We start from the raw sequence: 72089 nt of genomic DNA, 5'->3' as shown, positions 1-72089 counted from the left end.
TCAACAGAAGGTGTATATCGTATTAATTGTTTATGTGGCAAATGCTATATTGGACAGACGGGACGCAACATCAGTGTAAGACTAAAACAACACCAAATAAACATTAAATTATCTCAAACACAACTGTCGGCAGTGGCAGAGCATGCTTATCAACAAGAACACTCAATTGATTTTGATAACGTTGAAGTGTTGTGTAAAACTAATTATTACTGGCCAAGACAAATTAGAGAATCCATTGAAATTGAGAGAAACAGAAATAACTTCAATCACTCTGACAGCTACAGGCTTAGTGCCGCCGGGAAGCGTATTATCAAATAAATACAATTACAAATCCTTATAAGGGAAACAAATACCAATGAATACCAATTGAATGATTACCAATCTATATAATTACAATACCCACCCCCTCCTTGCCTCGAATCACTGCACCAGATTGAATTGAATTAAATGATGACGTCACCCTGAGGCTGCTCTATTTAAGAACGGAAGCAACAGGAGAGCTTCACCATTCTTGCCCGATGAAGCTGATTGTAATTATCAGCGAAACGTCGTACTCAAATTTTAAATGCTGTTGATCCTTTCTTCAGCACACCGGTGGGCTAAAGTGAATTATTTTGTCCTTTGAAAACGTGACACATTTTTTTACTGTTTGACCGAGTCGGGTGGTGGAGGGTTACGACACATTTATAAATAACGCGATCTGACCCAAAAACCTATATTATGAATCTGTCTATGTGTTCAAGTAGTGATTTACCTATGCCATTTTTAATACATCTGTCTATTAGATCGTGCATTGATTAAGCAGCGATTGAGTATGTGTATATTTGATCGAGCAGTGATCGAGCTATGACATTTCAAATACACGTGTCTATATGATTAAGCAATGATTGAGCAGTGATCGAGCATGTGTCTATTTGTTCGAGCAGTGATCGACCTATGTATGACATTTTGAATACGTGTCTATGTGATCGAGCATTGATTGAGCAGTGATCACGGTGTGACATTTTGAATACATGCGTATATGTGATCGAGCAGTGATTGAGCAATAAAATGTTGAATATTTGTTTCTATGTGATCGAGCATTGTTCCAGCATTGACAAATTAGATAATAAATTTAAAAAAACTATGAATTGTTCTTATTTTACCAGGTAAGGCCCACTGAACGACATAGCTCTTTATCAGACGTGTCCTGGCCACAAATGATAGCTCATTAAAGTGGCTTATCACATGGAAATTGATCTCAGCCAGGCGTCAGGGTCGGGGTCGAACCCACAACCTCCTGTACACCAGGCGAGGTAGTTAACATCTCGCCACCATGGCACCGCATTACATGTGTCTATGTGATCGAGCATTGATCAAGCAGTGATCGAACTATGATTCTTAATACCTGTGTTTACGTGACCAAGCAGTGATCAAGCAGAGGCATTTTCTTTTAATCAGCAGTGATTCCTGTCACACGATTTGTAGATCAAAAAAGACGATTTGTGAATCGAAAAAGCACACTGGTGAAATTCCTTGGCTGTTAGCCCTCCCATTGATGCTGATTGGCTTCCCTGAGGATTAACATAATTTATCAGAAACTAGCTTTATTACCCGGCTTCGCTCGGGACTTGGATTCTTGTCTTGGATTAATACAACGCCTACGCGAGGGTGGGGGAAGGTGCGTGACGTCAGCAGGCACATTGCGTAACGCTGCCGCATGCGGGTGACATCACAGATGTGACGTCACCGCTCACTTGTCGTGCAATGTCAGATCCATTGTTCCCCCCCCCCACCCAAATAAAAAAAGTATATTTTGATACTTTTTACATTGTGTACAGTATGGAAGCTAGCCACATGCCAAATTGAAAGTTTGTAGTCTAGTATATATCCATTATTTCCCGCCGCCCCAGCCGCGCATTTGTGCGGGATATACGGCCTTCGCGGAGGGTTGGAGGGGGGGTGAGTGAAGTCAGCAGGCACACTGCGTAACGCTGCTGGATGCGGGTCACGTCATAGACGTCACAGATGTGAAATATTGCACGGCAAGTGAGCGGTGACGTCACAAATGTGACGTCACAGACGTCAATAGATTGCACGGCAAGTGAGCTGTGACGTCACAGAGGTGACGTCACAGACGTGATATATATTGCACTTAAGTGCAATATATTATAAATTTCCCTTTTATTTTATACAGATATTCTCTCAGATTAATTGTATCCTGATACAGCGCGCGTGTAGATGTACTCACGGACGATATCGCCTTGAAGGCCGAAAGAGAAGTCACGGATGGTCACGTTTGTCAATAGATTTGGCTATGTTAATGAAGTGTTCAACCTCACTGATGTTTGTCAGGTTTACCAAGTAATTTAACCGCGTTAACGATGTTTATTGACGACGTGGGCGAAGAGTGCTCCCGAATGCGATCTTCAAGCACACGGAGAGCGCGTCCACCTCCCACGAAGAAGAGTCCGTAATGGTCGACCGTTGCTAGGAAGTGACGTCACTTGTTGCTAAGGTAACAAACCTGAAGCCCACGTGGTCCACTGCATCCTCCAGGCCTGAGTAGTTGCGACTGTCAATTTTGACTTTAAACTTTCGTGACTTGCAGGAATTCATATTTTTTGTTCTTTCGGTAAAGTCACGTAGATAGAAAATAACATTTTAAATTAAAGCAAAAACCTCACGACGTTTCTATCGCAACACAAGCGGTCTTCATCACGTGTTGCGATCGATACGTCGTGGGTTTTTTGCTTTTATTTTATTTTTTATTTCATTATTATTTTCTATCTACGTCACTTTACCTGAAAGAACCAAGAATATAGTTACGACTGTACTCTGGTCGCTACGGATGAAGAGGCCGAGTGGGCTCGGTTCAACTGTTGCCAGGTACCTCCCCCACTCAGCTCGCAGCACACACACACAGTGTCCACTATGTACGGCGTGAAAGAAGTTTTTAACATGCTGTAAATACGTACGGGCCAGTAGTAGACCTTGTGTGTGTGTGCAAGTTGCACGCGGTGAGGTGGAGGGTCCGTGAGGGCCGGGGGTGGGAGCGGTGTAGAGGGGGGGGCTCGGCAACTTTGCTGTAGAACCCCGTGGCAACTTGCTACCGTAGCTACGTTTTGCTCAGCCAGCCAAGTTCATTCACGCTCACGGCCAAAAGCAGTAGCGGCGAATATGTGAACCTGTTCCGAGCCTCCCTCAAGGTCGAGTTGTGTAAACGTCAACACTGGCGAGACGAAGGCGGCTGGGCGTGGTGCGGACCGCATGGACTGCTCGTGTGCCATTGTCTGTTGATTAACTGTGAATAACCTAACCAATAACAGATATCCGTTGTAATTTACATGGAAACATAAACACCCCCCCGCCCCCTCTAGTCTTCGTATCCGATATGCTTACAAGTGACGACATCACATTTATCCCCCGTCTATTTAAGACCGAGACAGGGGGAGGATTTCACCACAACTCTGTCTGTCGCCTGACGAGTCAGGTTGTTGTTGTAGTTACAGGCGAAACGTCACGGTACTTGAATTGTAAATGTTGTGGGTTTACTCTCCAACACACCGGTGTGCTGAACTAGTAACTAATTGGCATGTTTTGTTTACGTGACAAACCTTACTAATATTTACGCGATCTAACCCAAACAAACAAAAACACCCTCTAATAAGTATATATTTGTATTAATTCCATGAATGGACCTTGGCCTGGGACTGTGGAGATTGGGAAGTTATGGATGCAGCTTCTGTTTGTCCTCCCATCGGAATGACCAACAAATAAATAATGCACACGGATTGGTGACTACAGTACTAGGCCCACAGTGGTTTTATATTATATTTAAAAGTGTGTGTGTTTTGTGGTTGCTTTATTGCGCGTGTGTATGTACTGTGTAACACTTGATTGAACGCAGGTGATGGGGTTGTCCATGTTGGGTGTCATGGCGGCAGAGGCGTAGCTAGGATATATTGCGCCCGGGGACGAACTATAAAATTGGCGCGCCCCCTCCCCCCCGTTTAATCACATTTTCCTATTATATCGAATAAGGAATAACAATTAAAATTTTAATGAAACATTGTATTTAAAGAAGCAAATTTATTGAAATTATATTACATGGCTCACTCAGTCACTGTCGTAGACTGGTTGACATAGTCTACAAAATATAAATTTTTCTTGATTTCACTGTCGCAAACTGGTCAATCACGTAATCAAAATCTGTTTTTTCCAATGTTTCTCTTTCAACGCTAAGAAGAGCAAGATCGCTGAGACGATCTTGTCCCATTGAAGCACGCAAATACGACAAAATAAGTTTCAATTTGCTGAACGACCGCTCACAGCTTGCAATTTAAACTGCTATTGTTAATACAATTTGCAGTGAAATTCGCAAATTCGGAAATATGTCGTCTCCATAAAACACAATAAAACCAAGAATATCCAAAGGAGTTTCTGGTAGAACTTCATTCCGGTTACTGAGCAGCATTTTGCAATCTCCAATTTCTGTGAAAGTTCGTGGCCATTGATGTCGGTGTCATAGAAATTTCCAAAATCTGTGCAATTTCGACGAATTGCATCGACATCTGTGTCGGATAGAAGAGTTTTGACGTCCAACAGAAATCCAAATTTTTTGTGTTCAGGTCTTTTAGTCGTAAAAACCGTGTTGACATCTCCTGTTGAAGTCGATAAAATATGCTCTTCATAACGCGCACAATTTCTTCTTTTGCTGAAAGTCCTGCATCTCTTGCCAGTTCTCCTGGCATCTTCCGACGTCGCCTAATTCTTCTGTCCACATCGATCCCCCAGGCTGTGCATCTTGTTTTGGCGTTTTCTACAGCAACTTGGCTCAAATCATCACGAAGCTTGACAAATTCATGCTCCAAAGATTCAAGATCAGTTGCTGCTTCCTTGAAATTCATAGTAGGATCCTGTAAATGCTTCTGAACACGATCAATTTTTCCAAGAATGACATTCCAGAAATGTAATAAAACTATTAAGTTAAAATGTAATACGCATGCCTGTAACTGTTCTGCATCACTTCTGGTTTCAGGCGTCAGTTACTTCCTCCGATAATTTGTCTAGCTGCCCTACTAGTTCATCTAGTCCTTCATAGATAGCTTTAACAGCTTTTGATCGTGCACTCCAGCGTGTTTCAGACCGTCGTAGTTTCTGCCACCAAAAAACAGGCCAGTGACTAAGGCTGAAAGACTGCACCTGTCTGTTGTTTGGGACGTTCTTCCATGTAAGTTCTTAATAGGCGCACGTACCAAAATGTAATTACATGACATGTAGGCTGTGTGTGGCGGGATATATAAACTTTTAGGTTGAGGTGTAGATTTGTGCAGTAGTTTCAGGCTGCCGCGCCTGCCGCAATAAGTTATAATGTAACGTTGTAAGCCTCATTTTGGCGCCCCTTTACCTTGGCGCCCGGGGACATATGTACCCTCCTGCCCCCCCTAGCTACGCCTCTGCATGGCGGCCAAAAACAAGCAGCAGTACGAAGACCAGGACACCTTGGTCTACCGTGAGGATGGAAATTGGCCTCGCCAGGTCACAAAGTACGACAGAAGTACAGGTTTCCCACCACACACCTACGGGTTTCCCACTATAAAGACGAAGATCCCCCATATAGCCTTAACAGATTGTTGTGGCAAGTGCTGTTGGCAAGCACCTATGAAGGTCGGCGTACACACCCCTCCAGGTATTCATTTGAGGTTGAGGTGACCCAGGACCGGTTCAGATAAATAATCGTCACTGGTGTTGGCTATGAGCGGGAATCCAACTCGGATGTTTGCGGGGTTCGGAGCGTAGCTTACTATCCACTGCGCCACTGCTACCCTCACATAACGCACACAGAAAAAAACACACACGCACGGACCCGCACGCATGGACACACAGGGACCTGCTCAACATTGAAATGTGCAGCCCTTGTGTGGCGGCCTGCGTTGAATTTGGGCGTTCATCTAGTCACCCATGCAAAAGGTCTCGACACAATCAATGGCAGTCCCCCTTGCCCTGCCCAGCACGCACATCGGGCTAGTCACCCCATGCACAGCGCACACAACGTGCGTGTCGCGTATGCCAAATCAAGAGCCCTCCCCTAGTATACTGCAAATTCGGCCGACCGCTTTGGGGGAGGCCCCACGTGTAGACATCAGTGTCACATGTAATGCTTCCGGTTTAGTTTGAAGGCATCGGGGGGCCCAAGCACCCCGCTATTGACGGCTCTGGCCAAGGCACACGGCAGCGCGGAGCACGCGTCACGCGCCCGGGCCACGTGCCTCACGTGTACGTGACATACGAGGCAAGCACCTGCATCGCGTGTTCATCACGTGTAAGGCATGCCCTTTGTGCATGTGACGTGCGTAGTGTGTGCAACACGTGGGACATGTATGTCACACATGCGCATCGCAATGTGATGTCATGTGTACGTCGACATTTGAATCGTATGTAGCTCTCTGGTGGGCAGGACGGATCTTTTCGTGGGCAAGTAAGGGGGTGGCTGATTAAATACTGATACGGAGACACGTCAAGCCACATACTCGCCAACACACTCACACACTGGCACTCACTGCACACTCACACACTCGCACACACCGCACTCACCGCACTCACACAGACTCACCGGCACACTCGTGTGCTTGCATACTAGTGAACTTCCACAAAAATGTGCTGGACATTGGTGAGGCCACACACCAAAGAGCACACACCAGCAGGTTTACACATCAGTGAGCTTACACACTCGTGGGCGCACAAACACAGTAGTGAACTTACAGATTAGACAGCCTACACACCAGCTCACCGGTTAGGTGAGCTCCACACTGGTGAGTTCACACACCCACCTGTTTATGTGTGCAAAGCTCTTAACCCTAAACCTAATAGATCCCAAATGTCATGGCTAAAGTTATTTTCCACACACACACGTGCAGACACGTGCATACATACGCACGCACATATGAAGGCACGCATACACACATCCGTGCACACAAACACATATGCTTGGACATGTGTCAACATATACAATTCCATGGCGTTGTAATTGACACTCCCAGAAGTGGAATCAGGACTCCCGAGCGTGCGATATAGCTCAGTGGGCCTTACCTGGTAAAATACAAATAATTAGTTTAGTTTCAGGATGTAGAGTTCTGAAGATATTTCATCTTTCAATCCTTTCTAAGCGTTTCAGTGTGGGTGAGTGTGAGTGACAACTACTCATGAATTTTTTAAAATTACAAATACAAGCATTTCCAGCTATTGACATGAAATATATTAACTCTGGAAGATGATGGTGATACAGGTGGTGGGTAGCGGTAGCGTAGCGTTTAGCACACTGCACTACGAACCCGGCGAACCGAGGTAAATTCTCGTGCATGCCCAACGCAGGAAACGACTATCTGAAATGGTCATGGGCCTCTCCTAGGTCGACTCAGCCTTAAATAAGTACCTGGTGTGGTGTAAACACTACTGGGGAGACAAAGGCGGCCAGGCGTGGTGTTAACCACCCACCCCTCGTGTGCCATGCTGGCCTTCATAGGTGCTCGCTAACAGCACTTGCCCCAACAGTCTATTCTGGCTATATGGGGAGTCTTTGTCTTTGGTGGTGATGATACAGATTGTGATTGATTATACATGTGGTTGGGATGATAATGATATATTTGGTGATGATGGTGATTATAAAGATGGTGGTAATTATGGGACTGTAAGAGTTGTCCTTGAAGATTATATTTACTGTGTAACATTGAGATAACACACTAATATAAAATGTAATCATTAAAGCACAATAATGATTTGAAGCTTTCGTGACTGCAGGAATCCATACTCTTTGGTTCTTTCGGTAAAGTCACGTAGGTAGAAAAAAATAATAATAATAATATATCACGACGTTTCGATCGCAACACAAGCGGTCATCCTCAGGCGGAAAAAATAATCCAGCAGTGGAACTGCTGAACCAGCGAGAGAGCTGTTACAACAAGGTTATTTATGTGGCGATGGGCAAGCAAGCGGGGTCTGAGTTGGAAAGGAATTCCATCCCCGGACACAGTACGTCAGTTGTGTTAATGGGGGAGATTAGGGAGAGTGAGATTAGGGAGAGAGATTCGCATGAAATAAGCTACCGTCGCCGCATAATAGTATCGTCACATATGCGCACAACAGCAGTGTTAATGGGAGATTAGCACTATGTTGATGGGAGAGATTAGGCAGGGAGATTAGGGGATTAGCAAGTTATTGTCATGTCTATGTGTAACACAAGCTGTGGCGCTTCCAACTGCGCTGTGGGGCAAGCGCGTCCACGCAAGAGAACCACTGCAACGGTGGTCACGCCAGTGAGACTCACAGCCCATCACACAGCCAGAACCATCGATACATCGAGGCTAAGGGAGCAGAGGTGGCCATGTTAGTGAGACTACAACCCGTTAATATAGAGGCAGCTAACAGGGCAATGCGGTCGGAGATAACAGCCAAACGGCAGGAAAGAATGGAAGCACCACAGCAAGTTACGACTTTGCTTGGTTAATAACATCCTTGCAATGATTGCTCAGCTCATACCCATCTTCTTGGTTGAAATTGTCTCTGTGTTTATATATCTGGATGGTTTCATGGACAAATCTTTGATGGTAGCCCGAAGGTTTGCAGAGTACCTTGGTCTTGGAAAAAACAATATTGTGCGAGCCCACTACGTTATAACAATGATCAGCCACTGCAGAGGTATTGGTTCTGCCATGTTTCAATTCTGCCTTGTGTTCGCGAACACGGTCCGAGACATGTCGTTTCGTTTCCCCAATGTAACTGCTGCCTCAGACACAACTTAGTTTGTAGACGCCGGGGTATTGCATATCAGAGATCACATCGTTCACAAATTGGATCAGATCATGGATTTTGTGTACCGTATTGAATCGGACCTGGATCTTGTGTTTGTTTAAGATTTTGGAAATCTTCTTTGTAACACCTACTATGTATGGCAAGGTGATGGTTTTGATTGGGTCCTCAGATGGTTGTCTCCCCATGGTTGGGGTTACAGCTTTGCGGATTGTGCGGTCTGAGTATTCATTCATCTTGAGGGCTTGGTGTACGTGCTCCAGTTCACTGGCTAGTTGGCGCTGGACGGAGATGCAGCGGGTCCTATGGTGTAGTGTTTTGATGAGGGAGTTCTTCTGGGCCGGATGGTGGTGGGAGTCAGGCTTTAGATAGGAATCCGTGTGGATGGCTTTCCTGTATACAGTATGTCCCAACGAGCCATCAGGCCCTTTCTGGATCAAAACATCCAGGAATGGTAGCTTGCCATCATTTTCCACTTCCATGGTGAATTTGATGGATGGGTGGATGGAATTGATGTGGTTGAAAAACTGGTTCAGTGCTGGCTGGCTATGTGGCCAGATGACGAAAGTGTCATCTACGTATCTCTTCCACAGGGAATGACGTAGGGTGGATGTCAGGATGGCATCTGTTTCAAATTTCGCCATGAAAACATTCACTACCACTGGTGATAAGGGAGAACCCATAGGGGTACCTTCATTTTGTTTGTAGAATGTACCATTCCAGATGAAGTAAGTGTTGGTAAGGCAGTGCCTCACCAAAGTTGGTACATCAGGATTCAGTCCCTGTTGGACCAAGTCTTCAATGATTGCTATGGTGTCAGGTACAGGTACCTTGGTGAACAGAGAGACTACATCGAAGCTGACAAGCAAATAATCTGGAGACAGTGAAATGTCCTTGATTAGAGAAAGCAAGTGAGCTCAATTAAGTATTGCTGAGGTGGTCATGCCCGAGACCCTGCTTCCTTTCTATGCATTTGTGCGGGATACACGGCCTACGCGGAGGGTTGGGGGGAGGATGCGTGACGTCAGCAGGCACACTGCGTAACGCTGCCGCATGCGGGTGACATCACAGATGTGACGTAACCGTTCACTTGCCGTGCAAAATATATCCATTATTGCGCCCCCCCCCCCCCCCCAAAGTACAAAAGCCAATTTTTATACTTTTTGCATTGTGTACAGTCTGGAAGCTACCCACATGCCAAATTTCAAGTTTGTTGCATGTTGGGAATTATGCTAAACATTTCGAAAAGACACACATTCACAAATTTCCCTTTTATATATATAGATCAATCGTAACGTTGGTCGCAATATCCTTGACGTTGTATAATGGTTTGAATATATGGGACTCTGATGCTTTTATAAAAAAATTTAAAAAACTTGTTACGTGCACAGGTAGTTCGCCAATGAACTAAAGTTCGAGTGCGACTCAGAGGTGTGTGCGGAGGGCCGTCGGTTTTTACCCCCCTACGTGATGTCTAAAGGACACGGATCTTTTACTGCTAACAGGTCTTCTGTGGTGGCGCTCACGCGGTGGACTCAGCGGCAGCGCACTCACTGCTCATTGCAGAGGGTTCGGGGTTCAATCTCCAGTGGCCTCCCTGGTCATTACCGCGGGTGCAATAACCGGAGTAATAATGCTGCGTGCCGCCCGATTCACAGTGAGACGTTAAAGATCCCGTGACATCATTCACTATTGTGTACCGACGTAACGGTCGACATTTTTCCAAATTCGAAAATGACAGCGCAAATTATTCAAGTGGCACGATTACAGCGTAGCAGCAATCATCGCCCACTACTGATAGACTGATTCCCCAGGTCACACGTAATTGAGACTCTTATCTATCCTGGTCTCTTGAGTTTCTCGCCCAATTAAATAACGTGATCTTTAAACAAGAGCTTAACATCAAATAAGCTCCCCACGTTATCCAACCAGTGTGGTGAAGTATGGACAAATCACATGTGTGCACGCACACATGCAGCAATGTCATTACTCGGATCATCACGATCATCCTTTTGCATTGTAAAACTTATTTTGTTGTTGAGAGTAGAACTTTGATTGTAGACTTTTTTACCAAAGGCTTTAACCCTGGAGCATTGAGTGGGAAAAAGACTGCACGTTTAAAGGAGGAATGTTGTGCAAAATTTAATAAAAAATCATGCCTGCTCTTTTTCTGACTACAGGTATCAAAACGTTACATGAGTAGTGCATTTATTGCATTTCCACATTTAGTGCTACAGCAGCAATAGTAGCAGCCAAATTATCGTCATCAGAAACAACATCAATGTCAACAGCAGCAGCAACAGCAATGCCATTACAGTTTCCTGATCATGACGGCCATCATCTCGTACCGTAAAACTTCATGTGTTGTTGAGAGTTAAGGTTGTTGTGCATGCACAAAGCCAGAGAACTTCACTGGAGCTTTCTTTCAGGACATTTTAGCCTTGAGCCTTGCATAGGGAAATGACTGCACGTTAATGCAAAATGTAACTGAAACTTCATATTTACATTTTTTGTTTCCTAAATTTAGCATAAACTTAATTTTAGCATATCGTGCATTTCTACATACAGTATTACAGCAGCAGTTACATGATCAAAAACAGCAGTAGCATCATCAGCAGCAGCAGCAGCAGTTATATGATCAAAAACAGCAGAAGCATCAGCAGCAGCGACATCGTCATCATTAGCAGCAAAAGTAGGGACAACGTCAGCATTAGCAACAATGCCATGAATCTGGATCATCCTCTCGCATTGTCAAACTTACCTTTCTTGTTAACAGTTCAGGTTGATGTGACTTGTTTTACCAGTGGCGTTAACCCTCGAACCTTACGTGGGGCAAATACTGCACGTTAGTCGGGGGAATGTAGTGCAAAAGTAAATTTAAACTCCATGGGCAGATAGCTCGTAGTAGTAGGTGTCCACTGCACATTTCGTAATTTGTTGCTTCCACTTTCCTCTCTGTCTTGTAGTGCCAATATGGCTCAAGTAGTGGCTACATCTTCTGGCACCAATCTCTTAATGATGTCGTCGTCAAACCATTCTCTGTTAGCTCTTCCTCTCTTTCCGGTTCCTTCCATTTTTCTGAACAACACACTTTTAATTTTCCTGTTGTCCAAATAGTGCCAGTTTCCTTCCCATCACTGCCTGCATCATCATCAGGTTGTCTTCTTCTATGTGCAACCTTTTTCTCACTTCTACGTTTGTCACTCTTTGGGTCCCGCTGAGATGCGGCATCCTTCTGTAGCAATACATTTCGAGTGCCAGTATCTTAACTCTTTGCTTGCTTCTCCAGATGTTATTGAAAACTTCCATTAGAACTCATACGTTCTCCTTTTCCTTGACAGTTATCAAAACGTTATACGAACACTGCATTTATTGCATTCCTACATTTAGCGCTACAGCAGCAGCCACAGCATCGTCATCAAAAACAACATCAATATTAGCAGCAGCAGCAAGATCAATGCCACTAAAGTATCCTGATCATAACGGTCACCATCCCATAGGTAAAGCTTACTCTGCTGTTGTGAGTTGTTGAGGATCTGCAAAGCTGGAGGACCTTCAAAAGTGAATGAACCTCTGCAGCTGTAACGCTCAACAAGGAAAGGTGTCTGTAGCTCGGCAACCAGGGTGGCGGTTCTTTAGCGAGTGGTCCTAGGCAGCCCACACGTACCACGTTCAGCACGTGATCTATCCCGCCCGTACACGTACAGGTCAAAATACAAAATATAGACGAAGAAATACATATAAAATATGATTTTTCCGAAAGTACCAACGTGAGGTTCTGGAGTCACATCGTATAATGAAATACTTCTTGAAAATGTACTTCTTGAAAATGTATAATATTGGAGATAGGAATTGATTTATATTATGAGATGTTTCTCATTTGTACGTGGGCGCTTATTCTATTAAATCAAATTTCTACGCAAAAGCAAGCAATTCAAATCTTTCTCATTGTTCAGATTCAAGTATACATATTTAATCTAGATTTGAAGTTTTCGTGACTGCAGAGATCCATACTCTTTGGTTCTTTCGGTAAAATAATTTTATACCTACGTGACTTTACCGAAAGAACCAAAGAGTATACATATTTAATGCGGCAAGCGATCAACGAAACATCTATAATATCAAACTGTTTTGCAGCGTAATTCACAGCATACGTCTTACACAACTAACACAATCAAACATGCACTCTTTAAACAAATGCGTTCTCCGTTCTAATAAACTTTAAACCGCAGCGTGTTTATCGAATTGTTGCAGAGGGTCTCGGTTCAAGGCCGGTGGCCGCTCTGATAATACCGCAGTTTGCTTCGCAGTCGACACTGTTAGAGCGAACACGTACATGATTCGAAATAGAGAGTCGGCCAGGTGTTGTGCGGCATAATTATCCAAATTTGAGGAAGTTACTCGCAAATTATTCCATTGGGGAAGCCGCCTAATAACATCACAAACCAACTGGCAGGATAAAGCCCGCTTGCAAGGCCTTGGCTGCAAAAGGGCAGCTGCCCCCAGTGTCCCCCTGGCACAGGGTACATATGAAATGGAGTCCGTGGAAACTGGTATTGATGTAGTTTACGCGTCGCCATGGGCGGCAGGGTGGCACATTGGTAAGTCACCCTTGCGCCTTGCAGCAAGAAAGCTGGGTTTGATTCCCGACTCGAGCACGTTTCTGCGTGGAGTTGGCATCTCTCCCCCTGTTCATCAGAGTGTGTAAGTGAAATGGAGTGTTTAAGTGAGGGTGTGTGCGAGTGAGTTAACGTGAATGTGTGAGTGAGTGATGATTGTATGTTCTCCCCCTCTTCTGAGTCTCCTCCGCGTTCTCTAGTTTCCTCCCATAGTAAAACAAAATACCCAATACAACGAGTCTGTCATTGGGCAAAACATCCCATTACTGAAAAATCACCTGCAAATTTCTCAATTGGGACTACACAGCGACAGCAAAAACTTCGCAGGACCCTCATGAAGAAGAGTCTTGACTTTTTTCAGGGTAAACAAATGTAAAAATAAATCTTGACTTAAAGCTTTCGTGACTGCAGGAATTCATATTCTTTGGGTCTTTCGGTAACGTCACGTAGATAGGTTCAAAGAAAATAACCAAAAATAACAAAAAAACTATGACGTTTCGATCGTAACACAAGCGTTCGTCATCAGGAAGAAAAAAAGAGAGGGGGACAGCTGCTTAGGCAGATAGTCTGCCTTATCCGAACCGGTGTTGTGCCTATCCTAGGTAAACTCTGGCTTAAATGAGTACCTGGTGCAGTGTGTATACATGAGCACAGGGGAGACAGAGGTGGCTGCATGCGCGTGGTGCTGGCCACCCACCTCCTGGTGGGCCATGTCGCAGCAGCACAGTCTGTTAAGGCTTATTTGGGTGATCTTCAACTTTGTTGTACGTTTGTGCCATCTTGTATGTCCGCTGTTACAGATTCCAGGCTACAACCCTCCGGAGTCCACCCCATGGGGCTCGCCTTCTCCCCGGCCTAAAAAACCCAGACAGTACTAGTGCATCATGCATGCGGTGTCAACAAGAGGTAAGAGGTGCATGAGTGGGCACACACTCTGGGTTTTACACTGTGCTCGCAAGCAGAGGTGAACAATAAAAAGATCAGTGGCGGTTATGAGAAACGCTACCCTGAAGTAACGGACGGTTTGCACTCTGAATTTGCAAACCAGAAGTTACTGGTTCGTTTTCCCATCGCAGCGGTTGAAACAGTGGCGCAATTTTCTTAAATTTACAATTTTAACCTTGCCAACCAGGACAAACAGTCAGGTGAGGTATATTAGCGTCATGATGTATTCATAGTTTAGGACAGCTTATGCCCACTTCTTAACCAGCCAAGACACTGACCCCCTTGTGGTGAAGATGATTTCACAAAAATATTGGTTACTGAATCGGTGGTGTTTATTGACTAACCACAAAGCACTGTGATCCAATCTGGTATATCTGAACATGTTCCGTGATCCACCAGAATGCTATGACCAACAGTTACCCGGATGGATTTATCCGAGTAATATAACACGAATGACATGCCAAGTGCTTGTGCCATCTATTTGTAGAAAAATTATGTTTTTAATCCATGAATTCTTAGTCAGGGATTCTTATTTGCCATCAGTACCTGGGGTGGCAGCATTGGATGTCCCGGCAGCAACCGGGGTGGTGGTGGCAGTGAGGAAGCTGCCAGCAGCTGCTGAGGTGGCAGCGTTGGATCTCCCGGCGAGAGCCGGGGTGGTGGTAGCGGCATTGGATCTGTATGTGGCGACCATGGTGGTAAAGGGGGCGATGAATCTCCAGGCAGCAGCAGGGGTGGTGGTGGTGGCATTGGAGCTGCCAGCAGCAGCTGGGGTGGCAGCGCTGAATCTGCCAACATCAAGCGCCATGGCGGTGGGGGTGAATGATATGCCAGAAGCAGTCGGGGTGGGGGTGTCGATGCATCTCCCAGCAGCATCCCTGGTGGTGACAGCAGAACTGCATGTGGCTGCCAGGGCGGCGTTGGAGGCAGTGGTGGTGTTGGTGAAGACTGTGGCCGTGGCTTTCTCCAGCTCCTTGAGCTATCGACACATAGAACACATCGGGACTGTGAAAATTACGGCTTCGTATTACCAATATCTTGCCTGTCCAGAGAAGCCCATGAACTAACGTTGTACATATGTAATGCGGGCGTAAACGGCCTCGCGGATATGACGTAACGGGGGGAGGTGTTAGGTCACGTGGGGGAGAGGGAAAAGCTATTAAGGGCGGTAACCGGAAGAGACGGGAGGAGAGTGTAAGAATAAAGACGGGAGAAGGCCACGCAGGGCAGGGAGTGGAGAGTGGCGTGATCGCCACAAGACGGGACTCGGCACCGTTGGCCAGCGGTGTCCGGGCACGGGAGAGACGGAGAGCAGCGGTGGGGCTGCAGAGAGAGCAGCTGAGAGACTGCACAAGGGCGGAGAGGCTAAGAGGAAAGCCAGCAGCGGAGTTGCATCGGGAGCGAGGAAAAAGGGCTACGTGAGCGACGGCAGCTGCCAAGCTGCCAAGCGGGAGGCGGAGAAGGCTCTGAGCGAGGGCCGTGTAGGGAAAGTTGTAAGAACCCAAATAAAGGACAACGGAGACAGACACAGTGAAAGAGTCCTTTATTACACATAGAAACCTATAGACTCAGAGGCCCATAGACTGAGTCACAAATAGCAGTGGATAGGGTCCGGAACGCTGTGGTGGAAGTAAAAATATGAACCCAACTGTGTGCTTCTGAATGGAACCAGGGACCCAAGTAGTGTCATCATAGGCTTTCCCTCACAATCAAGGATGATTGTCTTCTAGAGAAAATTTGGATTTTCTGTGGGTCCAAAGATGGCTGAAGAGACCAATCTGGGATCGACAGATTCTGCCGCAACTCGGGCACGTGTCCAGAAATAGTGGTGGGTGGAACTGCGTTAGTCAGTCGGGCAGCAGCCTGTTGTTTCCGCCATTCCCACTTTTCCTGTTTCTGCTCTTAAGTTTTAAAATGTTTGGCTCCTTAAAATAGACTGTCTCCATGTGAGGTGATCCTGGGAAAGAGACTCCCTTGAGTTAGTGTCGATGGAGTACTTCTTCATGTTAGCCTTGAGGACATCATTGAAGCACTTTCTCTGACGGCCCATATTTTCCCACTGTTGGTGAATCAAGTTTGATAGTTTTTCATTGAGGCATTGGCGGAAGAGGTCTTGCTTAATGGAGTCCTATAAAGCTTCAATGTTAATCTTCTGTAGACATCTCTTCCGATGAAGCCGTCGCTTGGGAGCCAGTTTTATGAGCATGGTTGAGCAGATGAGTCGATGATCAGTCCAGCCACCAGCAGCTACTAGGAGAGCCTGGATGATGCCGACATCTTTGGGATCCTGGGCATGGACAATGACGTAATCGATCAAGTGCTGGTGCTTAGATCACAGACGATGCCATGATGTTTTGTATTTGTTTTTCTGGCGTAACAGAGTGTTGATGATGATGACTCCATTTTCCGTGCATTTAGTCAAGGGAAGGATGCCGTTGGAATTGACTTTACCCATTCCTTCCTTCCCGATGGTTCCATTACAGAGGTTTATGTCTCTTCCAACTCTGGCATGAAAATCACCGAGCAGAATAAGTTTGTCTCCCACAGGAACAGTAGAAAGGACCTAGCCAAGGTTGACATAACATTCTTCTTTGGTTTCATAATTGGAGTGAAGAGTCAGGGCATATACGCTGATGACAGTGGAATATTGGCTCCCCACCCGTTTGAGACATAGCCATGAGGTGCTCACTGATTCCGATAGGTAACTCATCAAGTTCATTTTTGAAGGAGAAACCAACTCCGTGCAGCTGCCGCTGTTCTTCCTGTCTGTATTTCCAGAAGAGGGTACCGCCACCTCCTTGTTCCTTGAGCTGCCCCTCCTCTTCTCGTCGAGTATCATTGAGGGCAGCCACGTCAGTGTTGTGTCGTCTGAGTTACCGGGCCACGATTATGGTGCAGCATTCTGGGCGTTCACTTTTATGGTTGTCCATAAGGGTCCTGACATTCCAGTTCCCAAAGGTAATTTTCTGAATTTTATTGTTTCCACCACAGTAATGGGGATCCTTCTGAACGTGGTTATCCAGTCGGGAAGGAGTGAGACAGACTATGTTGCACTTTTGTAGCCCGTTCCCCACGTGGGGTGAGCAGAGTGGATCCTTTAAAAGGACTGCTTAGTCGCAGTTACAGCTGAAGAAACACACTTGTTTATGCTGAGTGTTAGACGACATCGTGTATAAATCAGCCCCAAGTACTGTACTGAAGAAGCTTGACTCAATGTATCACTCGGCCTTAAGATTTGCATTGAACTGCCCATATAGGACTCACCACTGTGATCTCTACATTGGGTCAAACTTAACATCTCTGAATGTTCGACGGCTTGTGCACCAGATCTTATTTATTCATGATGCACTTTCAAAATATCCGCAGATTACCTGCTGCATCTCCTCTCTGTTTCAAAGAACAAATTTGACCTAAGGTCTACACTCATTTATCAGCTTCATATTCCCTATTGCCGTACATATACTGGAGGAAGGGCCTTTGCTATTGATGCCCCCAGGGTCTGGAATGCTGTTGCCAATAAATTGAAACTTGAGTCACTACCTATGAGATCTTCACTCAAAACTGCTCTAGAGGAGTTATACACCCCTAGCTGCCAGTGCTATTCAGTGGTCTAACATTGAATATTTCGCTCCGGATGATCGCTGCAAAGTATGACCTGTGTTTTGATTTAGTGTACTGATCTTAAAGGTGCATTGAAAAATTATAATACTCCGATTGATGCTCCTGCTGTTGTGGAGTGACTCATGCAGCCAGCTATGGCTGCAGGGTTTTGGTAGTACATGTTGTTTATGTCATTTATTGTGAAAATTCCGTCTTAGTTCCTATGATCACTGTTTCATTGCTTATGTAGTGTTGTACAGACGGACTCTTCAACGTCTTTTGTAGCACACACTTTTATTAACACGATCCCTATGCACTGAGGGATATACGGTCCCCTCACCCGTTACACTCAGAACATACAAGCCCCTGTACCCTACAGGCTACTCAATATCCCGCTCTTTCAGTGTCCTCTGACTGGACCTAGGGAGATGTCTCCCGACCACTGGTTACACTGAACCCTAGCCCTGATAAGGGCTGGAGGGCTTGGTCCAGGGTCCTAAGCTTCTTCCGCTGTCTTGGGTCTTCGTGTGGTTCAACTCCCCGAGAGCTCTGAGCGCTCTGGCTTTATACTTGCTCGTGGCCGGGTTGTCCAATCCCCGGCCACCTTGTGGAACCCTGTGATTGGTCGTTCCCAATATGCTTTTCGATCCCAATTCACCCTATCTGACCCTGACCGTTTGGTCGCGCGGGAAAACCTTGTTTACGGTCAGCTCTCACAGCTTGTGAGACCCTGACCGTTAGTTTGAGCGGGAAAACCTTGTTAACGATTTGCTCTCCGAGTTTGTGAATATCGAGTGGGTAACTCTACTACATCACCCTCCCCTTCGGAAGCCTCAGCCGTCCCGGCTGTTACAAGCAGAAAATCCCCACCAATGAATCAAAGTGTGTGTGTGCCACAACCAACAAGAACAGGAACATCCAACAAGAACAGGAACACCCACTATAAATACCCCCCCCCCATCAACAACGCAACATATGTACATGGTCAGAACCAATCACAAATAACGACATTCGCGACGCACAACGCATGCAGCATTCAGCTGCCGCAAAAAAAAAATGATGGGCAATCAAGAAAAGCGACGCGATCTAGCCCGTGTGTATTTCGCGGGCCCATCGTAGGGGATGGGTGCCCCTTTCCAGGCTGCAGGCTGACCAGGCATCCTGGCAAAAATATCAGCAGGGGCAGGAGGCCTCTCTGCGTGGACCCTTGGAGCAGACGGGTCGGGCAGCCTGGCAAACATGTTGGGCGGGTCAGGCATCCTGGTAAACATGTTGGGCGGGTCAGGCATTTTGGCAAACATGTTGGGCGGGTCAGGCATCCTGGCAAACATGTTGGGTGGGTCAGAAGGTCTCTTTGCAGAGACTCTTGTTGTAGACGGGTCAGGCATCCTGGCAAACATGTTGGGCGGCTCACGGGGCCTTCGTGCAGAGACTCGTGGCTCGCACGGCTCCCTCAGTCCCGCATCATCTGCGGGAGGAATGAGACGTCTGCGCTGTGGATTAGGTACCAACGGGGCGACATCCAGCTCGTCGGGCATATCACACGCTCGGCCCTCGTGTTTTGAGTGTGACGCAGAGCCGCGCGGCGTAACAAATGGCTTCAGACGAGAGGGGTGCACGAACCAGCGCCGTCGTCCCCAACGTATCTTAACACACTGTGGGCGCATTACCTGGACCACCTCAACTGGACCTCGCCATGGTTTTAGGAGTTTAGCCGATGTGGACACCGGCACCTGGGGGCAATGAAGCCACGCCATATCACCTGGAGCCCACTGATGCACGGACGTGCGAGGGGCCTGCAACCTCGAATTTGCCCGCTGGCGGGAAGCAGAATTTTCAATCGCCGCATCACGAGCCTCAGACAGCTTTTGCAGGTTGAACCGCAAATGGTCAGTGAGCTTCGATGACTGTGGGAGCTGCTCTATCCCAAGCCGCACATCAGCGGGGGGAATGGCCTCCCTGCCATACATTAGGAAAAATGGGGAGAACCCTGTCGCTGCATGTGGCGCCATGCGGTACGCAGCGAGGACCCCTGGGATCTGCAGGTCCCAGTCTACGTGGGATTCGTCAACCTGATGGCATAGCATAGAGGTGAGGGTTCTATGCAACCGCTCCACCATGCCATCTGTTTGGGGGTGATAGGGCGAAGTGCGCACCTTCTTAGTGCCCAACAGGCGGCATACCTCACTCAGCAGGGTACTTGAAAAATTTCTTCCCTGATCGGTCAGCAACCGTTCTGGAGCGCCCTTGTCCAGCACATAGCCTTGAACAAAGGCGTCCACCACGGCTGCTGCCGACTGGTTGGGGAGGGCCCAGGCCATAGGCCACCGTGTAAAATACTCCACCCCAACCAGAAGGTACTTGTTACCACGAGGCGTTGTAGGAAAAGGCCCCAAAATGTCGAGAGCAACCAGCTCATTCACACGGGATACCGTGATGGGCTGCAGCGGTGGGCATGCCGGCTTCGCTGGAGGTTTACGTTGCGCACATTGGGTGCAGCCCATTAAAATATCAGTTACGTCGCGAAGCATGCCCGGCCAGTAAAATTGTAATCTTAGCAACCGAATGGTTTTATGCACACCCAGGTGTGACAATCGCTCGTGTGCCGCGCACACAGCCGAACACCGCAAAGCCGATGGCACTACAATTTTGTACTGGCAAGAATCAGCATCCCAATGCATGAGCAGACCGCGGCGCATGGCAAAAGAGTTCGATTTACTTGAACGTGAAACGAATCACATGCGCGACGACGCAGAGGCACCAATGACGCATCGTTCATTTGGTGCCGACCCCATTCGTCCAACGTTATCCCCAGCAAGTCGTCACTTGCTGGCGGATTTTCGTGGTCCGCATCCGGCGCAGGATCGGAAGGAAGGGCAGCAGAAACCGTTTCAGGAGGTGCAACCGGGCGTACTAGTTGCGGTTTGCACCGGCCAGAACCCGTGAAACAGGCGCATTGTTCTGACGGGAGGCGAGATAGCGCATCCGCATTACTGTGCTGTGTGCCCTTACGGTAAATCACCATAAAATTGTAGTCCTGGAGGACTTCAAGCCATCGGGAGAGCTGGCCAGACGGTTGGTCAATGCGCAAAGCGTATTGTAACGCAGAGTGATCGGAGCGCACGGTAAACCGTTGACCGTACAGGTATGGCCTGTATTGTTGTATAAAGTAAACAATGGCCAGCAGCTCGCGTCGGGTTACGCAATAACGTTGCTCTGCAGGGGACAAAACCCTGCTTCCATAGGCAACCACCCTCTCAACGCCATCAACGATTTGGGACAGCACCCCGCCGATCCCGGTGTTACTGGCATCGGTGTCCAGAATAAACGGCTTTGCGAAATCGGGGTAAGCCAGGGGCGGTGCTGCTACAAGAGCATTCCGTAAGGAGTCAAATGCGGCCTGTTCCGTGTCTCCCCAATGAAATTTCAGGCCTTTCGCTGTAAGAGCGTGTAGTGGCTTGGCGATTGTAGCGAAACCAGCCACAAAACGTCGGTAGTACGACGCGAACCCGATAAAACTGCGAACATCCCCAGCAGAGGTGGGGGTAGGCCATTGGCTGACACATTTAGTCTTTTCAGGGTCTGTGGAAATACCCGAGCGGCTGACTATGTGGCCCAGATAGCGCACAGATTCCCGCAGAAGGTGGCACTTTTGCGGCTTAAATTTGAGGTTCGCAGCTCGCATTTTTCGAAGACAGCGCGCAACCGTTCAATGTGTTCGTTGAACGTGCGGCCAAAGATAAAAACGTCATCAAGATAAATCAGGCATGAGTCCCACTGGAGCCCAGCGAGGACCAGCTCCATGAGCCTCTGAAACGTCGCTGGGGCCGAGTGGAGCCCCATGGGCAATCTATTAAACTCGAAGAGGCCCTGTGGTGTCCGAAAAGCAGTCTTTGGCTTTGACGCTTCGTCGAGGGGGAGTTGCCAAAACCCTGACAGAAGGTCCAAAGTGGAAAAATAGCGCGCCCCTGCCAGGGCATCCAATGACTCATCCATACGTGGCAGAGGATATGCGTCAGCTACGGAAATTTTATTCAGGCGCCGAAAGTCTACACAGAATCGAAGACTGCCATCGTGCTTTTTGACCAGCACTATCGGAGCACTCCAGGGGCTGTTTGAAGGAGAAATTATATCAGCCGCCAGCATGTCGTCAACTGCCCATTTAACATGCTGTTTCTCCGCAGGGCTGAGCCGAAACGGGTTTTGGCGGATAGGGGCAGAGTCACCGGTATCAATATGGTGACGCAGCAGCTTGGTGCAGCCAATATCAAATTGTGATTTGCTGAACACATCCGAGAATTCCCGCAAAAGAGCCCGCAAATCACTCTGCTGTGAGCCGGATAAATCGCCGGCATCAGCGCAGAGAGCGTCAATCCACCCCTCGTCACCGTTCTGAGGGCGAGGTTGCTGAGCTTTCGTTACGTGTCCGACAATCCCGGTCCCCAGGGGCGCCACTGTCGCATGAGCGAGCACTGTCCCCTGTGGAATGACGGTGTCTGACAGACCGACATTCAAAACTTGTATAAATGGCTCCCTGTCGCCCGCTACAAGAGTCTGTGCGGCCACCAACGAAAGGCTGTTAACTGCTGTGTTGGAGGGTCCCAATAAAATGCCATTTACCGAGGCGGTGGGAGCAAGCGGTTTCTTTAACCGTAAGGGTACGAGCATTTGTGCCCCTGGTGGAATGCGTACAGCGCAAGCCGCAAAAGCCTGTACGGAAGCATTTTCCGTCCGTGAATGCGTGGCCGCGGGTAAAAATGCCATCCGGCGGCCCGAGGGAAGTTCAATATATCCCTGATCGATAAGGATTTTAATGGGCATTTTGGCAAGAAAATCAGTTCCCAGAAGGCACGGCACCGCAAGGGAAGAAGACACAAAAACAGGTCCGGCCAATTTAATATCGCCAATGGCAATTTGAGCCCGAATTTGCCCGAGAATCCCTAGGGAACTTCCATTAGCGGTGAAAAACGGAATGGAAACCTTTTCCAATGAACGACATCGGCCGGGCAGTATGTTGTAAATTAACTCGGAGATGATAGTGGCCGATGCACCAGTATCGACAAGCACGCGCACTTCCACCCCCTCGATCGAACCAACAACCACCGAGGAACCCGCCGTTGCTGCAACCACTCTATGGGCCAGCTCTGACCACTGCCCGGGTCGCAGTGGTCGCGAAGAGTCGGCCAAACGCCGCGTGTCATACGCCGTGTTCCGAGCGGAGTCAATGGTGTGTTGTGGTGTGTATGAGGGCCGAGCGTGTGGGGTGCCGCGACTTGCCTGGTTATGCTGCGCTGCTCTGGAAGCTCTGTAGTCCCGGTCTCGGGATCCGGCGGAGCGGCGGCGAGGTGCACGGCAGTCAGAAGAAAAGTGGCCTCGGCGGCCACAGTTGAAGCACGTCGCGTCGCCGCGGGGGAAGGGCCGTCCCCGCTCCCAGTCGTTGCGGCGACTGGTGCGATCCGGTGATCGCTGGGGCGTCGCGCTGAACGTCGAGAAGACTCGATCAGGAGAACAAGCGTTGTCCCTGCTGGCCGGCACCGATGTCGTAGCCGATGCGGTGATGGTCTCGTCCTGGTCCAGCATTAAGTGAGCATGAATGCTCCGGGCAGCTCGCAGTGAGCACATGTCCTCGTCATCCACGGCCTGGATGACAAGGCGCAGCCCCCTCGCCATCTCCAGCAGCTTCTGAAGGACGAGTGCGTCGATAGCCTCATCGTCCATGCGGGGGTAAGCCGCTCTTGCCATGGCGTGTAGCGCGGTGCGGAACGCCAATGGCGACTCCCTTGGCTTGCACCGTCTCTCGTAGAACTGGTGGCGTGTGGCGGAAGGAGGTCCGTAGACATCAGACAGCCGCTGAAGTGCTGCTTGTAGTGTCGCCCTTTGTCGCTTGGGAATGGAGATGAGTGCAGCGAGAGAGTCATCGTCCAAGGTGGCTGGCAGTGCACGAAGTGCTTGTGCATCCGACCAGCCCACCATCTCCTGATGGCTGAGGAAGCGACGTTGAAATGCCGCCCAGTCGCCCCCTGTGGACGAGAATTCGCGAAAGACAGGCAGTCGCTGCTGTAGAGCAGCTGTGTCGTCGTCTTCGTCAAGCTCGGACTCGGTCCTGAACGCAGCGATGGCTTGGTCAACAACATGTACTGTACGGCGTGGCAGCCGTGATGACGCGGTGTTGCTGGAGGATCCTGCAGAGGCAGCGTCGCTCTGCGATGACGCGGTGTGTTGTGATTGGCCCCCGGAGGTCCCAGCATACACTTGGCTTCCGCCCCCACGTGACCCGTCGGCGGGAAGGACATTCTCTTCCGGGTTTGCGATGGCGGGGACGCCCGCCGTCGGCCGCTCCTCCCCGCCCGCAGCCCCCAGGGTAAGTTGCTCCAGGAGGGCTGCTGCAGCATGCAGCAGCTGGGCGAGGCGGGCGTGAGCAGCCTGGGTAGGCGTCGCTCGCGGCGATCGGCTGCACAGCTGGTGGTGGGGCGGCTGGCAACACGCCAACATCTTCAGCGCCGCCCGCGGCACTCACAGGTGAGTCGGAGCTTGCATCATCGGGACTTCGCGTGCGGTTCGTTCGTCTTGTTTCCATCTTCTGACGCCAATGTAGTGTTGTACAGATGGACTCTTCAACGTCTTTTGTAGCACACACTTTTATTAACACGATCCCTATGCACTGAGGGATATACGGTCCCCTCACCCGTTACACTCAGAACATACAAGCCCCTGTACCCTACAGGCTACTCAATATCCCGCTCTTTCAGTGTCCTCTGACTGGACCTAGGGAGATGTCTCCCGACCACTGGTTACACTGAACCCTAGCCCTGATAAGGGCTGGAGGGCTTGGTCCAGGGTCCTAAGCTTCTTCCGCTGTCTTGGGTCTTCGTGTGGTTCAACTCCCCGAGAGCTCTGAGCGCTCTGGCTTTATACTTGCTCGTGGCCGGGTTGTCCAATCCCCGGCCACCTTGTGGAACCCTGTGATTGGTCGTTCCCAATATGCTTTTCGATCCCAATTCACCCTATCTGACCCTGACCGTTTGGTCGCGCGGGAAAACCTTGTTTACGGTCAGCTCTCACAGCTTGTGAGACCCTGACCGTTAGTTTGAGCGGGAAAACCTTGTTAACGATTTGCTCTCCGAGTTTGTGAATATCGAGTGGGTAACTCTACTACACTTACATGGCTTTATTTTGGTGATTTCGAAAAGTGTATTGGTTTAGGCTGGAGGACGCTGGCTGTATTGTTCATGCAGCGCGGCTTAACAGCCGCCCTGGGTACGGTTCCTGCCAGCAACGTCCTCACAAGGCACCTCTTCCAGCAATATCAGCGAGTGTGAGCTTGGCGTGCCCGAGCATCGCCAGCAAGTGGAAGCTCGACGTGCTCCGTCCAATGTTCACCACCATCAGTGAGTGGGAACGCGAAGCAGACTGTCATCTCCTCAACACGAGAGAGTTGACTTGCCTGCTGCCCAGCACCACCAGTGAACGGGAGCTCTGCGAGGTTCGTCCATCCTGCTGCATCACCTGCGAGCTGGAGCACAGTGCGTGGTCAGCTAATCCACTGGACCTCGTGTTCTTCTGGCTGCTCCATTGTACGCCCCGCCTGCGTGGTTCTGTACGTCCGTGTACGCGCTCAACGAGTGTTTACACGGGCGTGTTTGCATCCGCTACGTACGGGGAAGTGCTTGCTGACATCGTGGAGCTTGGACAACGCCACCTCGACTTGCTGCTCAGGGCAGCAGAGCCACTGATTTGAGTCCACCCGAATCCGGGCCCCTTCATCAGCACCATCGGTGCAGCATGGGCTGATATAATAGGGCTACGGCATGCACCATCTCTTCATCATCTGCACCTGGAAGCCGCGCTCCTGAGGACGCTCTCTGTCCTTGTGCTTCTCCGAGGTCAACGTCGGAGACTGCATCGGCACCGTGCTTGCAGAGGTGGTAGGGGCCGCCGTTCACAGGTGGACCTCGAACCAGCCAACTCCTCTATTCCCTCGACGCCTCACCTGCACGGATCTTCACATCTACCTTCACACATCCGCCTTGGCCTACTCAACGCACGCTCCATCACCAATAAATCAGCCCTGATTCACGACACCATCTCGGACCACCACATCGACCTTTTGCTCATCACTGAGACCTGGTGCAGGCAAGACTCCCCGCCAGCCATCTCTCTGGAAGTTGCGCCCCCAGGATACAAGGTTCTTCATAAACCTCGCGCAACTAACCAGCGGGGTGGTGCCTTAGCGGTCGTTTACAATGCACACTTGAAAATTAAAGAGCTCTAGCTACCGATGGCTCCTGCCACCTTCGAGGTCCAGTCCGTATCCCTCACTACTAACAATGAGTGCTTTTCCATCATTTCCATCTATCGCCCTCCAGATGGCAGCATCAACACCTTCTTAAACGAGCTTTCGGAATTCCTATATCTGATTCCTAACCCATCTCACAGGCTCGTGCTTTCAGGTGACTTTAATTGCCCCGGCAATACCCCAGCCTCCATCGATAGTCACCTTGAGTCAACTTTGGCCTGCCATAACCTGGTCATCACAAACTCAGGCCCCACCAGAGCTTCGTCAACAAACGTTGAGAGCATGCTCGACCTGGTTTTGGAACCTGACCAGCACCGACGCATCACTGCACTGGGAGTTTTCCAAACTGATTACTCCGACCACCGCCTCATACTTTCTTCCCTCCAATTTCCCAAGCCAATCACCATCAAATTCACCCGCAACTTGCGTAATTTTAAGGGTATCGAGTTTTCTGCTTTTCGTCACCTCCTTGCAAATTCGCTTTCAATGTTATCCCCATCATCAGATTCAACCGTCTGCGCTCTCCAACTAGAAGCTGACATGAGGGCGGCGCTGGACAAACTAGCTCCATTAAAATCACGAACCGCTAGGCAGTCTTCCCACGACACTCACTGGCTCTCAAGAGATGCCATCATTGCTAAGCGAACCAGGAGGCGCCTTGAAAGTATCGCATCCCGCAGTGGTCTACCTGCTGATCGACTTGCTTACAGAGTCGCCTGCAGGAAAACTAACAAACTGATCCTAGTCACACGTTCCTCCTACATTGAGGAACGCATCAAAAAAGCAACCGGAAAACCGCGCATTCTATGAAAAACCCTCAAAGATCCTCTACATCCTGGTAGCACCATGGTCCCTCACCTTAGCGATCCCCTTGCCTCACTGAAACTTGCCACCTCTTTTAATACTTACTTCAACAACAAGCTAATCACCATCGCAAACTCGTGCACGTCTACCGACACATCGCACCATTGTACCCCGCTCATGGTACCTAAAATTGTAAGCACTAACCCAGACACTCTTCTAATTACGCTAAAGCCGGTGTCTACAAAAGACGTTTTCTCTTTAATTGAATCACTTCATTTGAAGTCATCTCCACTCGACGTGCTCCCAGGTTCCTTGTTCAAGCAATGTGCTCCGGAACTCGCCATCATGATCAGGAACATCGCAAATGCCTCCTTCTCTATGGGGTGTTTTCCGTCCAACCTCAAACCTGGCCTGGTTTCTCCCTTGTTAAAGAAACCAAGTCTAGACCCGGATGACCCATCTAGTTATCGTCCCATCACTAACCTCTCGAACCTCTCTAAACTCCTTGAACGACTAGCCCTCGCCCAGCTAAAACCACACATCACCTCCTCCGCAAACTACTGCTGCTTCCAGTCAGCTTACCGTCAAAACTATTCCACAGAAACAGCACTCACTAGAGTGCTCGATGACATTTTAACGATCACTGATTCCAGCTCAATTGTTGCACTTGTAAGTCTTGACATTTCGTCAGCCTTCGACACCATCAACGATTCGCTCCTTACTTCCCTCCTGAAATCCGACTTCGGTATATGTGGCTCAGCACTCAAGTGGATAGTTTCGTACCCTTCTGACCGGCAATCTTCAGTCAGGGTGGGCATGTCCACATCGCCTGAAATAATAGCATTATGCGGGGTTCCCCAGGGCTCTGTACTAGGTCCCCTGCTCTTCACAGCCTACACTTCCCCGATCGGCTGGCTCATTGCAAGCTTCGGTGTTAAGCATCACTCATACGCGGATGACACGATTCTATTCACCGCCATCGATTCTAGCAATGCATCTGGATTCGAGAGGCTCTCGGAATGTACCACCGCCGTGCAACAATGGTTCACTGCACACAACCTAGCCCTTAATCCGAAAAAGTCAGTGGCCATCATGTTAGGTACCAAGCAACGTCTCAATTCAGCAGCACTCCCCACACACATACACATCTTCGGTCACAGCATCAAGTTCACCGACCACTTCAGCTGCCTCGGTGTCATCCTAGATTCAACTTTATCCTTCAACCGTCAAACCAACCATATCATCAGCTCATGCAACTTTCACCTGAAGGCTCTTAGACACATACGTCCTCTCATCTCTACTGAAATTGCCAACACATTGGCATGTTGTATAGTTGGGTCTCGCCTTGACTATTGCAACTCCGTCCTAGTCCGGACCTCCGCTGGCAACCTAAAGAAACTTCAAAGACTACAAAACAACCTAGCACGCGTCGTCATTGCCCACACTCATCCCCGTCTCGACTCACTAGCTTGTCTCCGTGCTCTCAACTGGCTACCCATCGCCAGTAGGGTAACATACAAGACTGCCTGCCTCTGCCACAATGCCTTCATATCCGCCTGCCCGCCATACCTTTCTTCATTATTGACAACTTGCAGCTCAGCACACGGCAGATGCCTGCGCAGCGCGACTCACGACCTCCTTTTGATACCAAGATCCAGGATGGTCATGTCTATGCGCCGCTTCTCGGTGGCAGCCCCAACAGTCTGGAACGATATCCCTCTGCACATTCGCAGCATCACCTCAATCGCCTCCTTCAAGAGAAACTTAAAAACTCACCTCTACAATCATGCTTTCGAGCGACTCTGAACTTGGCTCCACGCCTCTGAGTTGCGGCCACTACGTTTGCAAATTTGCGCGCGTTACAAATTTAACTATTATTATTTATTATTATAGTACAGAGTTAGACTGATGGCCTTAATCTAAGTTGTCTTGTGGTTGTTGTTGTTGTTGTTGTTTGACTTGCATCCCACTGGGATTTTTGCACACAGCGTTGGTGTACGGTATTTTTTCTGCAATATTTTACTGTTTTTTCTTGGATTTTCTGTTTGCACTCAGTCACATATTCACTTTAAGATGTTTTTTTTCATGTTTTTGTTTTTTGTTTGTTGCGGTTGCACCCGAATCAAGAGCCGAATGGCTCACAGGGCTATATCTAATAAATGAACTTGAACCTTCTTGTAGCTGCCACTTGTGTGCTAGTTTGTGACCATAAGCTTCCAGACTTCACAATCATGCTCCCGTCGTCACTAGCTGGTTACCAAAAAAATTGTATTAAATGTGCCAGAAGATGTTGTTCCTATAATGAAACACGCCTGTGTATGATTTATTTTATTGTGGAGAAGCTGTTGTACAGCAGCTTCCACACAGTTCTTGAGAAAATGGGAAGATGAATCCAATGGCAAGGAGACCAGTACGATTGGAGATATCGTTCTGCTGCAGTCTTGGTCCGCCTTCACAGCTGTTGAGATGTTAACATCTTCTTCCTCCTAATCTGCCGTTGAGGACTTATTAACCCATGGCTGGTGGCAGACATTCTTATTATAATGGCGGCCTACACTCGCCAAGTGGCAGCATCGGTAACGAGTACATGTGGCATTTCAAGAGGAAAAGCATTGGCATTTGCAGTTCTAACCACACCCTGGTGGTGCTGTCACTGCTTGGTCCACAACTGCTTATCCGCCAGGGTTGCCGCTGCTTATTTTGCAGCTAACCTTCACAGAAGGTCGTTCCACTATCCACCACCTGCGGACGCGGTGCAGCTCTGCCTCCAAAGTGTAGTGGCGGATTGTCTATATATATGTCTACGTACATAATTCACAAGTATGAAAAAATAAGAATAGGTTTTACTCTTTCTGGCAATAAAATAGGTGTCAAGATGTTCAAACACCAAATAGATACCTGTCAGGAATCAAGTCTGCATTAACCACAAATACTTGTGGAAACATGCAAACAAACATCCTCTGATAACACTATGTAACACATTTTTTTTTCCTGGCTAGTGTTATTTCGTAATTGCTTATGCCTAAAAAGTATAGAGAATGGATATTATTCCCCACAAACTTTGCTTTTGTGACCAGGACAGTGATATTTGTGTCTTTGTGTTCACATAAAGTCAGAAAAAACAACATGTGAATCAAAACTAAAATGTATTTATACTAAAGTAATACAAAAATGACGACAAAAGATTTAGAAGTGAGTAGTTTTCGAGATTGACGATTATACTGTAAATCACTTTCTCACTATCTCCAGGTGATTTGCTCGTTAGTTTCTAAGTAGTTTATTTGTTCACCAAATTCCCTGTGCCTGACACCATTGCAATCTCGATTTAAAGCTTTCGTGACTGCAGGGATTCATCTTCTTGGTTCTTTCGGTAAAGTCACGTAGAAGGGAAATAATAAAATAATAAAAATAACAAAAGTTATAAAATACAATTCTCACGACGTTTCGGCCACAACGCAAGCAGCCGTCCTCAGGTGAAGAACAGGTCTGTCGGAAAGACAGCGTCTGAATGAGCACCACCAAGCTTTAATCCATGGCTTCGTGGTGCTCATTCAGACGCTGTCTTTCCGACAGACCTGTTCTTCACCTGAGGACGGCTGCTTGCGTTGTGGTCGAAACGTCGTGAGAATTGTATTTTATTATGTTTAATTTTTATTATTTTATTTTTTCTCTTCTACGTGACTTTACCGAAAGAACCAAGAAGACCATTGCAATCATTGAAGATTTAGTCCAACAAGGATTGAGTGCTCATGTACTGGTCCTGATTAGACACTGCCTCACCAATACATCACCTGGAATGGAACATTTTACAAACAAGTTGAAGGCACTCCAGTTGTAGACAATGTTTTCACGGAAAATTTTGAGACAGATGCCATCCAGACATTCATTCTACATCCGTCCTTGTTGAAGAGGTACATAGATGACACATTCGTCATCTGGCCACATGGCCGACCAGCTCTGAACCAATTCCTCAACCAGATTAATTTCATACACCCAGCCATCAAATTCACCATGGAGGTGGAAAAGGATGGCAAGCTACCATTTTTGGATGTTCAAATCGAAAAGAGACCAGATGGCTCAATGGGACACTGTCTACAGGAAAGCAATTCATACAGATGCCTACCTAAAATCTGACTCCCACCACCATCCATCCCAGAAGAATTCCCTCATCAAAACTCTACACCATAGAGCTCGATGAATCTCCGACCATCATCACCTAGCCAGTGAACTGAAACACGTGCACAAAGCTCTCAAGATGAATGGATATTCGGACCACACAATCCGTAAAGCTATCACTCCAACCGTTGGGAAAGAACCATCAGATGTAATACTTCCTGTTTAAATCTTGACTTAAAGCTTTTGTGAATGTAGGAATTAATATTATTTGGGTCTTTCGGTAAAGTCACGTTGATAGGTTCAAAGAAAATAACAAAAAACTACGACGTTTCGATCATAACACAAGCGATCGTCATCAGGAGGAAAGAGGAAATCTGCTGAATGCAGACTTGTTTCATAGGGTGTCGTCCTTGGGTCATAAACGAAGTGGGCGGGGCTAGGGATGTTAATGTGAGAGATTAGCATGTTAATGTAAGATCGCAGAGCCACCGCAACGTAAAGGTTGGCATTCGTACTTGGCCACGTTGGTGCGAGAAATTAAACCTGTTAATGTGAAATCGGAGAGCCGAAGCCATGGGAAATTTTTTTTGACATCGAAACGTGGCAGGAAGCATCACAGCCAGTTATGACTTAAGCTGGTTGATAACGTCCTTCCAATGATTGCTAAGTTTGTACCCATCTTCTCGGTTGAAATTGTATCCGTCTGTATATATGGATGGCTTCATGAACAAATCTTTGTTGATAGCCAGTGGGTTTGCAAGTACCTTCGTCTTAGAGAAATCTATTTCGTGAGCCCACCGCATTAAAAGAATGATCAGCCATGACCGAGGTATTCGTCCTTCCGTGTTTCAGATCTGCCTCATGTTCACGAAAACGGTTCGAGACATGTCGCTTAGTTTCCCCAATGTAACTACTGCCACAGACACAGATTAGTTTGTAGACGCCGGGGTATTGCATATCAGGGATCACATCCTTCACAGATTGGATCAGATCACGAATTTTACATGTGTTAAATCGAACCTAGATCTTGTATTTGATCATGATTTTGGAAATAGTTTTGGTGACCCCTGCTATGTATGAACCTATCTACGTGACTTCCGGTTTAGTTTGAAGGCTTCAGGAAGCCCACACGGTGAGATTTGCCCCAGGCCCCACACTCCCTATGGATGGCTGACTGGTTTATAGTACAGTGCACCAAATCAACGTTCCACCACCGTGGACTACATCCTTTTGTGTGTAGAGCTGCCGTGACATCACCTGTATAGCTGAACACAAATGGGATATGAGCTGTCACTTCACGTATGACTTGATGCATGGAAGGAGACTGAGAGAAGCGATAAATGATTTTCTGAATTAATGAATGAGTAAATGGATTAAGTGCCTAATTAATGAATTAATTGACAAATAAAGCATTTAATTAACCTATGAATTGATGAACAGATGAAAGACGAAATGAACGAACCAGTGAGCTACTCAATGAATGCTGGTGACGTGCTCCCTTTTGCGCTGTCGCTTTCTGCTGGGAGTGCACAGACTGCGTGAGTTTCGGGTTCAATATGAGACTGGGGACCATGGTGCATTGTCATCAATACATCGATTACAAGCATTTCTTGAGGCGGCCCCATACCTGAGCGGAGTGTAACTTGGTTGCATGCAACTGAATAGCTCCATAAGAGGGTTTTTTCTTGGGTTAGATTGCGTAAATATATAAATATGTCGTTAAAATCCGGCACCACTTGACACAGCCAACTAGTAAGGGTTGTCACCTAAACAGAACATGCCAATTCGTCACTAGTACAGCACACCGGTGTGTTGGAGAGCCAAGCCACAACATTTACAATCTGAGTACGACGTTTCGCCAGTAATTACAACTAGCTTCATCAGGCGACAGCCAGATTTGTGTAGAAGTCCACGTGTTTCGTTCCTTACAAAGAGGCATAGATGTGGTGACCACACTTCTGCACTCTTGCGCAAAGTGGGGGGGGGGGTGAGGGATTAATGAGCCAACGTAAATTATGCATGCGCATTATGCGAGCCCTTTGATCTTATCCTTCCTGTCCATTGTGTATTAAAATAGTTGTACCAACAGTAATCCCTATTGAAGTATGGTACCCTGTATAGGCATGCATTTAAACAATGTATAATTTGACGATTTGCTTCAACGCAGCACTAAGTCGATAGCTATGCAAACGGTAACAATATTTATTTATTTATTTCAATTTCGATAGATTCTCTAATTAGTCTTGGCCAGTAGTAGCTAGTTTTGTGTTCTTGTTGGCACGCGTGTATTTAATATTTCTCTGATGTTCTTTTAGTCTCGTGCTGATCATTCGTCCTGTTTGGCCAACATATCATTTGCCACAAGTGCAGTTAATCCTGTAGACACCTTCTGTTGATCGCTTCGGTAACACATCTTTTGTACCAGAAGTCAAGTTCAAGAAACAAAGTACGTTTTTATTACAACTTAAAATATATATACATATATAGATATACATGTCCATCCAACCACGTCTCAATGTTTATGTCTGGGAGAACACGCTAGTTTCTCCCTCTGCGGAGTCTCCACCATTTTTCTTTCTTCTTGTTTCCCAGCTCCTGGTCTTGGCACTCCTTCCCTCTGTCTCCTCCTCGTTCATTCTCCTCTTCCTCATCGTTCTCCAGCTGCCGTGTGCAGCCCAGGAAGTTCCAAATTGCCCAACGCCAGAAACTGTTCTTTCTCTCTCCCTTAGAAGATGGGATGTGCTTAATCTCTTTCTTCTCTTCCTGAATACTGTCTGCCCTCCAAGGTTGCTCGCATCTCCTTTCCTCATTCACCACTTCCTGCTTTGTATTGTCTTCAATCATGTCGACCTCCTTCAGCTCTACCTCATTTGCCGCTAACTCAATAGCTCCTACTTCTTTTGCCTCTAGCTCTATTGTCTCTACACCATTCGCCTCTACCAAAATCGCCTCACTCTCCTCCACCTCAATAGCCCCTACCTCCACTTCTACCTCAATCACTTCTACGTCATTCGCCTCCAACTCATTTGGATCTACCTCCATAACCACCTCCCGCTTGGCCTCTCCCTCAATCTCCTCTACCTCTTTTGCCACTTCCTGGTTGGCATCTACCTCGACTGCCTCTACTTCATTCGCCTTGAGCTCAATCACTGCTACCTCCACTTCTACATCAATCACCTCTACCTCATTCGGCTCCACCTCCGTAACCACCTCCTGCTTGGACTCTCCCTCAATATCCTCTACCTCTTTTGCCACTTCCTGGATGGCATCTACTACATATGACTCAACCTCCGTTGCCCCTTCCTGTTTTATCTCCTCCACCACGTTCTCAACTTTTTTTGACATTTCCTGTTTGGCCTTTACCTCATTCGTATCTACCTCATTGATCAAGACCTGCAAGGCCTTTTCTTCAATCGTGTCGACCTGAATTGCCTCTACCTGTTTCACCAATTCCTGCTTTGTATCTCTCTCAATCCCTTCTACGACATTGGCCACTACCTCTTTCACCACTTCCTTCTTGGCCTCTCCATCATTCCCCTCTCCCTCAATCTCGTTTTCCTTCATCTCTTCTACTTCCCGAACTTTCATCTCAGTCCTTCGTAGCTTCCTATTCCTACGTTTCCTATGAACACCATCCTCTCCCTCTTTCTTTGTCTCCACAACATTATCAACTTTCTTTGCCACTTCCTGATTGGCTATTCCCTCATTCCCATCTACCTCATTTGGCTCTATCTCTTCTGCTAATACCTGTTTTGCATCTCTCTCAATCCCCTCTATGACATTGGCCGCTACCTCTTCCACCACTTCCTGCTTTGCCATTGCTTCTACCTCAATCACCACTACCTCTGCTTCATTCGCTAATTCCCACTTGCCATCTCCTTCTAACACCTCTACCTTATTCAACTCTACCTCCTTCATCACATCCTCCAAAGCCACTGCCTCAATCATCTCTACCTCAATCGTCCCAACCTCCACCACTTCCTGCATGGGCTCTCCCTCACTCCCCTCTCTCTCAGCCACCTCTTCTTTCACCGTCTCCTCCAGAACTTTCTTCTTGTTCTTATGTTTCTTCCTACTCCCACGTTTTCTCTTCATACCATTTCTCTCCCCCACTTTCTCCATCTCCTCCATCTCGTTCTCAACCTTCTTGCTATTCTGGCATGTCTGCTGCACATCTTCATTATTAGTGTTGACTTCCGCCTGCTCCTGCTCTTCTGCCTGTTGCTGCTGGTGGTGGATGATGAAGCTCTTCAGCTCGGTGCTGTTCTGGAATTCCAGCAGCTCCTGCTGATACTTGGCCTGCTGCTGTGCACAACGATCCAGCAGGATCATCTCAAGCTCCCGTATCTGGCGCTCAGCTTCTAGTCTTATCGCACAGAGCATCCTCTTGCGCTGCCCCTTCGAGCCAGGGTCTGGGGAGTCACATGGGGAGAAGAGAGCAGCACCACAATTGATTAATTAATGGGTGTTTGAGTATTTCCTGTATTATAATAGGTTTTTGCCCTTTTTTCTGGCAACAAAACAGGTGTTAAGATGTTAAAACACCAAACTAATACCTTTTACAAAGAATCATGTCTGCATTAACCACAATGCTTGTGGTCAGAATGCAAACAAAAAAATACTCTGATAATATATGCATTGTCCTTGAAACTGATTGGTCCACACCAGAGACAGCTTTATTTTGAGCCTCGTCTCAAACGGTGTTAGACCAGAGGACGCAAAAATGCGCATTTCCTGTATGTTATTTTGGTAAAGAAACTTGGCACCATTGACAGGAATCTAACTTTACTTGAGACCGATGTAACAATGATACCACTGTAGGGAGGTCTGGAGGTTGACTCATGGGCCGGAGACACCTCCTCCTCCAAAGCACTTCCAGGCCAAACATAAATAAACTTCCCTTGTCTCCGAAAAAGTAAGATGGATTGATGACCAAGCTGTGGAGGTTTGGCTAAATTTATAAGATGTCCATTGTTTCACAAGAGAGAGCATGAATCGGATAAGAAATACACTATTAATTCTTATACACTGATCCATTCATACAATTAGTATATTAGTGGGCTACGTTAGAGAAGGAGAAGATAAAGGGAGGAGAGGAGAAGAGGAGGGCCGGGGTGCCCGGAGCCCAGAGAGTGCCCAGAGGGGCCAGAGAGCCAGGGGCAACCCGATGTTTATGTTAGCTGGATAGCATGTGCTCCCGTGCATGTGAGGTTGCTCTCAACAGAAGTCGTTCCATGCACGAGAATGGCTGAAATGCTGAGTAACCACTCAGAGGTATAGTGGTTTTGCAGTGGAGACGATATAGTAGTAAAACAGTGGAGATTTTTAAAGCAAAGTTTAAGATTTGCAGTTGTCAATTTATATTGAGCCCATACATATGGCAAGTGAAATTAAGAATACTTAAAGTGAGTGTTGTAGAATAAATCTTAGAGAAGGAAAGGTACTGCTCAAAACTGAGCTGCAAGGTCACATGCCATGAATCACATGAGCTTAAAAAAAGTGAATGTAAACCAACAAGCCTGTGAATAATTATCATGGTGAAGACACCTCTATACATTGGATACTGAAGAAAAACTATCGTGCTACACATCGTCAAAGCCCGACAACACCTGACATTCGAGAAAGAAGTACAATTTCATCGTTCTACGCATCGTCAATACCCCACCACACCTGGCAAGTCACCAGCTGCACCAAGCACCTGGCTGTTGTGTTGTTCGAAAGACACCGGCACAGCAGGTTTCTAAACGCCTGCCATGTCACCTTCTCAACACTAGCGTCAGAGACCGTCTGATACAGACTGAAAGCTGATTTCCTTTGTTGCACTGTTTGTATTTTATGAATGTCATATTATGCACTGGGTTATGCCTTATTAACCTAAATTCTGAATTTAGCCATTCATGTATTTCTATTACAGTATCACGTATTCTTTGGACCAAGTGTCAGTTGCATATTTGATGACTGGTACTCAGATTTTTTTTTACAAATGAGGGACTTGTTTTGATTAAAATGTGTCTGTGTGTGTGGTTGAACAGTGTAACAATTCCATGCGTTACATGTGTAGTGTTGCAGTACCGACTGGCTGCCAGAAGTAGCAATTGCGGGTGTTCCCACCCAAGGGGAAGAACTGGGGCAAGGGTCATGGAAGGGATAAGAACTGGGGTAAGGGTCATGGAAGGGATCCATCTGTGAGCTCCCAGAACCTGCTAGAAGGGTCGAGAAAGGGGCCGTGGCCAGGGCAGGGCCAGGCCCCGCTGGAAGCATAAAAGGGGGCGAGAGAGGGAGCTCGGGGCTGTTCGTGGGAATCAGGGTCGTCTCGCTGTGGAAGTCGTCCTCGCCGTCGCCGTCATCGCTGCCATCCTTGTCATCGCCCGATGTCTCCACTGCTGAATAGTCAGCCAGCTATCCAGTCAGTTAGCGCCGTCGAGCTTGACGGTCAGCGTTACATTATATGCTTAGTGAATCGTCTAGTGAGTACGAGTAATATAAATAAAGAAGGTGCCTCTACAGTTACTGTCTCCAGAGTCCTACATTACACATGTACTATATCTAAGAATCTGGACAATAACATTGGCTTCTGTGATTGTAGTTAACGAAGCAATCATACCAAAATAAATACAATATTTCAATCAATTATAAATACCTGCCAGAACTACATCTCCATGTATATTTGTCTGACTCCCCGTGTTTGTTTCCCCATGCCTCTCTCCCCTGATTTTGCCTTATGGTGGTGTTTTTTATTTATTTTGATAATGGAGTCAGCCTCAAGTGGGTGAAGGAAGTGATGGCAAGAGTAAAAGGTGGAAAAAAGAGATGAGTTGTTTTATAAACTTGCTCGTGGTTACTGTGCATCTGCTGTTGGCTGCCATTACATGGTAAACGAGTAATCAGTCAGATTTATGAAGAAAAAATTCGAAGGCAATTAGGGAAAGTGTGGCAGCACTTCCACCAATGTGGACGACCCCCGAGAGGACACTTTGACTTTCTCTTCTTGTTTCATTTTAGTTATCTACGTGTATAATTTTACAATTTAATTACAATTTAGTTGATATTTAAGTGTAGTACAGAATTAATGTTTTGAATATTTTTTACTCTCCAATATGTTCAGTCGGACACGGGACCCGAAACCTCCTTTTTTCCCCATATAAACATAGTATCTGCATTCACGAAATCTACTTTCATGCAAATTTTCAAGAATCTAACCCTCGCGAATGTCGAGGCATTAGCATACCTATATATCAGTATCAGTGTGTCTGTGTGTGTTATCTGAGCCCCAAGACCTTATAGAATTGCTTTGCAAACCTGCAGACGAGAAAAACATTATAGGGCAAGGTGGGGACGACCCTGCTGGGGTGCGTTGCCTCAAATATTGGTATAAGTAGCCTCCCTTCGTGAGTGGCTGGCTGAGGTGCCATCTGTCCGAGACCAGGAAAAGCGCCGGGAAAAGGTAATTTCCTAATCAAACTGCTGCGGGAGGGTGGTGTCTGTGTGCAGAAGTCCATACGTGTCTTCATCACAACTGTCTGGACCACAAGATGGGTTCCACAGGATTGGAAGGATTCACTGGTGGTCCCACTCTTTAAGAACGGGGACCGCACACATTGCAACAATTATCGGGCATCTCCCACCCCGGTGTATTTAGGAAGGTCCTGGCAAGGATTATTCAACATTCCCTTGCTAGGCACGCTGAGGAGAGGCTTGCGGACCCCTAATGTGGTTTCAGGCCGAGGGCATCCTGCACGGATGCCATATTCTCTCTCCGTGTGCTACAGCAGATGTGTAATAAATTTCAAAGAGACCTACATCTCTGCTTTATTGACCTGGTCAAGGCCTATGATACAGTCCATAGGCCAGGGCTCTGGATTGTTATTCGTGCTTTCGGAGTCCCGGACCCTCTGCTCACAATCATTAAGGACCTTCATCATGGTGGGCAGGACTGGATAAAGTTGCGTGCCCGGGAGTCAGAGCAATTCCCTGTTTACATTGGGGTGCGACAGGGATCTACTCTGGCTGACACATTATTTAGCATCATCTTCGACCACATAGTTCTAGAAGCTTTTTATGACTGTACCGGTGGATTTTTTTCAATTTGGTACAGATACAATGGGAGGCTGATTGATGCCTGGGTGAGGTCAAGGGATGGCTCCCTACTGGTCAATCATGTTACGTACACTGATAATTTGGTAGTTAATGGTCACACTGAAAAGTAGTTGGAGGTTCTGCTGCTAAGCCTGGAGCGTGTGACAAAGAGGTGGGGCCTTACCATCAGTCCCACCAAAACTAAGCACCCGCCTGAGTATTTTGTATAATTTAATACTCCGCCCCCTCAACTACTCATGAGTGATGGGGTAGTTGTAGAGAGACAGGAGAAGTTTACGTACCTGGGTAGTGTGCTTATGCAAAAATTCCGGTTTGGCAGCAGAGGTCTCACTCCAAATCGGTCAAGTGGCATATTTTCATCAGCTTCGTAACACTGTGGGGTATCTACCTGGCCTGTTACTCGACACAAAGCACTGGGTCTTCTTGGCCAATGATGAAATAAATGAAAACTCTGAACCAGCTTTAAACTTTCAGACTGGCCTGCCTACGATCCACCCTGGGTTTAACTAGGCTGGAATGTGTGAAAAGCTCACAAATCTTTGAAAGATATGGACACATTCCCATCAGTGAGCTCCACTGGTGGGCAGGGCTGCATTGCCTGGGTCATTTAGCCCGCATGCTCAGCCACCACATGCCCAAGCAGCTGCTGTTTTTCCAGATAGAGGGGGCTAAATGGGCGTGGCACGGCCTGGAGAAGAGATGGACTGATGCAGTCAGTACAGGAGGATACGGAGCTGAGTGGACTTGCCAAAGACTGGTACCACTGGTGTCAAGTATGGTACCACTGGTGTCAAGATCGGCCTCTATGGAGGAAGCTCGTGAAGGATGCTCATGGGCAGTTGTTGACAATTTCCCTCCAGCAAATAAGGAGGGCAGAAGAGCGACGCTCACAACAACAGGCGGTGCACTGGATGACTAAAAGGCAGCAATTTGGCACAATAGGATGCAAAGGTGGTGCGTCTGCCAGTCATCTTAGTCAGTCAACCCATCGCACTGGGGTCTGTCCCCTGATCTCCTGTCGGCAAGCCTTCGACACTTCAAGTGGCCTCGGAGTGCACCAGGCCTGGCACAAGCGCCATGGTGACGTCTCTAGCACTTAGTGGCGAATGAGGGCTGTTGTTGTTATCTGAGCCGGTTAGGGGCCTCCCCTAGGTCCCCTCAGCCTCAAATAGATATCCGATGCGGTGTGTAAACATCGCCACTTGGGAGACAAAGACGGCCAAGTGTGGTGCTGGCAACCCACCCCTCGTGTGCGGTGCCGGCCGTCATAGGTGCTCACTAACAACACTTGCTCCTACATTGTTTCAAGGCTATACACAAGATTTCTGTCTTTGTTTGTGTCTATGTGCAGTGTCTGTATGAGTGGTTGGGAGCAGTAGTGTCTGTGGGGATCGACCTGAGTTCGATTCCCATTCACAACCATCAGTGACTAATAAATCAAACCAGTCGTGTGCCTCCCCTACATCTCCTCAGACTTAAAATAGTACCTTGTGCAACGTATAAACATCAACACTGGGGAGACAAAGGCATCCGGGTGCTGTGCTGACCACCCACCCCATCATAGGTGCTAACTCGCTAACAGCACTTGCCTCAATAGTCTGTTAAGGCTATACGGGGATCTGTCTTTGTATACAGGTGCATGTGTCTGTGTGTATGTCTGTGTGTGGAATTACAGTACTCACTTCCCCTCGGCTTGCTCTTCTCTCCACCCTGCAACAAAATCACAGCAGCGCACGTGAGACTCTAATCACATCACAGCTTACAACCACCACCATCATTACCATCTTCATAATCACCACCATAACAATCACCATGGTAACCGTCATCTTATTTCTCACTCCCAGGGTCCCTCCCCACGTGTGTCAATCCCCACATCTAACTTCACGCGTGTGGATACCGCTTCGACCAATTACTGCAAAGTATTGCAAGTCTACGGAAAAATAGCACAACGGGACACACCCCACTTGCCCTCTGCACCCCCACGTGGATCCCACATCCCCTCCCGTGCCCTCACCCCTATCCCGCCCAGGCAGAGAGGGGGGGGGGCTGTAGGGGGCCACTCGGGGGTGAGGGAATAGGGAAAGGTCGACTAAGCTTTCACTGATGACCCAGTGCAGTGAATAAACATCAACACTGCGGAGGGAAAGGCAGCATTTTGCGGACCAAAAGGATCACTCGTTTGCTGCCTCAGTCTTAATAGAAGTGCACTAACAACGCTTTTCCCAGCCGTCCATACGAATCTAGGGTGACATTCGTCTGTGTGTGTTTGTCTGTGTGAAGTCTACACGGGGGTGTGTGTAACATATGTGGTGGATGTGTGTCGATGAATGCAAAAAGGATAAATGTACTCACGGAAGACATAGTCTTGACGGTACAAAGAGATGTCGTGGATGTTCGCGTTTGTCAACAACTTTGTTAACTATGTTACTGATGTGTTCAACCTCGTTGATGTTAGTCAACGAAGTTTACTAAGTCAGTTAACTGTGTTAACAATAGTTCTTGGCGATGTTGATGAAGTGGTGATGTTGATGAAGTGTTGTCCCGAATGCGATGCTCAACCGCACGGCAAGAACTCCCGAACCCCACGGAGAACCGAAGTCACCACTTGTTGGAGCCACTGGGGAGACCGCGTACCCACAGCACCTAGACGCCACAGATGATGAAGCCGAGTGAGCTCGGGTCAAATGTTGCTAACTGACTCCACAACTCACAATTTGTGGCACATACACATGATGTCCACCATGTATGGATCAGTTGTGTCGAGCTATGACATTTTGAATACATATTATCTAATTGTTTGAGGACTCAGAGAGCTATGTGACATTTTGAATAAATGTGTGTACGTGATCAATCAGTGATTAAGCAAAGGTGATTTTTTTATCGGTAAAGTGATACCTGTAAGACAATTTACGTATCGTAAAAAAGACGATTTGTGGATCAAAAAAGCCCAATGATGTATTTTTTTGGCTGTCAGCCCTCCCATTGTACCTGATTGGCTTCCCTAAGCATGAACATAATGTATCATTATTTTGTCGCAGGTAAATTTCATCCTGTTACAGCACGCATCTGGACGAATGCGAGGGGCGAATGTACTCACGGAAGATATCGCCTTGATGGTACAAGAGATGTCGTGGATGTCCGCGTTTGTCAACAACTTTGTTAACTATGTTACTGACGTGTTCAACCTCGTTGATGTTAGTCAACGAAGTTTACTAAGTCAGTTAACTGTGTTAACGAAAGTTCTTGGCGATGTTGATGAAGTGGCGATGTTGATGAAGTGTTGTCCCGGATGCGATGTTCAACCGCACGGCAAGAACTCCCGAACCCCACGGAGAACCGAAGTCCCCACTTGTTGGAGCCGCTTGGGAGACCGCGTACCCACAGCACCTAGACGCCACAGATAATGAAGCCGAGTGAGCTCGGGTCACAGATGGCAAGTGTCTAGTGAGAGAGATGAAACATGTTAAAGAAGCACTAAGACAGAATGGCTACAATAATGCTCAAATTAACAGATCACTGAAGGCCAAATCACGAATGCAAAGCAACACTGTTGAAAGCGATAAGATTGTTCAAACAATCAAAATTCCATACATCTCAGGAGTAACTGACAAATTATCCCGGGTTTTGCAAAAGCAAAACATTAAAGCAAGATTTGGTACAGTGCACAAAATTCAAAAACTGGTATCTGGCACTAAAGACGAATTGCCCAAATTATCAACAGAAGGTGTATATCGTATTAATTGTTTATGTGGCAGATGCTATATTGGACAGACAGGACGCAACATCAGTGTAAGACGAAAACAACACCAATTAAACATTAAATTATCTCAAACACAACTGTCGGCAGTGGCAGAGCATGCTTGTCAACAAGGACACTCAATTGATTTTGATAACGTTGAAGTGTTGTGTAAAACTAATTATTACTGGCCAAGACTAATTAGATAATCCATTGAAATTGAGAGAAACAGAAATAACTTCAATCACTCTGACAGCTACAGGCTTAGTGCCGCCGGGAAGCGTATTATCAAATAAATACAATTACAAATCCTTATAAGGGAAACAAATACCAATGAATACCAATTGAATGATTACCAATCTATATAATTACAATACCCACCCCCTCCTTGCCTCGAATCACTGCACCAGATTGAATTGAATTAAATGATGACGTCACCCTGAGGCTGCTCTATTTAAGAACGGAAGCAACAGGAGAGCTTCACCATTCTTGCCCGATGAAGCTGATTGTAATTATCAGCGAAACGTCGTACTCAAATTTTAAATGCTGTTGATCCTTTCTTCAGCACACCGGTGGGCTAAAGTGAATTATTTTGTCCTTTGAAAACGTGACACATATTTTTACTGTTTGACCGTGTCGGGTGGTGGAGGGTTACGACACATTTATAAATAACGCGATCTGACCAAAAACCTATATTATGAATCTGTCTATGTGTTCAAGTAGTGATTTACCTATGCCATTTTGAATACATCTGTCTATTAGATCGTGCATTGATTAAGCAGCGATTGAGTATGTGTATATTTGATCGAGCAGTGATCGAGCTATGACATTTCAAATACACGTGTCTATATGATTGAGCAATGATTGAGCAGTGATCGAGCATGTGTCTATTTGTTCGAGCAGTGATCAACCTATGTATGACATTTTGAATACGTGTCTATGTGATCGAGCATTGATTGAGCAGTGATCACGGTGTGACATTTTGAATACATGCGTCTATGTGATCGAGCAGTGATTGAGCAATAAAATGTTGAATATTTGTTTCTATGTGATCGAGCATTGTTCCAGCATTGACAAATTAGATAATAAATTTAAAAAAAACTATGAATTGTTCTTATTTTACCAGGTAAGGCCCACTGAACGACATAGCTCTTTATCAGACGTGTCGTGGCCACAAATGATAGCTCATTAAAGTGGCTTATCACATGGAAATTGATCTCAGCCAGGTGTCAGGGTCGGGGTCGAACCCACAACCTCCTGTACACCAGGCGAGGTAGTTAACATCTCGCCACCATGGCACCACATTACATGTATCTATGTGATCGAGCATTGATCGAGCAGTGATCGAACTATGATTCTTAATACTTGTGTTTACGTGACCAAGCAGTGATCAAGCAGAGGCATTTTCTTTTAATCAGCAGTGATTCCTGTCACGATTTGTAGATCAAAAAAGACGATTTGTGAATCGAAAAAGCACACTGGTGAAATTCCTTGGCTGTTAGCCCTCCCATTGATGCTGATTGGCTTCCCTGAGGATTAACATAATTTATCAGAAACTAGCTTTATTACCCGGCTTCGCTCGGGACTTGGATTCTTGTCTTGGATTAATACAACGCCTACGCGAGGGTGGGGGAAGGTGCGTGACGTCAGCAGGCACATTGCGTAACGCTGCCGCATGCGGGTGACATCACAGATGTGACGTCACCGCTCACTTGTCGTGCAATGTCAGATCCATTGTTCCCCCCCCCCACCCAAATAAAAAAAGTATATTTTGATACTTTTTACATTGTGTACAGTATGGAAGCTAGCCACATGCCAAATTGAAAGTTTGTAGTCTAGTATATATCCATTATTTCCCGCCGCCCCAGCCGCGCATTTGTGCGGGATATACGGCCTTCGCGGAGGGTTGGAGGGGGGGTGAGTGAAGTCAGCAGGCACACTGCGTAACGCTGCTGGATGCGGGTCACGTCATAGACGTCACAGATGTGAAATATTGCACGGCAAGTGAGCGGTGACGTCACAAATGTGACGTCACAGACGTGATATAGATTGCACGGCAAGTGAGCTGTGACGTCACAGAGGTGACGTCACAGACGTGATATATATTGCACTTAAGTGCAATATATTATAAATTTCCCTTTTATTTTATATAGATATTCTCTCAGATTAATTGTATCCTGATACAGCGCGCGTGTAGATGTACTCACGGACGATATCGCCTTGAAGGCCGAAAGAGAAGTCACGGATGGTCACGTTTGTCAATAGATTTGGCTATGTTAATGAAGTGTTCAACCTCACTGATGTTTGTCAGGTTTACCAAGTAATTTAACCGCGTTAACGATGTTTATTGACGACGTGGGCGAAGAGTGCTCCCGAATGCGATCTTCAAGCACACGGAGAGCGCGTCCACCTCCCACGAAGAAGAGTCCGTAATGGTCGACCGTTGCTAGGAAGTGACGTCACTTGTTGCTAAGGTAACAAACCTGAAGCCCACGTGGTCCACTGCTTCCTCCAGGCCTGAGTTGTTGCGACTGTCAATTTTGACTTTAAACTTTCGTGATTTGCAGGAATTCATATTTTTTGTTCTTTCGGTAAAGTCACGTAGATAGAAAATAACATTTTAAATTAAAGCAAAAACCCCACGACGTTTCTATCGCAACACAAGCGGTCTTCATCACGTGTTGCGATCGAAACGTCGCGAGTTTTTTGCTTTTATTTTAATTTATTTTTATTTCATTGTTATGTTCTATCTACGTGACTTTACCTGAAAGAACCAAGAATATAGTTACGACTGTACTCTGGTCGCCACGGATGAAGAAGCCGAGTGGGCTCGGTTCAACTGTTGCCAGGTACCTCCACCACTCAGCTCGCAGCACACACACACAGTGTCCACTATGTACGGTGTGAAAGAAGTGTTTAACATGCTGTAAACACGTACGGGCCAGTAGTAGACCCTGTGTGTGTGTGCGAGTTGCACGCGGTGAGGTGGAGTGGCCGTGAGGGCCGCGCGGGGGATGGGAGCGGTGTAGAGGGGTGGTGGTTCTGCCACTTTGCTGTAGAACCCCGTGGCAACTTGCTACCGTAGCTACGTTGTGCTCAGCCAGCCAAGTTCATTCACGCTCACGGCCAAAAGCAGTAGCGGCGAATATCTGAACCTGTCCCGAGCCTTCCTCAAGGTCGACTCAGCCTTAACCGAGTAGAGTTGTGTAAACGTCAACACTGGCGAGACGAAGGCGGCCGGGCGTGGTGCGGACCGCATGGACTGCTCGTGTGCCATTGTCTGTTGATTAACTGTGAATAACTCAACCAATAACAGATATCCATTGTAATTTACATGGATACATGAACACCCCCCCGCCCCCTCTAGTCCTCGTATCCAATATGCTTACAAGTGACGACATCACATTTTCCCCCCGTCTTATTTAAGACCGAGACAGGGGGAGGATTTCATCACAACTGTGTCTGTCGCCTGACGAGGCAGGTTGTTGTTGTAGTTACAGGCGAAACGTCACGGTACTTGAATTGTAAATGTTGTGGGTTTACTCTCCAACACACCGATGTGCTGAACTAGTAACTAATTGGCATGTTTTGTTTACGTGACAAACCTTACTAATATTTACGCGATCTAACCCAAACAAGCAAAAACACCCTCTAATAAGTATATATGTGTATTAATTCCATGGATGGACCTTGGCCTGGGACTGTGGAGATTGGGAAGTTATGGATGCAGCTTCTGTTTGTGCTGCCATCGGAATGACCAACAAATAAATAATGCACACGGATTGGTGACTACAGTACTAGGCCCACAGTGGTTTTATATTAAATTTAAAAGTGTATGAGCTTTGTGGTTGCTTTATTGCGCGTGCGTATGTACTGTGTAACACTTGTTTGAACACAGGTGATGGGGTCGTCCATGTTGGGTGTCATTGCGGCCAAAAACAAGCAGGAGTACAAAGACCAGGACGCCCTGGTCTACCATGAGGACGAAATTGGCCTCGCCTGGTCACAAAGTACGACAGCAGTACAGGTTTCTGCCCTCACATGCACACACCTACGGGTTTCCCACTACAAAGACAAAGATCCCCCATATAGCCTTAACAGACAGTTGTGGCAAGTGCTGTTGGCAAGCAACTATGAAGGTCGGCACGGTCTACCATGGGGTGGGTGGCCAACACCACACCCGGCTGCCTTTGTCTGCCAAGTGGTGACGTATACACACCGCTCCAGGTATTCGTTTGAGGTTGAGGTGACCCAGGACCGGTTCAGATAAATAATCGTCACTGGTGTTGGCCATGAGCGGGAATCCAACTCGGATGTTTGTGGGGTTCGGAGCGTAGCTTACTATCCACTGCGCCACTGCTACCCTCACATAACGCACACATAAGACAACACACACACACACGGACCCGCACGCACGAACACACAGCGACCTGCTCAATATTGAAATGTGCAGCCCTTGTGTGGCGGCCTGCGTTGAATTTGGGCGTTCATCTCGTCACCCATGAAAAAATTCTCGACACAATCAATGGCAGTCCCCCTTGCCCTGCCCGGCACGCACATCGGGCTAGTCACCCCACGCACAGCGCACACAACGTGCGTGTCGCATATGCCAAATCAAGAGCCGTCCCCTAGTATACGACAAATTCGGCCGACCGCTTTGGGGAGGCCCCACGTGTAGACATCAGTGTCACATGTAATGCTTCCGGTTTAGTTTGAAGGCATTGGGGGTCCCACGCACCCCGCTATTGACGGCTCTGGCCAAAGCACACGGCAGCGCGGAACACGCGTCACGCGCACGGGCCACCTGCGTCACATGTACGTGATATACGAGGCAAGCACCTGCATCGCGTGTTCATCACTTGTAAGGCATGCCCTTTGTGCATGTGATGTGCATAGTGTGTGCAACACGTGGGACATGTATGTCACACATGCGCATCGCAATGTGATGTCATGTGGATGTGAACATTTGAATCGCATGTAGCTCTCTGGTGGGCAGGACGGATCTTTGCGTGGGCAAGTAAGGGGGTGGCTGATTAATACTGATACGGAGACACGTCAAGCCACACACTCGCCAACACACTCACACACTGGCACTCACTGCACACTCACACACTCGCACACACCGCACTCACACACACTCACCGGCACACTAGTGTGCTTGCACACTAGTTAGCTTCCACAAAAATGTGCTGGACATTAGTGAGGCCACACACCAAAGAGCACACACCAGCAGGTTTACACATCAGTGAGCTTACACACTCGTGGGCACACACACACAGTAGTGAGCTTACAGATTAGACAGCGTAAACACTAGCTCACCGGTGAGGTGAGCTCCACATTGGTGAGTTCACACACCCACCTGTTTTTGTGTGCAAAGCTCTTAACCCTAAACCTAATAGATCTCAAATGTCATGGCTAATGTTATTTTCCACACACGCACGTGCAGACACGCGCATACACACGCACGCACATATGAAGGCACGCATACACACATACGTGCACACAACACACATATGCTTGGACATGTGTCAACATATACAGTTCCATGGCGTTGTAATTGACACTCCCAGAAGTGGAATCAGGACTCCTGAGCATGCGATACAGCTCAGTGGGCCTTACCTGGTAAAATATAAATAATTAGTTTAGTTTCAGGATTCATAGTCTCAGGTTTTTAGGTAAAGTCACGTAGGTAAAAAATAAAAATTTATAGAAATTAAATAATAAATCACGACGTTTCGGAGGCAACACAAGTCTCCGTCATCAGGTGGGACCGTCACAGCTAAATTTTCTGTATCAAGTGGGGAAAAATCCAAGAGACAAGCTCTTAAATACAAGTTAAGGGGGGGGTAGGGGCTTATCTGAATGTGGTTGCCGGGGAGTGGCAGGTGGTGGCGGGGAGTGGCGGGGGGTGCCGGGGAGTGGCGGGGGGTGGCGGGGCTAAAAGGGAACAAATGAGCACATCGGCTCAGGGTTGTGGCCAGTGTTAGCTGATAGTAAGCATAAAAGTACTGGTAAAAGCTGGGGATGTCAACACTCGGGAAAGTAGAATATTACCTGTCAAATAAGATGGTACAAATATGTGTAGTTAAATATTTTTTACATGGTTAAAAACATCTTTCCAATGATTACTCAGTTTGTACCCATAATCACGGTTGAAGTTATGTCTGTGTTTGTATATCTGGATGGCTTCGTGTACAAACCTTTGATGGTAGCCAGAAGGTTTGCAGAGTATCTTGGTCTCGGAAAAGACAATATCATGAGAGCCCACAGCGTTGTAGCAATGATCGCCAACGGCGGAAGACTCAATTTTGCCATGTTTCAGATCTGACTTGTGCTCGCGGACACGATCGGAGACATGACGTTTCGTTTCCCCAATGTAACAATAACCACAGATGCAACTCAATTTATAGACTCCAGGGTATTGCAAGTCAGGAATGACATCTTTAACATATGGGATTAGATGACGGATTTTATGTACTGTACTGAATCGGACTTGGATCTTATGTTTGTTTAGAATTTTGGAGATCTTTTTGGTCATGCCTGCTATGTATGACAACGTGATAGTTTTGATCGGAGTTTCAAGTGGTTGTTTCTGTATGGTGGGAGAAACAGCTTGGCGAATAGTGCGGTCAGAGTATCCGTTCATATTTTGGGCCCGATGTACATGTTTTAATTCACTGGCCAGGTGGTGTTGGTCAGATATGCCATGAGCTCTGTGGTATAGTGTTTTGATGAGAGAATTATTTTGAGCTGGGTGGTGGTGGGAATCAGGTTTCAAGTAGGAATCTGTGTGGGTGGTTTTCCTGTAGACAGAATGTCCCAAGGATCCATCAGGTCTCCTCTCAAACAGAACATCTAAGAATGGTAGTTTGCCATCTTTCTCCACTTCCATGGTGAATCTGATGGATGGGTGTCAGGAATTGATGTGGTCCAGGAAATGGTTCAATGCTGAGAGGCCATGTGGCCAAATGACGAAAGTGTCATCCACATACCTCTTCCACAGGGAAGGACGTAGGGTGGACGTCTGGATGGCGTCTGATTCAAAGTTTTCCATGAACACATTGGCTATCACTGGTGACAAGGGGGAGCCCATAGGAGTACCCTCATTCTGTTTGTAGAAGGTGCCATTCCAGGTAAAATAAGTGTTGGTGAGGCAATGCCTAACCAGCGCAGGTACATCCGAATACATATGAAGGCACGCATACGCACATACGTGCACACAAACACATATGCTTGGACATGTGTCAACATATACAATTCCATGGCATTGTAATTTACACTCCCAGAAGTGGAATCAGGACTCCTGAGCATGCGATACAGCTCAGTGGGCCTTACCTGGTAAAATACATATAATTAGTTTAGTTTTAGGATGTAGAGTTCTGAAGATATTTCATCTTTCAGTCCTTTCTGAGCGTTTGAGTGTGGGTGAGTGTGAGTGACAACTACTTATTAAAATTTTTTAATTACAAATACAAGCATTTACAGCTATTGACATGAAATATATTAACTCTGGAAGATGATGGTGATACAGATGGTGGGTAGCGGTAGCGTAGCGTTTAGCACACTGCACTACGAACCCGGCGACCCGATGTAAATTCTCGCTCATGCCCAACGCAGGAAACGACTATCTGAAACGGTCATGGGCCTTCCCTAGGTCGACTCAGCCCTAAATAAGTACCTGGTGTGGTGTAAACACTGCTGGGGAGACAAATTCGGCCGGGGGTGGTGTTGACCACCCACCCCTCGTGTGCCATGCTGGCCTTCAAAGGTGCTCGCTAACAACACTTGCTCCTACAGTGTTTCAAGGCTATACACAAGATTTATGTCTTTGTTTGTGTCTATGTGCAGTGTCTGTATGAGTGGTTGGGAGCAGTAGTGTCTGTGGGGAGCGACCTGAGTTCGACCTGAGAACTGCTGAACCAGCGAGAGAGCTGTTACAGCAAGGTTATTTACGGGGCGGTGGGCAAGCAAGCGGGGTCTGAGTTGGAAAGGAATTCCATCCCCAGACGCAAGTACGTCAGTTGCGTTAATGGGGGAGATGAGGGAGAGAGAGATTAGGGAGAGAGATTTGAATGAAATGAGCTACCGTCGCCGCATAAGAGTATTGTCACATGTGCGCACAACAGCAGTGTTAATGGGAGATTAGCACTATGTTGATGGGAGAGATTAGGCAGGGAGAATAGGGAATTAGCAAGTTAATGTCATGTCTATGTGTAACACAAGCTGCGGCGCTGCCAACTGCGCTGTGAGGAAAGCGCGTCCACGCAAGAGAACCACCGCAACGGTGGTCGCGCCAGTGAGACACAAAGCCCATCACACAGCCAGAACCATCGATACATCGAGGCTAAGGGAGCAGAGGTGGCCATGTTAGTGAGACTACAGCCTGTTAATATAGAGGCACCTAACAGGCAATGTAGTCTGAGATAACAGCCAAACGGTAGGAAAGAATGGAAGCACCACGGTAAGTTACAATTTTGCTTTGTTAATAATGTCCTTCCAATGATTGCTCAGCTTATACCCATCTTCTCGGTTGAAATTGTCTGTGTGTATATATCTGGATGGTTTCATAGACAAATCTTTGATGGTAGCCCGAAGGTTTGCAGAGTACCTTAGTCTTGGAAAAAACAATATCGTGCGAGCCCACTACGTTATAACAATGATCAGTCACTGCAGAGGTATTGGTTCTGCCGTTTTTCAAATCTGCCTTGTGTTCGCGAACACGGTCCGAGACATGTCGTTTCGTTTCGCCAATGTAACTGCTGCTGCAGACACAACTTAGTTTGTAGACACCAGGGTATTGCATGTCAGGAATGACATCTTTCACAGATGGGATCAAATCATGGATTTTGTGTACCGTATTGAATCTGACCTGGATCTTGTGTTTGTTTAAGATTTTGGAAATCTTTTTGGTAACACCTGTTATGGATGGCAAGGTAATGGTTTTGATTGGGTCCTCAGATGGTTGTCTCCCCATGGTTGGGGATACAGCTTTGCGGATTGTGTGGTCTGAGTATCCATTCATATTGAGGGCTTGGTGTATGTACTCCAGTTCACTGACTAGGTGGCGCTGGTCGGAGATGCAGCGGGCTCTATGGTGTAGTGTTTTGATGAGGGAGTTCTTCTGGGCCGGATGGTGGTGGGAGTCAGGCTTTAGATAGGAATCCGTGTGGGTGGCTTTCATGTGGACAGAATGTCCCAACGAGCCATCAGGTCCCTTCTGGATCAAAACATCCAGGAATGGTAGCTTGCCATCATTTTCCACTTCCATAGTGAATTTGATGGATGGGTGGATGGAATTGATGTGGTTGCAAAACTGGTTCAGTGCTGGCTGGCTATGTGGCCAGATGACGAAAGTGTCATCTACGTATCTCTTCCACAGGAAATGACGTAGGGTGGATGTCAGGATGGCATCTGTTTCAAATTTCGCCATGAAAACATTCGCTACCACTGGTGATAAGGGAGAACCCATAGGGGTACCTTAATTTTGTTTGTAGAATGTACCATTCCAGATGAAGTAAGTGTTGGTAAGGCAGTGCCTCACCAAAGTTGGTACATCAGGATTCAGTCCCTGTTGGACCAAGTCTTCAATGATTGCTATGGTGTCAGGTACAGGTACCTTGGTGAACAGAGAGACTACATCGAAGCTGACAAGCAAATCATCTGGAGACAGTGAAATGTCCTTGATTAGAGAAACCAAGTGAGCTGAATTAAGTATTGCTGAGGTGTTCATGCCCGAGACCCTGCTTCCTTTATATGCATTTGTGCAGGATACACGGCCTACGCGGAGGGTTGGGGGGGGGATGTGTGACGTCAGCAGGCACTGCGTAACGCTGCCGCATGCGGGAGACATCACATGTGACGTAACCGCTCACTTGCCGTGCGAAATATATCCATTATTGAGCCCCCCCCCCCCCCCCCAAAGTACAAAAGTCTATTTTTATACTTTTTGCATTGTGTACAGTCTGGAAGCTACCCACATGCCAAATTTCAAATTTGTTGCATGTTGGGAAGTATACTAAACATTTCGAACAGACACACATATTCACAAATTTCCATTTTATATATATAGATCAATCGTAACGTTGGTCGCAATATCATTGACGTTGTATAATGGTTCGAATATACGGGACTCTGATGCTCTTATTAAACAAAAAAAACAACTTGTTATGTGCACAGGTAATTCGCCAATGAACTAAAGTTCGAGTGCGACTCAGAGGTGTGTGCGGAGGGCCGTCGGTTTTTACCCCCCTACGTGATGTCTAAAGGACACGGATCTTTTACTGCTAACAGGTCTTCTGTGGTGGCGCTCACGCGGTGGACTCAGCGGCAGCGCACTCACTGCTCATTGCAGAGGGTTCGGGGTTCAATCTCCAGTGGCCTCCCTGGTCATTACCGCGGGTGCAATAACCGGAGTAATAATGCTGCGTGCCGCCCGATTCACAGTGAGACGTTAAAGATCCCGTGACATCATTCACTATTGTGTACCGACGTAACGGTCGACATTTTTCCAAATTCGAAAATGACAGCGCAAATTATTCAAGTGGCACGATTACAACGTAGCAGCAATCATCGCCCACTACTGGTAGACTGATTCCCCAGGTCACACTCGTAATTGATACTATTATCTATCCTGGTCTCTTGAGTTTCTCGCCCAATTAAATAACGTGATCTTTAAACAAGAGCTTAACAGCAAATAAGCTCCCCACGTTATCCAACCAGTGTGGTGAAGTATGGCAAATAACATGTGTGCACGCACACATGCAGCAATGTCATTACTCGGATCATCACGATCATCCTTTTGCATTGTAAAACGTATTTTGTTGTTGAGAGTAGAACTTTGATTGTAGACTTTTTTACCAAAGGTTTTAACCCTGGAGCATTGAGTGCGAAAAAGACTGCACGTTTAAAGGAGGAATGTTGTGCAAAATTAAATAAAAAATCATGCCTGCTCTTTTTCTGACTACAGTTATCAAAACGTTACACGAGTAGTGCATTTATTGCATTTCCATATTTAGTGCTACAGCAGCAATAGTAGCAGCCAAATTATCGTCATCAGAAACAACATCAATGTCAACAGCAGCAGCAACAGCAATGCCATTACAGTTTCCTGATCATGACGGCCATCATCTCGTACCGTAAAACTTCATGTGTTGTTGAGAGTTAAGGTTGTTGTGCATGCACAAAGCCAGAGAACTTCACTGGAGCTTTCTTCCGGGACATTTTAGCCTTGAGCCTTGCATAGGGAAATGACTGCACGTTAATGCAAAATGTAACTGAAACTTCATATTTACATTTTTTGTTTCCTAAATTTAGCATAAACTTAATTTTAGCATATCGTGCATTTCTACATACAGTGTTACAGCAGCAGTTACATGATCAAAAACAGCAGTAGCATCATCAGCAGCAGCAGCAGCAGTTATATGATCAAAAACAGCAGAAGCATCAGCAGCAGTGACATCGTCATCATTAGCAGCAAAAGTAGGGACAACGTCAGCATTAGCAACAATGCCATGAATCTGGATCATCCTCTCGCATTGTCAAACTTACCTTTCTTGTTAACAGTTCAGGTTGATGTGACTTGTTTTACCAGTGGCGTTAACCCTTGAACCTTACGTGGGGCAAATACTGCACGATAGTCGGGGGAATGTAGTGCCAAAGTAAATTTAAACTCCATGGGCAGATAGCTCGTAGTAGTAGGTGTCCACTGCACATTTCGTAATTTGTTGCTTCCACTTTCCTCTCTGTCTTGTAGTGCCAATATGGCTCAAGTAGTGGCTACATCTTCTGGCACCAATCTCTTAATGATGTCGTCGTCAAACCATTCTCTGTTAGCTCTTCCTCTCTTTCCGGTTCCTTCCATTTTTCTGAACAACATACTTTTAATTTTCCTGTTGTCCAAATTGTGCCAGTTTCCTTCCCATCACTGCCTGCATCATCATCAGGTTGTCTTCTTCTATGTGCAACCTTTTTCTCACTTCTACGTTTGTCACTCTTTGGGTCCCGCTTAGATGCGGCATCCTTCTGTAGCAATACATTTCGAGTGCCAGTATCTTAACTCTGTTAGTCTTTTTTTAATGCCTAAGTCTCGCAGTCATATGAAGCTGTTACTGAACCCGCATGTTCTTAAAATGTTCAGCTTGGTCTTGCAACAGATTTGCTTGCTTCTCCAGATGTTATTGAAAACTTCCATTAGAACTCATACGTTCCCCTTTTCCTTGACAGTTATCAAAACGTTATACGAACACTGCATTTATTGCATTCCTACATTTAGCGCTACAGCAGCAGCCACAGCATCGTCATCAAAAACAACATCAATATTAGCAGCAGCAGCAAGATCAATGCCACTAAAGTATCCTGATCATAACGGTCACCATCCCATAGGTAAAGCTTACTCCGCTGTTGTGAGTTGTTGAGGATCTGCAAAGCTGGAGGACCTTCAAAAGTGAATGAACCTCTGCAGCTGTAACGCTCAACAAGGAAAGGTGTCTGTAGCTCGGCAACCAGGGTGGCGGTTCTTTAGCGAGTGGTCCTAGGCAGCCCACACGTACCACGTTCAGCACGTGATCTATCCCGCCCGTACACGTACAGGTCAAAATACAAAATATAGACGAAAAAATACATATAAAATATGATTTTTCCGAAAGTACCAACGTGAGGTTCTGGAGTCACATCGTATAATGAAATACCCCTTGAAAATGTACTTCTTGAAAATGTATAATATTGGAGATAGGAATTGATTTATATTATGAGATGTTTCTCATTTGTACGTGGGCGCTTATTCTATTAAATCAAATCTCTACGCAAAAGCAAGCAATTCAAATCTTTCTTATTGTTCAGATTCAAGTATACATATTTAATCTAGATTTGAAGTTTTCGTGACTGCAGAGATCCATACTCTTTGGTTCTTTCGGTAAAATAATTGTATACCTACGTGACTTTACCGAAAGAACCAAAGAGTATACATATTTAATGCGGCAAGCGATCAACGAAACATCTATAATATCAAACTGTTTTGCAGCGTATTTCACAGCATACGTCTTACACAACTAACACAATCAAACATGCACTCTTTAAACAAATGCGTTCTCCGTTCTGATAAACTTTAAACCGCAGCGTGTTTATTGAATTGTTGCAGAGGGTCTCGGTTCAAGGCCGGTTGTCGCTCTGATAATACCGCAGTTTGCTTCGCAGTCGACACTGTTAGAGCGAACACGTACATGATTCGAAATAGAGAGTCGGCCAGGTGTTGTGCGGCATAATTATCCAAATTTGAGGAAGTTACTCGCAAATTATTCCATTTGGGAAGCCGCCTAATAACATCACAAACCAACTGGCAGGATAAAGCCCGCTTGCAAGGCCGCGGCTGCAAAAGGGCAGCTGCCCCCAGTGTCCCCCTGACGCAGGGTACATATGAAATGGAGTCCGCGGAAACTGGTATTTATGTAGTTTACGCGTCCCCATGGGCGGCAGGGTGGCACATTGGTAAGTAACCCTTGCGCCTTGCAGCAAGAAAGCTGGGTTTGATTCCCGACTCGAGCGCGTTTCTGCGTGGAGTTGGCATCTCTCCCCCTGTTCATCAGAGTGTGTAAGTGAAATGGAGTGTTTAAGTGAGGGTGTGTGCGAGTGAGTTAACGTGAATGTGTGAGTGTGTGATGATTGTATGTTCTCCCCCTCTTCTGAGTCTCCTCCGCGTTCTCTAGTTTCCTCCCATAGTAAAAAAAATACCCAATACAACGAGTCTAGCATTGGGCAAAACATCCCAATACTGAAAAATCACCTGCAAATTTCTCAATTGGGACTACACAGCGACAGCAAAAACTTCGCAGGACCCTCATGAAGAAGAGTCTTGAGTTTTTTCAGGGTAAACAAATGTAATAATAAATCTTGACTTAAAGCTTTTGTGACTGCAGGAATTCATATTCTTTGGGTCTTTCGGTAACGTCACATAGATAGGCTCAAAGAAAATAATCAAAAATAACAAAAAACTACGACGGTTCGATCGCAACACAAGCGTTCGTCATCAGGAAGAAAAAAAGAGAGGGGGACAGCTGCTGAGGCAGATAGTCTGCCTTTTCTGAACCGGTGTTGTGCCTATCCTAGGTAAACTCTGGCTTAAATGAGTACCTGGTGCAGTGTGTATACATGAGCACAGGGGAGACAGAGGTGGCTGCATGCGCGTGGTGCTGGCCACCCACCTCCTGGTGGGCCATGTCACCTATCAGCAGCACAGTATGTTAAGGCTTATTTGGGTGATCTTCAACTTTGTTGTACGTTTGTGCCATCTTGTGTGTCCGCTGTTACAGATTCCAGGCTACAACCCTCCGGAGTCCACCCCATGGGGCTCGCCTTCTCCCCGGCCTAAAAAACCCAGACAGTACTAGTGCATCATGCATGCGGTGTCAACAAGAGGTAAGAGGTGCATGAGTGGGCACACACTCTGGGTTTTACACCTGCAGAGTTAATTAAGTGTACATTGTGCTCGCAAGCAGAGGTGAACAATAAAAAAATATGTAGCGGTTATGAGAAACGCTACCCTGAAGTAACGGACGGATTGCACTCTGAACTTGCAATCCAGAAGTTACTGGTTCGTTTTCCCATCGCAGCGGTTGAAACAGTGGCGCAATTTTCTTAAATTTACAATTTTAACCTTGCCAACCAGGACAAACAGTCAGGTGAGGTATATAAGCGTCATGATGTATTCATAGTTTAGGACAGCTTATGCCCACTTCTTAACCAGCCAAGACACTGACCCCCTTGTGGTGAAGGTGATTTCACAAAAATATTGGTTACTGAATCGGTGGTGTTTATTGACTAACCACAAAGCACTGTGATCCATTCTGGTATATCTCAACATGTTCCGTGATCCACCAGAATGCTATGACCAACAGTTACCCGGATGGATTTAACCGAGTAATATAACACGAATGAAATGCCAAGTGCTTGTGCCATCTATTTGTAGAAAAATAATGTTTTTAATCCATGAATTCTTAGTCAGGGATTCTTTTTTGCCATCAGTACCTGGGGTGGCAGCATTGGATGTCCCGGCAGCAACCGGGGTGGTGGTGGCAGTGAGGAAGCTGCCAGCAGCTGCTGGAGTGGCAGCGTTGGATCTCCCGGCGAGAGCCGGGGTGGTGGTGGCGGCATTGGATCTGTATGTGGCGACCATGGTGGTAAAGGGGGCGATGAATCTACCGGCAGCAGCCGGGGTGGTGGTGGCATTGGAGCTGCCAGCAGCAGCTGGGGTGGCAGCGCTGAATCTGCCAACATCAAGCGCCATGGCGGTGAGGGTGAATGATATGCCAGAAGCAGTCGGGGTGGGGGTGTCGATGCATCTCCCAGCAGCATCACTGATGGTGACGGCAGAACTGCATGTGGCTGCCAGGGCGGCGTTGGAGGCAGTGGTGGTGTTCGTGAAGACTGTGGCCGTGGCTTTCTCCAGCTCCTTGAGCTATCGACGCATAGAACACATCGGGACTGTGAAAATTACGGCTTCATATTTCCAATATCTTGCCTGTCCAGAGAAGCCCATGAACTAACGTTGTACACAGAAACCTATAGACTCAGAGGCCCATAGACTAAGTCACAAATAGCAGTGGATAGGGTCCGGAACACTGTGGTGGAAGTAAAAATATTAACCCAACTGCGTGCTTCTGAATGGAACCAGGGACCCAAGAAGTGTCATCATAGGCTTTCCCTCACAATCAAGGATGATTGTCTTCCAGAGAAAATTTGGATTTTCCGTGGGTCCAAAGATGGCTGAAGAGACCAATCTGGGATCGACAGATTCTGCCGCAAATCGGGCACGTGTCCAGAAATAGTGGTGGGTTGAACTGCGTTAGTCAGTCGGGCAGCAGCCTGTTGTTTCCGCCATTCCCACTTTTCCTGTTTCTGCTGTTAAGTTTTCAAATGTTTGGCTCCTTGAAATAGACTCTGCCTCCATCTGAGGTGATCCTGGGAAAGAGACTCCCTTGAGTTAGTGTCGATGGAGCACTTCTTCATGTTGGCCTTGAGGACATCCTTGAAGCACTTTCTCTGACGGCCTATATTCTCCCACTGTTGGTGAATCAAGTTTGATAGTTTTTCATTGAGGCATTGGCTGAAGAGGTCTTGCTTAATGGAGTCCTATAAAGCTTCAATGTTAATCTTCTGTAGACATCTCTTCCGATGAAGCCGTCGCTTGGGAGTCAGTTGTATGAGCGTGGTTGAGCAGATGAGTCGTTGATCAGTCCAGCCACCAGCAGCTTCTAGAACAGCCTGGATGATGCAGACATCTTTGGGATCCTGGGCATGGACAATGACGTAATCGATCAAGTGCTGGTGCTTAGATCACAGACGATGCCATGATGTTTTGTATTTGTTTTTCTGGCGTAACAGAGTGTTGATGATGATGACTCCATTTCCCGTGCATTTAGTCAAGGGAAGGATGCCATTGGAATTGACTTTACCCATTCCTTCCTTCCCGATGGTTCCATTACAGAGGTTTATGTCTCTTCCAACTCTGGCATGAAAATCACCGAGCAGAATAAGTTTGTCTCCCACAGGAACAGTAGAAAGGACCTAGCCAAGGTTGACATAACATTCTTCTTTGGTTTCATAATTGGAGTGAAGAGTCAGGGCATATACCCTGATGACAGTGGAATATTGGCTCCCCACCCGTTTGAGACATAGCCATGAGGCGCTCACTGATTCCGATAGGTAACTCATCAAGTTCATTCTTGATGGAGAAACCAACTCTGTGCAGCTGCCGCTGTTCTTCCTGTCTGCCTTTCCAGAAAAGGGTACCGCCATCCTTGTTCCTTGAGCTGCCCCTCCTCTTCTCGTCGAGTATCATTGAGGGCAGCCACGTCAGTGTTGTGTCGTCTGAGTTCCCGGGCCACGATTATGGTGCAGCATTCTGGGCGTTCACTTTTATGGTTGTCCATAAGGGTCCTGACATTCCAGTTCCCAAAGGCAACTATCTGAATTTTATTCTTTCCACCACAGTAATGGGGATCCTTCTGAACGTGGTTATCCAGTCGGGAAGGAGTGAGACAGACTATGTTTAGGGCCACTTTTCTAGCCCGTTCCCCACGTGGGGTGAGCAGAGTGGATACTTTAAAAGGACTGCTTAGTCGCAGTTACAGCTGCAGAAACACACTCTTGTTTCTGCTGAGTGTTAGACAAACTTCTTGTAGCTGCCACTTGTGTGCTAGTTTGTGGCTAGAAGCTTCTAGACTTCACACTCATGCTCCCGTCGTCACTAGTTGGTCACCAAAAAAATTGTATTGAATGTGCCAGAAGATGTTGTTCCTTTAATGAAACACGCCTGTGCATGATTTATTTTATTGTGGAGAAGCTGTTGTACAGCAGCTTCCACGCAGTTCTTGAGAGAATGGGAACATGAATCCAATGGCAAGGAGACCAGTACGATTGGAGATATCGTTTTGCTGCAGTCTTGGTCCGCCTTCACAGCTGTTGAGATGTGAACATCTTCTTCCTCCTGCTCTGCTATTGAGGACTTGTTAACCCATGGTATGCTTATTATAATGGCGGCCTATACTGGCCATGTCACAGCATAGTTACGGGGTATATGTGGCTTTTGAAGAGGAAAACCATTGGCATTTTCAGTCCGAACCACACCCTGGTGGGGCTGTCACTGCTTGGTCCACAACTGCTTATCCGCCAGGGTTGCCGCTGCTTATTTTGCAGCTAACCTTCACAGAAGGTCGTTCCACTATCCACCACCTGCGGACGTGCTAGGTAGCAGTGCAGCTCTGCCTCCAAAGTTTAGTGGCGGATTGTCTATATATATCTACGTACATAAATGACAAGTAGGAAAAAGTAAGAATAGGTTTTACTCTTTCTGGCAATAAAACAGGTGTCAAGATGTTAAAACACCAAATAGATACCTTTGTCAAGAATCAAGTCTGCATTAACCACAAATACTCGTTGAGAACATGCAAACAAACATCCTCTGATAACACTATGTAACACAATTTTTGTTCCGAGGTAGTAAGTGTTATTTCGTAATTGCTTATGCCAAAAAAGTATAGAAAATGGATATTATTCCCTACAAACTTTGCTTTTGTGACCAGGACAGTGCTATTTAGAAATTTACATATTTTCAATGAAAAAACAGGACAATTCGTGTCTTTTCGTTCACGTAAAGTCAGAAAAAACAACATATGAATAAAAACGAACATGTATTTATACTAAATTAATGCTAAAATGACGACAAAAGATTTAGAAGTGAGTAGTTTTTTTAGATTGACGATTATACTGTAAATCACTTTCTCACTATCTCCAGGTGATTTGCTCATTAGTTTCGAAGTAGTTTCTTTGTTCACCAAAGTTCCTGTGCCTGACACCATTGCAATCATTGAAGATCAAGTCCAACAAGGATTGAATGCTGATGTACCGGCCCTGGTTAGACACTGCCTCACCAATGCATCACCTGGAATGGAACATTTTACAAACAAGTTGAAGGTATCTTCTTGGTTCTTTCGGTAAAGTCACGTAGAATGGAAATAATAAAATAATAAACATAAAACCTTCTCACGACGTTTCGGCCACAACGCAAGCAGTCGTCCTCAGGTGAAGAACAGGTCTGTCAGAAAGACAGCGTCTGAATGAACACCACCAGGCTTGGCAGCGTATATTTAAGCTGGGTTGGAGGGGGAAGAGCGCCTTGACAAAGGAATTTGCATATCAATAGGAATTTTGCATATTTATGGGAAATGCAGGTATGTGATTAGTACTACTTATGCCCGTGCATTATGCAGGATTAGCAGCATCAAAGGGAGGGGATATGGGAAATGCAGGTACGTGATTAGTACTACTTATGCCCGTGCATTATGCAGGATTAGCAGCATCAAAGGGAGGGGATATGGGAAATGCAGGTATGTGATTAGTACTACTTATGCCCGTGCATTATGCAGGATTAGCAGCATCAAAGGGAGGGGATAGGGGTAGCATTAATAAAGGGAAGGAGTGTTAATAATATGTAGCTGCAGTAACTAAAACCACCACGTAAACAACTAAAGTATAAACTATATAGTATCAGTATACTAAATATACTCTACAATAAGCTGAGTTACTAACAGTAAGTAATACATTACAATTCTATGTCATAAAAAATATAATATGCTTCCATCTAAACTTTATACTCTTACATCACACGAGTCTACACCGTACTATATACTGCCATAGACAAACCCAACATTAAATTATATACTGTATTGCTATAAACCACCCTAAACCTTATACATTGTAATATTACACTATGTATTATTCTACCCACCCTAATGTATATCACACTCTTAATTTTGGAGCTTTCGTGACTGCAGGAATTATTCTTTGGTTCTTTCGGTAAAGTCACGTATAAAGATAAAATAATAAATTAAATAATAGCATACGACGTTTCGATCGCAACACAAGCAATCATCATCAGGTATAATGAAATAGCGACATAAAATCTAACCAGAAAACTATAGACAGACATATAAGCAGACAGATATCACCAAGATACATAGAGCGAGCAACACAGGTACAGAGAGGGGTGATCGTCTCTGTGGGGTGGCCTTAAATAGACAGAGGGGGGCGGAGGCAGCGAGAGGGAGGGGTTTGAGACAAAATTTACATGTCAATGAGTACGAGGAGACGCGTAGAGAAGTACGCAGGCTGAGAGGGAGAAAGAAACACACTAAAATTAAATAACCTAGCAAAGTATCGAAATGTTATGTAAAACGACACAGAGAGTCGGTCAACACACAATTAACGCATAGCCTGGTCGATTACGTATTTCAAAGATTGCTAAGTTAGAATTTAAGTGTGAAAATTCCAAAGAAAGACAAAAGATAAAAACAAGAGGAACGGAGACACACAGACAGAGCAGAACCTAAGACCGACAAAAAACGAGTGTAGACAGAAAAAATTACACTAAATATACAGGCAGAGAGAGAGAACAAAAAACACAGAGAGAGAAAAAAGGTAAACTTGGAACTTCCCCGTAGAAGTGGTTCAATCTTAATTTTGGAGCTTTCGTGACTGCAGGAATTATTCTTTGGTTCTTTCGGTAAAGTCACGTATAAAGATAAAATAATAAATTAAATAATAGCATACGACGTTTAATTTATTATTTTATCTTTATACGTGACTTTACCGAAAGAACCAAAGAATAATTCCTGCAGTCACGAAAGCTCCAAAATTAAGATTGAACCACTTCTACGGGGAAGTTCCAAGTTTACCTTTTTTCTCTCTCTCTGTGTTTTTTGTTCTCTCTCTCTGCCTGTATATTTAGTGTAATTTTTTCTGTCTACACTCGTTTTTTGTCGGTCTTAGGTTCTGCTCTGTCTGTGTGTCTCCGTTCCTCTTGTTTTTATCTTTTGTCTTTCTTTGGAATTTTCACACTTAAATTCTAACTTAGCAATCTTTGAAATACGTAATCGACCAGGCTATGCGTTAATTGTGTGTTGACCGACTCTCTGTGTCGTTTTACATAACATTTCGATACTTTGCTAGGTTATTTAATTTGAGTGTGTTTCTTTCTCCCTCTTAGCCTGCGTACTTCTCTACGCGTCTCCTCGTACTCATTGACATGTAAATTTTGTCTCTAACCCCTCCCTCTCGCTGCCTCCGCCCCCCTCTGTCTATTTAAGGCCACCCCACAGAGACGATCACCCCTCTCTGTACCTGTGTTGCTCGCTCTATGTATCTTGGTGATATCTGTCTGCTTATATGTCTGTCTATAGTTTTCTGGTTAGATTTTATGTCGCTATTTCATTATACCTGATGATGATTGCTTGTGTTGCGATCGAAACGTCGTATGCTATTATTTAATTTATTATTTTATCTTTATACGTGACTTTACCGAAAGAACCAAAGAATAGTATATCACACTGATGTATATTCACTATACAATTACGATACTGTATATTACTTTGTACATTATATTAAGCATATACATTTTATACTATTTGTTATTATACACTGTACCATTGACTGTCGTGTGAAAGATACTAAGATGAAGCAACAAAATATGTCAATGGGAGAGTAGGGAAGGGACACTTGCAGCGGAGCATATCCCCTCCCTTTGATACTGCTAATCCTGCATAATGCACGGGCATAAGTAGTACTAATCACATACCTGCATTTCCCATAAATATGCTAAATTCCTCTTGATATGCAAATTCCTTTGTCAAGGCGCTCTTCCCCCTCCAACCCAGCTTAAATATACGCTGCCAAGCCTGGTGGTGTTCATTCAGACGCTGTCTTTCTAACAGACCTGTTTTTCACCTGAGGACGGCTGCTTGCATTGTGGCCGAAACGTCGTGAGAATTATTTTATTATGTTTTATTTTTATTATTTTATTATTTCCATTCTACGTGAGTTTACCGAAAGAACCAAGAAGATGAATCCCTGCAGTCACGAAAGCTTTAAATCGAAATTTAAGTTGAAGGCACCCCAATGGGTTCTCCCTTATCTCCGGTTGTAGCCAATGTTTTCATGGAACATTTTTATACATCCAGGCATCCATTCTACATCCGTCCTTGTTGAAAAGGTACGTAGATGACACATTCGTCATCTGGCCACATGGCTGACCAGTTCTGAAACAATTCCTCAACCACATTAATTCCATACAACCAGCCATCAAATTCACCATGGAGGTGGAAAAGGATGTCAAGCTACCATTTTTGGATGTTCTATTTGAAAATAGACCAGATGGCTTAATGGGACACTGTCTACAGGAAAGCAACTCATACAGATGCCTACCTAAAATCTGACTCCCACCACCATCCATCCCAGAAGAATTCCCTCATCAAAACTCTACACCATAGAGCTCGATGAATCTCCGACCATCACCTAGCCAGTTAACTGAAACACGTGCACCAAACTCTCAATATGAATGGATATTCGGACCACACAATCCATAAAGCTATCACCCCAACCGTTGGGAAAGAACCATCTGAGGACCTAATTAAAACCATAATCTTGCTATACATAGCAGGGGTCACCAAAATATTTCCAAAATATTGAACAAACACAAGATCCAGGCTCAATTTAACACAGTACATAAAATTCGTGATCTGATCCCATTTGTGAATGATAAGTTCCCTGATATGCAATACCCTGGCGTCGACAAACTAAGCCGTGTCTGCGGCAGTAGTTATATTGGGGAAACTAAGCGACATATCTCGGACTGTGTTCTTGAGCATGAGGCAGATTTGAAACATGGTAGGACCAACACGTTAGCCTTGGCTGATCATTGTTTTAATGCGGTTGGCTCACGCGCCAATTGATTTCTCGAAGACGAAGGTACTTTGTAAGCCCACTGACTATCAATAAAAATTCGTTCATGAAGCCATCCACATATACAGACACAGACACAATTTCAACCGAGAGGATGGGTACAAATTCAGCAATAATTGGAAGGACGTCATCAACCAGTTTAAGTCATAACTTGCTTTAATGTTCTCATCCTGCCACCTTCCGATGTTAGTTTTTATTTTCCCCGTGGGTTCAGCTCTTCGATTTTACATTAACAGGTGAAACAAATTTTCACATTAACATAGCCACCTCCGCGTGCTGACCTCGACGTGGCGGCGGCTCTGCGATCTTACATTAACATGCTAATCTCTCACAATAACATCACTAGCCCTGTCGTTTATGACCCTTGAGCTACACCCATTTTAAACCTTTGAAACAGTCTGCCTCAGCAGTTTTACCCCTCTTTCTTCCTCCTGATGACGATCGCTTGTATTGTGATCAAAACGTCGTAGTTTTTTGTTTATTGCTTTTTATTAATTTGAACCTATCTATGTGACTTTACCGAAAGAACCAAAGAATATGAATTCCTGCAGTCACAAAAGCTTTAAGTCAAGATTTATAGTAATGACTCTTCCTCAGATCTAATTAGATGAAATCATTACCAGACGTATTTGCACCATTCCTACAATGCAAGGCTCTCACGAAGGCAATATGTTTCACAAACGGGTAGTAGAGTTTGCCATGGTTTCACATCAAGGGCAATGCTGCTCTGTGGTTTTAACCAATTGGATAATGGGAAATTATTATTTAAAGTTTGGTAAATTTAGACTGTGAAACTGGCGCAAATGGCCGGCTCTCTTTTTGGATAACAAGCAACATTAGTTTAACAAGCCTAACTAATGAAACCCAAATGGAAGCCGATATAATTATATTGCTTAAAACGAATGCTGCTGGGTAATGTTGGTGGGAAAAGCCATTAGGCTGATGGATTCAAAACATCGTATTCTGATTTATGTGGAGACATAAAAGCGAGTTATGCTTCTACAGTATTTGCTTGTGTGAAGCATGGACAATCATTGCCACAGAGACAGAATCAGCTCGGTTGCTAGGAGATGTTAACTACCTCACCTGGTATGGAGGAGGCCGAGGGGTTGATCCCGACCCTGACGCCTTTATAAGGAGTCCCTTGGATATCGAGGTGGTTACATTTTTGGAAAGTGCAGTAAAAGCCAAAAGTGTTATATTCAATACTTAAGCTTTACCTAAATAATGACATTACGTACACGGCAACCAAAAATAGACACATCACAATATAAATGTGCTGTACTGTATGCCAAATTTACTACTATTGTAGTAAGTTGCAGGAGGCTCAGACGACGTAGTTGGAGGCACACTTATTTATTAACACCAACTTATGTACAGAGACGGGGATACACAACACTTGAAGGGGTATCGGCCCCTTCACCCGTCTAACAGGGAGACCCAATGTCTAACCCGGCTAGCCTACGCCCAGGTCCTCCACTACGGAGCTAGGGGAGGCTATCTATCCCAGCCCTGGTCAAGCTGGGATCCCGGCACCTGAGTCTCCAGACCGGCTCTTATAAGAACGTCAGTCTGGGCTCTCGGGGCCACGCCACCGGCTTTCCCTGGTCGGTCCTGACAAGGACAGCGAGCCAGGGGAGTTCCGGGGCCTACTCTAGCTGGTCTTCACTCTTCGCTGGTTAAAGCTAACACTCGACCTCGAGCCCTCCGGCTCACTACCTTTTATTGCAATCGGCCCCCGGGAGGGGCCCGTGGGGGATGCAGGTGCGGACGTCGGTGTGAGCACCTCCTCTGTGTACGGCCCTAACCACGCCCCTTGTGTTTGTTACCCATCCGTGCCCATACATCTTTACAATTACACCTCTACATCACCCCCCCCTGTACAGCCCGCAGCCGTCCCCGGCTGCAACAAAATCACAATAAAGGTGCATCCCCCCCAAATCCGTGTGTGCCTCGCGTAATTTTAACAAGAACAACAACAATAGCAACAATAACAACAGGAAAGAGAAAAATAACCCGACGCACCCCCTGAATAAATACCCCATCCCGTAAAACCAACATATATACACGTACCCAGGACGCCCCCCCCCCTTCCGCAAGGGCCCCCCAACGGCTGACCTCACAAAAGTCTGCGTGTTTTGGCGCGCGTTCTTGCGGCGGGCCCGTCACAAGGGGCAGCCCCGGCTTGCCCAGTGGCGAGTGTCGACCGTCCGGGTGTGAGAGTGTCTGGCTTCACTGCTGAGCGACCCCCGACCCCCCCGGGAGGGGTTGGCGGTCGTGGGCACGTCACTCCTGGTGCACCTGGAGGTGGAACAGTCGGTGTCAGGTTAGGCGAAAGCAGCGAAGTCGGGGAGTCGGTGGACCCCTCACACGTTTGGCCACGCGTGTGTGTGTGAGGAACACAGGGCGGCGTAATGAACGGTTTCAACCTGGAGGGGTGCACGTACCACCGGCGCTTCCCCCACTTGACGCGTACACATTGCGGCCGCAAGACCTGTATGACCTCCACGGGCCCCCGCCACGGCCGTATCAGCTTCGACGAGGTCGCCAGTGGCACCTGGGGACAGTGCAACCATGCCCTGTCCCCAGGTTTCCATTGGAGCACATGTGCCCGCCCCAGCCTAAGCCTCTCATTCGCCCTTTGGCGGAGTTTAGAATTTTGCATGGCCGCTTCCCGCGCCTCCGTTAATTGCCCGATGTTAAATTTAACGTGGTCGGACAATTTCGAGTTTGCCTGAGGCGTCGAGAGCTTCAGCTGAGTCGCCACAGGCGGGTTAGCCTCACGGCCATACATTAAGAAGAAAGGTGAAAATCCGGTGGCCGCATGGGGAGCCATCCTGTAGGCTTGCAAAACACCCGCAATGTGAAGGTCCCAATCGGTCTGGGATTCCGATACCTGCTGGGACAGCATGGACGTGATAGTCCGATGCAGCCGTTCCACCATCCCGTCAGTTTGCGGGTGATATGGGGAGGTTCGAATTTTCTCCGTACCCAAGAGGCCGCACACCTCGCGGAGGAGTTTCCCCGAAAATTTTTTACCCTGGTCGGTCAGAAGCCGTTCTGGAGCACCTTTGTCGAGGACGTAGCCCTGGACAAAGGCCTCCGCGACGGCTGCTGCCGACTGGTTGGCCAGGGGCCAGGCCATGGGCCATCTCGTGAAGTATTCGACCCCTGTCAATAAGTACCTATTTCCCCTGGGTGTAGCGGGAAATGGCCCGAGAATATCCAGTGCAACGAGCTCGTTAATCCGGGAAACCTTTATCGACTGCAGCGGAGGGTTGGACCCCCTCGCTAGTGGCTTCCGCTGCGCGCATTGAGTGCACGACCCCAGGAGATCCCCCACGTCCTTTGCCATGCCCGGCCAGAAGAAATCGAGCTGGAGCATGGCAAGGGTCTTGTGAGTCCCCAGGTGAAGGAGCCGCTCATGCACAGCCCACACCACTTTACCCCTCAATGCTGAAGGCACCACCAGCCGTTGGCGGCAGGATCTCCCGTCCCAGTGCATTAAAAGCCCCTGGAACAACCCCCACGAGTCAACGTTCGCCGCCCCCTGACCAACCCCCCCGATGCGACGGCGCAAAGCGAGGAGGGAGGTGTCCTCCATTTGGAGGCATCCCCACTCCGCAACGGACAACCCCAGCAAGGAATCCCTCCCTTCTTGCTCGATAGGACCCGAAGTTGAAGGCGCATTGGCGGCGGCCACAAGGACCGAATCAGCGATCACGTTCGGAGGCCTACAAAGCCCCGAACCCAAGAGGCAAGCGCACTCTGAAGTGGGTGGCAACCGCGACAGAGCGTCAGCGTTCGTGTGGCGGACGCCCTTACGATATGTGGTGAAAAAATCGTAGTCTTGGAGAATCTCCAACCATCGAGACAACTGTCCCGATGGTTGTTGAATCCGCAAGGCGTACTGCAGCGCCGCATGATCTGTACGGACGGTGAAACGTCGACCGTACAGATATGGGCGGTACTGCTGAATGAAATAAACGATCGCCAATAGTTCACGACGGGTAACGCAGTACCGTTGTTCCGCCGGAGACAACACCCGACTACCGTAAGCCACCACATGCTCTACGCCACCAATGAGCTGCGACAGCACGCCCCCAATGCCCGTGTTACTTGCGTCTGTATCGAGCAAGAAAGGTTGTGAGAAATCGGGATAATTCAACGGCGGAGCCCCCACCAGGGCATCCCGGAGGAAGCGAAAAGCAGCCTCCTCTTCCGGTCCCCAACGAAACTTGACTCCCTTGGACGTCAAGGCATGCAAGGGTTTCGCGATCGTAGCGAAGTCAGCCACAAACCGTCGGTAGTACGACGCAAAGCCAATGAAACTCCTGACCTCCCCCACCGAGGTGGGAGTCGGCCAGGAGCTGACACATTTCGTTTTGGCGGGATCAGTGGATATCCCCGAGCGTCCAACAATATGACCCAAATACCGCACCGATTCGCGGAGCAAATGGCACTTCTGCGGTTTAAATTTCAAATTGGCAGCCCGCATTTTGAGGAAAACAGCACGCAACCTCTGGAGGTGTTCATCGAATGTTTTGCTAAAGACGATGACAACGTCACAGTAAATTACACACGAATCCCATTGCAAGCCCGCCAAGACCAGTTCCATTAACCGCTGAAAAGTTGCCGGTGCAGAATGTAACCCCATCGGCAAGCGGTTAAATTGGAAAAGGCCGTGCGGTGTACGGAAAGCAGTCTTAGGTTTAGATTCGTCATCCAGAGGAAGCTGCCAGAATCCAGAAAGTAAATCCAGGGTGGAAAAGAATCGCGCCCCCGCCAAGGCATCAAGCGACTCATCCATTCGAGGAAGCGGGTATGCGTCGGCTACTGAAATTTTGTTCAACCGCCGAAAGTCGACACAAAACCGCAGTGAGCCGTCGTGTTTTTTCACAAAAACGATCGGTGCGCCCCAAGGGCTGTTGGAAGGGGATATGATATCGGCGGCTAGCATGTCGTCAACGGCCGATTTGACATGATCCTTTTCGGCGGGACTCAACCGAAAGGGATTTTGGCGGATTGGCGCACTGTCACCCGTGTCAATGTGGTGTTGCAGCAATTTAGTACAACCAATATCAAATTTGTGTTGACTAAAAACGTCGGCAAACTCTTTCAGGAGAACTCGCAGCCTCTCACCCTGTGAGTCGGACAGGTCCACTGATCCCGCGCAAAGCGCATCCAGCCATCCGTCATCACGGTCCGAATGCGGTCGCGACGGAGGATCGGTGCTCACCTGACCCACAAGCGGTTCCTCACAGGGTGCCGGCGTCGCGTGTGCAAGCACGGTCCCTTGAGGAATCACGGCCGTTCGCGATCCCACATTAAGGACTGCAATGAAGGGGTCCCCATCCCCTTTCACCATGGTCTGAGCTGCTAACAAATCGTGTCCATTGACCCCGGCTCGAGATGGTCCCAACAAGACCCCCCGATCCGCAACCCCCTTAGCAAACGGCCGACGCAACCTAAGAGGGACGAGCATCTGAGCTCCCGGGGGTACGGGTACAGTCCTTGCCACGAGCGCCTGCACCGTCGCAAATGCCCGATGCTCCGTGGCGGGGGAAGACGAAAACATTACACGTCAGCCCGACAGGAGTTCGATGCACCCCTGGTCGATCAATATACGGATAGGCATTTTGGCCAAGAAATCCGTCCCCAACAGGCACGGAACCGCCAGCGAGGAGGAAACCAATACCGGCCCGGATAATTTGATGTCCCCAATGCAAATTTTCGCGCGGATCTGCCCAATGATGCCCAGCGAGCCCCCGTTAGCAGCATAGCATGGCACGTCAACGGGGAGCAAAGGACGGCTTTGAACGGGAAGGATGTTACAAATCAAATCAGATATAATGGTCGCCGATGCTCCCGTGTCAATTAAAATCCGCACCTCAACCCCATCAATGTGACCGACCACGACCGACGACCCCGCCGACGCTGCAACGACACGATGAGCGAGCTCCGACCACTGGCCCGGTTGGAGCGCTCGCCGCATTTCAGAACACTCCGACGCAACGCCCGGCGATTTGCGAGCCCTGTTTGTTTCAGCGAGTGAGTGTGTGACAGATGTGTGCATGGGCCAAACGTGTGAGGTGCCACGACTCGCCGTATTTCTCTGCTGGAGCTTGGGTGGAGGCGGCGCGGCGTCCGGACGAGGTGTCGCTCCGCGCTGTCGAGGAGCCCGGCATCCTGAAGCCACGTGGCCTTAAAGGCCACAGTTGTAGCAGCATGTGAGCGCCCCAGATGGCCTGGGCTGCTCCTGGTGGCTCGGTCCGTTCCGAGCCTGTGGTCCCACAGATCTCCACTCCTCCCGCCGCTCCACCCCGCAGACCTCCTCCGATGGGAGGGTGGTAGCCGCCATGGCATGGCCGGCCACCCCCTTGCCGGCCTTGCGACGCAGGGACCGCAAGCCCGCGTGGATGTGGCGCGCGACCAGCAAGGAAGACATCTCTGTGTCGTCTTGTGCCAAGACGGCGACGTCCAGCTCGTCCGCGAGTAGCAACAGCTTTTCCGCCACCATGGCGTCCACTCCCTCCTCATCCATCCGCGGAAAAGCTGCCTTCGCCAGGGCCAGGAGAGCCGTCCGGAAAGCCAGAGGCGATTCGTTGGTGCCCCGATGGCGATCGTGGAACAGCTGCCTGCAGTCCGAAGGTGGGCCGTAGACAGCGGACAGAAGCTGCAGCGCCAACTGCAACGTGGCGCGCTTTTCCTTAGGCGCCGAGGTGAGGGTAGCCAGGGCGTCGTTGTCCAGCATCGCCGGCAGCGCGCGTAGTGCTTCGCTGTCCGTCCAATTCGCCATCTC

The 72089-nt window shown here is 47.2% G+C and overlaps 1 protein-coding gene and 1 long non-coding RNA gene across 2 annotated transcripts; one reads left to right on the top strand and one right to left on the bottom strand.

Moving 5' to 3' along the window:
* Positions 1-33705: 33705 nt before the first annotated feature.
* Positions 33706-41901, bottom strand: LOC144736308 (uncharacterized). Its single transcript, XM_078618955.1, has 3 exons — positions 41617-41901; positions 40947-40974; positions 33706-35579 (listed from the first exon to the last, which is right to left on the bottom strand). Exons 1-3 carry the CDS (start codon positions 41623-41625, stop codon positions 33706-33708), a joined length of 1911 nt encoding a protein of 636 aa, XP_078475081.1. The 5' UTR covers positions 41626-41901.
* Positions 41902-45749: 3848 nt separating this feature from the next.
* On the top strand, positions 45750-58216 carry LOC144736266 (uncharacterized). The gene is made up of 4 exons (XR_013588744.1): positions 45750-45849; positions 46899-47010; positions 57304-57409; positions 58016-58216. It is a non-coding gene; the product is annotated as an uncharacterized LOC144736266 (long non-coding RNA).
* The last annotated feature ends 13873 nt before the right edge of the window (positions 58217-72089 follow it).

This window comes from Lampetra planeri, chromosome 60 (genome assembly GCF_965212315.1).
Source record: "Lampetra planeri chromosome 60, kcLamPlan1.2.h2, whole genome shotgun sequence".
NCBI lineage: Eukaryota > Metazoa > Chordata > Hyperoartia > Petromyzontiformes > Petromyzontidae > Lampetra > Lampetra planeri.
The sequence above is the reverse complement of the archived record's forward strand: the minus strand, read 5'-3'. Positions and strand labels throughout refer to the sequence as shown.

What these genes read in the sequence shown, in the direction of transcription:
- LOC144736308 (XM_078618955.1), bottom strand. An exon ending in GAAGAGCAAGCCGAGGGGAA is followed by an intron (nt 35,580 to 40,946) that starts GTGAGTACTGTA and finishes GTGACTCCCCAG; the next exon opens with ACCCTGGCTCGAAGGGGCAG.